Genomic DNA, 71,800 nt, shown 5'->3' with positions numbered 1-71,800 from the left:
TTCTGGAAGCTAGGAGTCTGGGATCAGGGTGCCAGCACGGTCAGGCTCTGATGAAAGCGCTCTCCTGGCTTCCTTCTCACCGCGTGCTCACATGGCCCTTCGTTGCAGAATGTGCAAAGAGAGAAGGGACCTGTTCTCTGGTGACACTTCCTATAGGGGATACTAATCCCATCATGAGGGATGACCACCCGCATGACCTCGTCTACTCTTAATTACCTCCCAAAGGCTTCACCTCCAAAGACCAACACACTGGGGGTGTCAAGGCTTCATCCTTTGAATTGTTTTGGGGGGGGGAACTCAAAGATTCAGTCCATAACACCAGATATTGTTTTCTTTGGCTTACATGTATTTTTGTTGCAAATAGGTTTGTCTGGAGTTTTTTTTCCCTTTTTATTATATAGTATTTTAAACACCAGAAAAGTTGAAAGAAGAAAACAGAACACCACTGCCTGGATTAATTGCCACATTTGCCTTATCTACACGTTTATATGCCTACCTAGCTATATATTTTTTGTTCAAAGTATCTCGTGGACATCATGATTTTCTACCCACCAGCATGCATCTAACCAAAATATCATTATTATGAAAATAAATCCCTCCCTTATGTCATCTTTTAGCCAATTCATATTGAAATTTCCCCAATATCTTCTATAGCTGTTTCCCTCTGAATTTGGATCAAATGAAGCTTTAGGCACTGCACTTAGTTGGTATAGCTCTTTGGTCTTATTCATCTAGAAAAGTCCTCCTACACATTTTCCCCCAGGACACTGACTTTTTTTTTTATTTATTTATTTATTTTTTTATATATATATAAATTAATTTTTATTGGTGTTCAATTTACCAACATACAGAATAACACCCAGTGCTCATCCCGTCAAGTGTACCCCTCAGTGCCCGTCACCCATTCACCCCCACCCCCCGCCCTCCTCCCCCTCCACCACCCCTAGTTCATTTCCCAGAGTTAGAAGTCTTTATGTTCTGTCTCCCTTTCTGATATTTCTCACACATTTCTTCTCCCTTCCCTTATATTCCCTTTCACTATTATTCATATTCCCCAAATGAATGAGAACATACACTGTTTGTCCTTCTCCGGTTACTGTGGCCAAGTTCAAAAAGGGTGTTGCCTGAGTTCTCCTCTGGGATTTTGATGGAATCTTGTCTCACATTTAGATCTTTCATCTATTTTGAGTTTATCTTTGTGTATGGTGCAAGAGAGTGGTCCAGTTTCATTCTTCTGCATGTGGATGTCCAATTTTCCCAGCACCATTTATTGAAGAGACTGTCTTTCTTCCAGTGGATCGTCTTTCCTCCTTTATCGTATATTAGTTGACCATAAAGTTCAGGGTCCACTTCTGGGTTCTCTGTTCTGTTCCATTGATCTATATGTCTGTTTTTGTGCCAGTACCACACTGTCTTGATGAACACAGCTTTGTAGTACAACCTGAAATCTGGCATTGTGATGCCCCCAGATATGGTTTTCTTTTTTTAAAATTCCCCTGGCTGTTCGGGGTCTTTTCTGATTCCACACAAATCTTAAAATAACTTGTTCTAAGTCTCTGAAGAAAGTCCATGGTATTTTGATAGGGATTGCATTATACGTGTAAATTGCCCTGGGTAAAATTGACATTTTCACAATATTAATTCTGCCAATCCATGAGCGTGGAATATTTTTCCATCTCTTTGTGTCTTCCTCAATTTCTTTCAGAAGTGTTCTATAGTTTTTAGGATATATTTTGAGAACCATTTGAATGGTAAATGGTTCTCCAACCTTTTATTTTCAGGTTGTAGGTGTCCTTCTGTCTAAAATGAGTCTCTTGTAGACAGCAAATAGATGGGTCCTGTTTTTTTATCCAGTCTGAAACCCTGCGCCTTTTGATGGGGTCATTAAGCCCATTCACGTTCAGAGTTACTATTGACAGATATGAGTTTAGTGTCATCATGATATCTATTTAGTCCTTGTTTTTGTGGATTGTTCCACTGAACTTCTTCTTAAAGGGGAATTTTAAGAGTCCCCCTTAAAATTTCTTGCAGAGCTGGTTTGGAGGTCACATATTCTTTCAGTTCCTGCCTGTCTTGGAAGCTCTTTATCTCTCCTTCCATTTTGAATGAGAGCCTTGCTGGATAAAGTATTCTTGGTTGCATGTTCTTCTCATTTAGGACCCTGAATATATCCTGCCAGCCCTTTCTGGCCTGCCAGGTCTCTGTGGAGAGGTCTGCTGTTACCCTAATATTCCTCCCCATGAAAGTCAGGGACTTCTTGTCTCTTGCTGCTTTAAGGATCTTCTCTTTATCTTTGGAATTTGCAAGCTTCACTATTAGATGTCGAGGTGTTGAACGGTTTTTATTGATTTTAGGGGGGGATCTCTCTATTTCCTGGATCTGAATGCCTGTTTCCCTTCCCAGATTGGGAAAGTTTTCAGCTAGGATTTGTTCAAATACATATTCTGGCCCTCTGTCCCTTTCGGCGCCCTCGGGAACCCCAATTAAACGTAGGTTTTTCTTCCTTAGAGTGTCATTTATTTGCCTTAATCTGTCTTCATGGTCCCTTAATTGTTTGTCTCTTTTTTCCTCAGTTTCCCTCTTTGCCATTAACTTGTCTTCTATGTCACTCACTCGTTCTTCCACCTCGTTAACCCTCGTCGTTAGGACTTCTAGTTTGGATTGCATCTCATTCAATTGATTTTTAATTTCTGCCTGATTGGATCTAAATTCTGCAGTCATGAAGTCTCGTGAGGCCTTAATGCTTTTTTCTAGAGCCACCAGTAGCTGTAGAATAGTGCTTCTGAATTGGCTTTCTGACATTGAAGTGTAATCCAGATTTTGTAACTCTGTGGGAGAGAGGGCTGTTTCTGATTCTTTCTTTTGAGGTGAGGTTTTCCTTCTAGTCATTTTGCTCAGTGCAGAGTGGCCAAAAACAAGTTGTATTGGAACACGGGGGAGTATCACTGGTCCGTCCAGCTGGTCTTCTGGGGGAGGGGCCTGCTGTGCTGATTTTCAGGTGTTAGCACTTGGGGGAGCTGCTCTGCCCCTGCCTGCTGCAGGGCTCAGCGGGGGTTGTTTACCCCGTGAGGCCCCAGGAGGAACAGCCGCAGTTGCTATGGCAACTCTGGAAGCCTGGATTCAGCCTCCGCAGGAACTACGGGGCTCGGGGCTCTCGGTTCTCCGTCCGCAGGGCCTGGAGGCTCCGGGGCGGGGCCGCTGATCTGCTCAGCTCGGGGCAGGAGCGTCCTCGCTGTCCTGGGCCCTCCCGGCCTCTGCCTGTCCCGGGGGAGGCCGGATCCTGGGCTGTGTCCCGGCGCCCTGTGCTCCGGGGCCTGCGCTGGTGGATTCGCGCTCCCGCCCCGCAGCCCCCTCCGCGGAGCCGACTTTTTGAAGAGACAACATGATAATGACATTGTGACCCTATTAACTCTTAAGATATACAGATATTTACCAGTGAAATGGGAGAAATGCTATTACAAAATTATAAGGCATAATTAATGGCCTCAGATTTATTTTTTTTAAAGATTTTATTTATTTATGACAGAGAGAGAGAGAGAGAGAGAGAGAGAAGCAGGCTCCATGCAGAAAGCCCGATGTGGGCTTGATCCTGGACCCTGGGATCACACCCTGGGCCCAAGGCAGGGGCCAACCGGCTGAGCCACCCAGGCGTCCCAATGGCCTCAGATTTAATTCAAACTTGTTACCTGAGTAGAATCAGAAAGCTGATCACTTGCAGAAATTACCATATTATTACATGGTAACAATACTGGAAAACACTGTATGTTTATAATCTTAGAACTCCGCCTAAATTTACCATAGTTTTAAACTTATGTTCATTGTTGGTCTCATCAAAATATGTGGATGAAAATTTTTAAATTCCAACTTAAAAGAAAATCCTCAAACAGTGCAGAAAAATATAAAGTTGCAAGAATCACTCAAAATCAGTCTACATAGAACTATTTTTTAAAAATATTTTATTTAGTGTGGGAGATATCAGAAAGGGACACAGAACATAAAGACTTCTAACTCTGGGAAATGAACTAGGGGTGGTGGAAGGGGAGGAGGGCGGGGGGTGGGGGTGAATGGGTGACGGGCACGGAGGGGGACACTTGACGGGATGAGCACTGGGTGTTTTTCTGTATGTTGGTAAATTGAACACCAATAAAAATTAATTTATAATAAAAAAATATTTTATTTATTTATTCATGAGAGACAAGAGAGAGAGAGAGAGAAGCAGGCTTCATGCAGAGAGCCCGACGTGCGACTCGATCCCAGGTCTCCAGGATCAGGCCCTGGGCTGAAGGTGGCCCTAAACTGCTGAACCACCCGGGCTGCCCGTAAACTATTAGTAATACTAGGTACACAGTAAGTGCAGCTATATATACGTCTATATGGGGAGATAGGTAGCAATACTTTTAGAAGAATAACCGGGTACTCTACATGTGACCAAGGCCTGTATGCCCATTCACTGCCCTACCTCTACTCCATCGGTACTGCTCGGGTTTTGATCCTAACAGGCTGGCATCTGGCTGGGGTCAACTAACGGAAGACTACTGGGAAACGAGAAGGTACAAAGAAAGGGAGAAGTGAGTGCTTATTCTTGAGGGGCAGCCAGCCGTGTTTTCTCTACCCATCCCTGGCTCTCCTGTGACTCGGGGAACACTTTCTCCCTTTGTCCCTTCAGCCTCAGTGGCTTCTGGCTCTTAAACTAATCACCAGGTAATCTCATTGGTTATATTTGGCTTCTAGCTTTTCTATTACCTGTATCATCAATTCCTTGCACTAAATTCCCTCACTGAAAATACTTGAAGCAGTTTCTGGTTAGACCCTGACTGCCCTATGATAGATGCTATTTTTAATTAAAATATTCTAATTTTAATGACTTTTACTTGAATTTGATGCAACAAAAGAATATGAAGTAGAAAACTTTTTCCTTTAATGTAGGGGTGCTACATTCTAAAAGCTCTTTGTAGGTTAAGAAATTATGAAAACCTCTCAGAAGTTGGAGTTGTTATGCTTAACATTTTTAACTGCTTTTCAACTTTAGACAATAAAAGGGATACCTGGATGACTCAGTGGTTGAGCATCTGCCTTTTGCTAAGGTTGTGATCCCAGGGTCCAGGGATCGAGTCCCATCTCATGAATAAATAAATAAATCTTAAAAAAAAAAAGTTAATGATTCCCAAAAAACTAGTAGCCATGTGCTTTCTGTGACCTGTTCACGATTGTTCAGTTATATTTATTTTGTTCAGGTTCATAACATTTACATTCTATTCTCAGGCATAATTTCCATAGTATTAGTCAACTTACATATCTAAACTAGCTCTATTTCACTAGAAAGTTAAGTTTCACACAGCCAAGGCTGGTTACTTGTTTTGTTCACTGATCTATTTAAAGCGACTAGATGAGTGTCTGGCACAAATCAATATGGGTGGAATAAATTATTTACCAAAATGATTCACTTTCTTAGTTTTAAACTGTAATTTCCCTCCTAGTTGGTTAGACTTCATCGTTGTATATGTAGATATGTATAAACACACACTTACAGTTTTCTCACTCAAGAGAAGCTTGGGCTTCTGAGTTTCTTTATGTTTGAAGACCTGGCCGACTACTTTCTGGCATTACGTGTTCTCTGCTCATTTTATTGAATGAACTCTGAATACTGGTGTAATAAACTGTCACTGATTTTTTTTTTTTAAGATTTTATTTATTTATTCATGAGACACACACAGAGAGAGAGGCAGAGACGCAGGCAGAGGGAGAAGCAGGCTCCATGCAGGGAGCCTGATGTGGACTCGATCCCGGTACTCCAGGATCATGCCCTGGGCTGAAGGCAGGTGCTCAACCGCTGAGCCACCCAGGCTTCCAACTGTCACTGATACTTTACAAGCCTAGTGGTCAGTGCCCTCCTATCATATTTATATAGTAAGCTTTCCTCCAGTTGTTTGCCACATTTATGTGCAAAAGTTTTATACAAGTCTTATTTCGACAAGGCCATATTATTTTCGACATTCTTCAGTAAGTCAACAAATACTTTTTGAGTACTTTCTGCTACATACTGCGTGTTATACAAATACAGATGGCCAACGGGCTCTATCCTCAGGAGCTGGAGTGTAGGGTAGACAAAATAAGCCTGCTGATACAATATCAAGTACAGAGCCAGGTCTTAGGAGCAACAGTGCCTGGATGTGTTTTTTTTTTTTTAACAAGTTTTTAAAAAGATTTTATATTTATTCATGATACAGCAGAGAGAGACACACACAGGCAGAGGGAGAAGCAGGCTCCCATGCAGGGAGTCCAACGTGGGACTCGATCCTGGGACTCCAGGATCACGTCCTGGGCCAAAGGCGGGTGCTCAACCACTGAGCCACCCAGACGTCCCATGCCTGGACGTTTTGAAGAGACAGTAATTATCAAGATGAATGAAGGAAATGACACTTACAGAAGGCCTGTTATGTGGCAAGTAATAAAGAGCCTTTGTAGATGTCATCTCCTTTCATCTCCAGAACAATTCTGTAAGAAGAATGATCAGTATCCCCATTTCATGGATACAGATATTGAGCTTACGTGAATGTCCAATTTAACAACTGTCTCTCAGGGAGGGTTGAGATTTGACCCCAATTCCAGCTGGTTCCAAAGCTCATAGTTTCTCTAATTACCTGTCGCAGGAATGAATCAGAGAAGGCTTGATGGAGAAAGTGGCATATGAGCAATCGCCTGACGGGTAGGTAGGCTTTAAGGTAGGAGTAAGAATTCCAAATCTCCGCCCAGCATTTCCTCAATTGAGGTATAGGTGGGTGTTACATTAGTGCCAAGAAACTGCTTTTGTTCATTTGGAGACCCAGTTCTGGGGAGGTAGCTATTACCAATTACAGGAAAGAGACTCCAAGTAGCCCTGTTCTTGAGGTTCCTGGCATTCTTCGGTCTTGGGTATCTATCTTCCTTATCATCCCTTTGCACAACCACACAAAAATGAAGTCTTCATGGTGCCAAGATTTATCCTTCTTCTGTGACATTTCTAGAATAGAATAAATTCTTCAAAACACCACGGAGATATAAAGCAGTGGCTTTCAAACTTAAATTCCAAGTCATTAGTGCACTTTGACATTTTAGTGAGTCATAACCAGCAAGCTTTTTCAAAGGGACAGAAGAAAATAGAAACAGCAGAGGGAATTGGATATAGCAAGGGTAAACATAGCTTTATGACACTTCCATGTGTGATACATATGTGTTTGTGTTTATGTACTGGGCTATGATGTAAAATATATTTGATAGCAACAGACCTTTACTTAAACAGTAACGGCCTATTTACAAGCCATGTATACCAGGGAAGCCTGAAAGCCCTTTCTAACTGGCATGGAGTGGCAGCTGGACTTTGGATGAAAGCTTTCTCAGGTCTAGGAAACAATCTCACACACTGCTTGCTTACAAACATGGCACAGCTATCAAGCAGTGTAATATTCTAAGCAGTCTTTCAAGAGTAAGCTTATTAGAAAAAAAAAAAGGCAATTATCTCTTAGCAGAGGCTCTGGAGGGAGAAGTAGGCCCATCCAGCTCAAAGGTTACCCAGTGCAAAATATGCCTTCTCAGAAGGGGAGAGAGGCTGCAGGACCTCTCTAGATTAAAGTACTCCTATCCAGTTGGGTTATGTGTATTTATGGGACTCAAAGGATGACTGGGGAAATGCCTTCAATCAGCAATACTCCTTGTGGTTTAACCTTCTTATTCCCTGTATTTGTCTCTTGCCCAGTTTTTTATGGTGTTTGGAAAGCCAGCTGCCATACTTGATAAGGCTTGGCTGTGGTATTATGTTAGAGCTCAGTTTCAAGAGCTGGTAGGGAGGGAAGGAAGCTGGGACTATGTGCAGCTGCAGTTATGGCTAATGACTCAGTTTGAGGGCAGATCACACAACTGCTTCCAATACAAAGAAGTCAGAGTCTTAGCTCAACATAGTTTTGCTTTGTGTATCAGTGTGCTAATGGGTTTAAATCAGCCCAACTGACCTCTCTTCAAAACCTATCGCCAATTCATTTTTACAGGTAATAATAACGTTGTAGCTATCATGTAATGTTCATTATCTCATTTAATCTTAACTACCACCTTAAGAAGCAACGACTAGAGTAATTACCTTGATAATAAGAACTGCCATTTAATGAGGGCTTACTGGCTGCCAGACAGTACTAAATACTTCAGATGAATAAAAACATTTAATTCTCACAACCCTAAAGACAGGCACTATTATTAACCCTATTCTACAAAGGAAGCAAGTCAGCCACAAAGATTAGGTCATCTGCCTGAAGTCTTGCAACTGGGAAATGACAGCACTGGGCTTGGAACCCCCAGTCTTTCACTCTCAAGTTCATCTACCTAATCACCATATTCTACTGCCTTTCCCATCTACTTCTATTTATCAAGCTTTTTAAAAAAGATTTGAGAGAGAGAGAAGATTTCAAGCAGACTCCACACTAAGCACAGAGCCCGACCAAGAGCTCAATCTCACGACTTGAGCTGAAACCAAGAGTTGGATGCTTAACCGACAGAGCCACCCTGGTGCCCCTACTTATCAAACTTCTAAAGTGGACACTATCCTGATCAGTTATTAACAGTTCATTCATACTTACTAGCATTTTGGATATCATAGCAGTCTCTGGCTTCTTGGTCAACTGTTCTCTCTTTAAAAGAATTTTTAAGTAATCTCTGCACCTGAGTCTCAAATTTATAACCCCGAGATTAAGAGTTGCACACTCCACCAACTGAGCCCGTCAGGCACCCCAGTCAACTGTTCTTCTCTTATAGGTAATACTATTGGTTCGCTTTTCCTCATCCAAATTGAAGTTCTGTTCATTTAAAAATATTTATATCTTGCTGAACTATGTTGTTTATATGAATAACTTATGCTAAGTTTTATGTACTTTTTTTGTAATCAAAAAACAATTTTAAAGTAAGTTCCATGCCACATGTGGGACTTGAAGTTATGACCCTGAGATCAAGAGTCACACACTCCACCAATGGACCCAGTCAGGCACCCCTATGGGCTCTTTCTTTACTGTTACTCTAGAATTTTACTCTTCAACGTTCTGTACAATCATACCTTATGTTTCAGCACTCCCAAACATAGACCAACAAAACAAGTCAAACAAGCTCTCTGATACCCACCCTTTTTTTCTCTTAGTTTAAACAGTGCTATATAAATGGAAGGTTATTAAAGCATCTTCAAGAACATTAGCTTAGGGATGCCCGGGGGGCTCAGCGGCTGAGCATCTGCCTTCCGCCCAGGGCGTGATCGTGGAGTCCTGGGATTGAGTCCTGCATTGGGCTCCCTGCATGGAGCCTGCTTCTCCCTCTGCCTGTGTCTCTGCCTCTCTTTCTCTGTGTCTCTCATGAATAAATAAAATCTTAAAAAAAAAAAGAACATTAGCTTATAAATTCATGGGTCAGCAGATGGTCTGCCAGTAAGATGGAAATATGCACCTCAGTGCTTCAGATTGCCCATTACTACAATATTTTGTTCTTATAAATCCTAGGACAGCACCAAGCTATAAAATAAATATGAATATCAAGTTTCTATTGTTGTTTTAAATCGTGCTAATTTTACTTATTTCCATTTCATAAAACTTGCTTAAATATACTAACAATCAATAATAAAGATTATTAAATTGAAAGCATGTAGAGCGTACTAAGAATGTCAACTTTTAATAAAGAAATTGTGACTGATTACAGCAAAGAGGTCACCAACAAGGGATACCAGAGGGCAGCAATAAAATAAAAGTCTTATGTACAGTCTCACTTATCAGTTTAGGGATTAACTTGTCACACTGCTATCGCCCTGATAAAGTGAGGCAACTACAGCTAAGGAGGGAAATGAATATAGAGCACAGATGCTACAAGCAGCGCACGAAAAAAGCAACAGATGTCAAACGAATAATTCAACAAATGTTTGTCTAACATTTTATCAACAGGAAATCTAAAATAAGTGAGTGTTCCCTCCCTAAAATTTAGTAACTTGATGCATCATAAAATGCTGACACAGCTTCTAATTTACAGACTAAATTATGTATAGTATAGTTTGAAGTCTCTTTAATTCTTTACATATGAGCATCAGCAGACACTGATAATACCATTGTGAACCTGTATTTTCATTACTCTGAAGTACGGCTGACAGGCTAAATGTGAGGAGGGAAAAAAGGGCAGCCCCACGCGGGGTGGGGGGGTGGGGGGGTGCGGTTTAGCGCCGCCTTCCGCCCAGGGCCTGACCCTGGAGACCCGGGATCCAGTCCCACATCGGGCTCCCTGCATGGAGCCTGCTTCTCTCTCTGTGTCTCTCATGAATAGATGAAATCTTTAAAAAAAAAAAAAAAAAGAAAGAAAGAAAATAAGAAAGACAAGAAAAAATACAAAGAGGACTTCCTTGCTGAAAACTACCTTCTTCTGTACCTCAAATGGGTGAAAAATGCACGATCATATCTAGCACTGTATTTAGAGAAAGGGCAAAGGTACGGTTAAGCCTCCTCCAACCTCCCAAACAAACAAAAAAACAAGCTCAGCAATTGAAAGCGTCCTGGAGACCACTTAGTGATACAGAAATTTACCTTTCAACAAAAGCAAGGGTTAAGGCTGATTCACAATTCCCCTTGGCTGTAACTGCACCGAGAAACTTGTTTAGGAAGCTTCAGATGCCGCGGGGAAGTGTATTTCAAGACCCCAGGAAGGGGCACCTGGCTGGTTCGGTGGTTGAGCATCTGCCTTTGCTTTGGCTCAGGTCGTGGTCTTAGGGGTTGGGTTGTGTGTGGGGGGGGTCCCCTGCAGGGAGCCTGCCTCTCCCTCTGCCTAGGTCTCTCTCTCTCTGTGTCTCATGAACAAATACAGTCTTTAAAGGCCCCAGGAGAACCTCCATCCACCGGCGAGCGCGGAGCACTCAAGGACTCCACGCCGATCTCGCTGCAGAACTACCGGCCCAGCGCACCGCCGCACGCGCTCCCTCCAGGATTCGGGGCCGGAGAGCGCTCCTGGGAGGAGGGCAGGAGAATCATCATCATCATCATCATCATCACCATCATCATCATCTTCTTCTTCTATCGATCCAGGAACTCTGGCACGGAAAGCGTGAACCACCCAAGGTAACGATGTCGTCACCAAGGGACGACAGGAATAGAACCCAAATCCCTGGGCTCCCAGGCTCGTGTTTTCTCCTTAATCGTGCGCTCCTTCCCACCCCTCCGAGAGCACCAGGTGCGAAGGGTCGGAGAAGGGAGCGCACACCCGGAGCCCGGTCGGCGAGGCCGCCGCCGCCTCGCTCAGGGGCCCCCGGACCCACTCCGCGGCGCAGGCCGGGGACGATGAAGGCAGCCGCGGCCGCGACCCCCGGCGACCAGGAGCTGGAGCTAGGTACCGCCCCGCTGCCCCTCCCCCCGGGCCCGCGCTCCCCCGCCCCACCCCCCCACCCCCCGGAGGGGGCGCGCGGGGGCGCCGCGCTGCGTCTCCACCGCTACCACACCTCCTCGGTGGGAGCACGGGCCGGTACCACGTGCGCTCCGCGGGGCCCGCCACGACCGGGCGGGATGGAGACCGCACGCCGAGAGCCCTCCCCGCTCCCACGGCGCGGCCGTCCCCGGGGCAACCTCCCGCCGAGGACGCCTTCCGGGGCGCGCGCGTCTACGCCCCCCCCCCACGCTCCCCGCACGCTCCCCCCCCCCCCCGCGCGGAGGACGCCGGCGCGCGCGCGCACTGCGGGCCATTCCAAACCGTTACTCCGCCCGCCGGGGTGGGGCCAAGCCCAACGGCCGAGTCTGCGCAGTTGCGCCCGGCCGGCTCCGAGGCCGCCGCGCACTACAAGTCCCAGAAGGCAACGCTCCGCGGGGGCGAGCGGCCGCCTTACCTGCCGCGAGCTCGTTCCACCGGCTGCTGGTGCTCTCCCCGTTCCCCCGTGCCCGCGGGTCTCATTTCTGTAGTCAAGTCTTAGCGCCTTCGACCTGGAAGCTCTTGGCGTACCCCCTTTGTCTCCCTCGAACTATGCCAGACGCCCTCACCGGAGTTGGGTAGTGCACCCACCCGACAGAGAGGGGAACCTGGGGAGGCCCAAGCCGAGGCAGCTCGGTCGCACTTCCGCCTCGCGGGCTCCGGAAGGGAGCGCGCACGCGCGCCCTGCGACTCCGGCGCGGTTGACTTCCGCTCCCACTGTGCCCCGCGAGCCGAATCATGGATCACACTGGTAAGGAGGCGGAGGCAGCGGGGGTCCCGGGTCCATGCCCCCTCGGCCGGCCTGGGACTGGCCGCCCGGCGGGCGGAGCGGGGGTGCGCTCGCCCTGCAGCGCTGGGGGGTGGCGGTGAGAGAGAAATCCCACAGACCCCTCCCGGTGCCCGGCAAGGGCCTGCCGTTTCCCGGCCTACCCTCCGGTGTGGTACCTACAGCCTCGGTGCCGGCAGCAGCCGCCGCTCTGGTGCTGCGGAGCTCCCCGCCCGCACGGTGGGCGGCGCGGCCTCGTGGGGACCGGGGCGCGCTGCCTCCTTTTTTTTTTTTTTTAAAAAAAAAAAAACCTTGGTGCCCCGCTCTGCGTTTCGGGTGCCGGCGGGCAGACTCCAGGCTCAGGGTCCGGGCGCGGGAGGGGGCTGCGGGCGGGCGCTGCGGGGGGCGCTGCGGGTCCTTCGTGGACCCGAGGCGGAGGGGGGAGCCAGGTGAGAGTTTTCGGAATCCTGCTCGGGGCGGCTTTTCCGTCTGAGCCCAAAGCCTGCTCCGCGCGTCGGCTGTGGTCCTTACTCCTCTTTCGGGGGCGTTTACAAAGGAGAGCTTAAATTCAAGATACCCGCATCTCTTTCTCCAAGTAAGAAGGACTCCGCTCTTCGTTGCGTGTTGTTTGGCTTTTTTTTTCTTCTTCGTGGATTTTGGATAGTGAGTGAGTGAACCTGGGGCTACTGTTCCGTGTGGTTCCATCAGCCATATCCTAAGTAGGATAAAAGGATACTCCTTGTATTAAGTATTGGGTAAGGTGTTCTCAGTCATCAAATGCCTACTTAATTTTGTACATATAGGCGTAAAATTATATCTGTCTATAAAATTTAGTGAGTGCTAGTCAGCAAAACCTATGCCAGACCCCACCCAGTGTGCCTAGAGAGGGAATGATGGACTTGGAAACCAGGCCAACTGCGTTCCTGGCCTCATGGAGATTACATTCTGTTGGGAAAGACACGATAGAGAAGTTTTTTTTTTTTTTTTTTTTTTTTTTAGACCTAAACAGTACAGATCATGATGAGCGCTTGGAAAAAAAAAATTAACAGCGTCTGTGGTAAAGACTAATAGGAGGAGGCTTCAGAGAGAGTGGTCAGGGAGGGTCTTTCTGGATTTCTAAGCTGAGATCTGATAGATGAGAAGAATCCCTGCATGGAATTAATCAGGAGTAAAGCGTGTCTAGCAAATATGAAGACTCTGAGGAAGGAAAACGTAGAGGTCAGTCAGCTACAGCTTAGCAAGAAGCAACGAGCCCTAAGAGATTGGAAGGGACGGTGGGAGTCAGATGGTACAGGACTTTGAAGGCCGTGGTAAAGATTTGATTCTTTTTTTTTTTTTTTTAAGATTTTATTTATTTATTCATGAGAGACAGAGAGGCAGAGGCACAGGCTGAGGGAGAAGCAGGCTCCATGCAGGGAGCCCGATGTGGGACTCGATCCCGGGACTCCAGGATCACGCCCTGGGCTGAAGGCAGGTGCCAAACTGCTGAGCCCCGTGGGGATCCCTGAAGCCATTGAGCAGGAGTACAGGAGGAACATAATTTCTTTTAAAAACACAATAACTTGTTTGTGGAGAATGGTGTGAGAGACAAGACTGATAGAAAATAGTTTAGATGGTGATTGCAGTAGAACACTAAGAGAGGCTCGGTAATGAAGTTGGTTCGGTTTAGAGAAAAGGGGAGTGGGCATATCGAATGTTGTGGTGGAATTCAAGTAGGAGCTTTGTGAGAGAAAAGAGAGATGACTTACCTTTCTGGTTTGAGCAGCTAGGCAGTGCCTGTTACTAAGTTGGGGAAAACTTGGGAGGAAAACAGACGTCTTTTTTTTAAGTGGTAAAGGGAGACTTGGGAACTTGAGAATGAGATTTTGGGCTGCAAAGGATGAGCTGTGTACGAGGATATACAAGGGGAGATGTCAAGTGGAGATCAGAGGAAAGATCTGGGTTGAAAAATACGTATTTGAGACTTATGAGCAGGTAGCTGTTGTTTTAAGGAATGAGGATGGATGAGATCACTCAAAGAACAAGAATACAGAGAAGAAGAGGGCCAAGAACCGGGCTGTAAGGAACTCTAGTTTTGGAAATTTTGTAGAATTGAGATCTGGGACCTTGGTGTTAGAGTAGTAAACATGCAACTTCAGCAAAACACTTCTCATTACAGCCCCTTACTAGAATTGAGAGTGAAGCGCCTTCCGCAGTTTAGAGGATATTATGTTAGGAAGTTGTAGTGTGGCTGGGTGTGTTTCTGAGTATTATCCTAGTTCTCCAAGTTAAAATGTTGACTAGAAAGTAAGAGTCATCCTGGCATGAAAATATTCACAAATGATCTGACCACTTAAAAAATTAGTTCCTACTCAAATATCCCTGCTGCTCCTTTTCTGTTTTTAAAAGATTTTATTTTTAAAGTAAGCTCTGCACCCAACATGGAGCTGGAACTTACAACCCCTAGATCAAGAGTCACATGGTCTACTGACTGAGCCAGCCAGGCGTTCCTTTTTCAATTCTTTTAATTTTGTTGTAAGCCATTGTCCTTGCTTTCTATCAGGAAATCGTATCACATCAGGAAATGGTATCACATGCTGTATATTGACTGATTATAAAACTTGCAAAAGATTCAGGTTTTCATGGAATTCATAAACATGAATTTGATAACTGAAGCACAACTAAAACGGGCAACTGGGATGTCTGGGTGGCTCAGCGGTTGAGCATCTGCCTTTGGCTCAGGGCGTGATCCTGGAGTCCTGGGATCGAGTCCTGCATTGGGCTCCCTACCAGGGAGTTTGCCTGTGCTTCTGCCTCTGCCTCTTTCTCTGTCATGAGTAAATAAATAAAATTAAAAAAAAAAAATCATTGGCAAGTGAGGAAGTGCCAGTTGATTGAAGACATTATGATCAGGTAGGCATCTTAACGGAAATATTTTAATGTGGAGGGTTTAAGAGAGGCCCTTGGGGAAATTGATGAAATCCTTGAATATTACGCAAAAATGACTGATTTTATGATCATGCTGAAAAGTCAAACATATAATGAATTCTATCTTCTAATAGCATTTTGCCAGGAAAAACTACTCCAAGAAACTCCAATTAATACTTGATTCATTCTTTGGTTGTTCTAAGAATCAGCACTTAGTTATAACAGAAATCTAAATTTTGTAAGATATTTCTTGGGTTCCTTTAATTCAGGATAAAATTCTAAACACATATTTTAAAAAATACTATCATGTAAGAGTGTTACTCCCTTTTAAAGTGGATTCACCTTAAATGACCAATTACAGAGGTGCCTGGCTGGCTTTGTTGGTAGAGCGTTTGACTCAGTCTTGGGGTTGTAAGTTCAAGCCCCACATTGGATGTAGAGATCACTTAAGAAAATCTTTGAAAAGTAAAAAGTAAAAATAAATGGTCAGTTATATCTTTAGTTCTCATTTTCTGTGTAAAATCCAAGGACTTCTGTGGTTACGGGATTTATATTTTTGGCATGTTCAAGAAGAAATTGCTGTATTTTCTGATTTTTAATTAAAAAAAAAAAAAGGCAAGCCCAGAATGATGTCACTGTTAAATGCTGTACTTTGTTTGTGGGCTTGCAATTTGTGAGTAGGTGGCAAGGTGTTAAGGGGCAGTAGACTCCCTAGAAGTTGTGGTGGACTAAGCAAGCAATTGTGACAGGTGTTCAGGGTGGTGGGAAAAGGATTTGCAGTAATGAAGGGTTGGGATTTGGTCATTCCACTAGATAAAACCGTTGAGTCTTTCTAGTATCTGAAGGACAACATTGAACTGTTAAATATCTGTCTACATTAACTTGCTTTTCTACTTTATTGGAAAATCAGGAATACCTTTTGAGAAAGAAAAAAAAATGATTCATGTCTTTTGGCTTGTAGATACTTTTACATAAATAACTGGAATGGAAGCAGATGAAATAACATTATTCAACTTGTTAATACATGTAGTGAAGTTTGAAGGTTGACCAAGTTGAGTTTATCCTAACTGGAGATTTTAGCTAGCCATGTAATTCCTTTTCCATGAATTTTTTCTTTGAGGATTAGCTTTTGTAAAAGTAATAGCAGAAAGCAGACTGAAAGAGATTGGAATTAATTATTAATGACCTATTTTGAATTTTGTTCTAAATATTGTCCAGAAAGAGGGGCATCTGGTTGGCTGGGTCAGAAGAGTATGTGACTCTTGATCTTGAGGTCATGAGTTCAAGCCACGTGTAGGATATAGAGATTACTTAGATAAATAAAACTTAAAATAAGTATTGTTCAGAAAGAGTGCAAATTGATGTGAATTTAACATGTGTCTAAAATCCTAGTACCCTTGGAGGTCATTAGTACTAGGTTACTACTTCCTAATTTGGCTTTACTGAATGTAATGTGGACAGTGTGCCTGTCAATCTTGATTGTACTATCTCCTGCATGGCAAGTTCAATAATTTATCACATTTAAAACATTACTATTTTAAAAAAATTATTTTATTTGCATTTCCTACTTTAGGGCATTTCCCTTTGTGTCTTTAGTAGTAAAGGTGAATATTTACTGTATTGTAATATTTTGTCATAGACTTGAAACAAGGGAGACTATTAACCTTCGATGGAGTCAGTTCTATGAAATAATGCTCCTATTACTCATGAGAAATGAGTTCATTTATTTCATAGCTAGTAACAAGCAGAGACTTAGAAAGTGTCTCTTGTTTACATTTAGTTTAATTGCAGAAATTTTGCATACCCTTAAACTCTAATTTTCCGTTATGATGCTGTGCTGCTTACAATAGCACACTCACATTATATATCTAGAAAGGTTATGCACAAATACATGATTGCATGTTTCTGCTATTAAATGGTGTGATAAGTTTTGCTATCCTTGAATACTTTTTAGAAAAACTATTTTACATTTAAGGAAATAGTCACCTTCCTTAAAACTAACTTCATTTTCAAATGTATTATTTATTTAATTTTGCCATTGTCAGTGTTAGTTTTGTGTTTTGTTTTATTGATTGTCCTAATGTAGATTCATTTCATAAACTGTAACAAGTGTTTTGTGTGCTTGGTGGAGATAGGGATGATTTTCTTTCTTTTCCTCCTTCTACTTCCTTTACTTTTTTTTTTTTTAATCTAAAAAAATCTCTTATAGTTAAAGACAGAAGTTCTTATCTCATAGTTAAAGACAGAAGTGGCTTATGAAGGGTCTTATGTTTTCTGCAAACTCTTCTGGAATCACATAAATTTTTATTGTCTACTTTTAGGGAGAGGTTCTATAACTTTTGTCAACTTAAAAAGGGTTCTTTGTCTCAAAAAGCATTGCTTTAAGGTTTTATCTAATGTAGAGAAAATTAGTGTTTAAACTTATATAGCATAATATTTAAAATCAGAACCTACATATTTAGCCCTTGATAATGTTGGGTATGTTACTTTAATACCTGTGGCAGAATAATCTTCAAAAGAGGAAAACTAAAATGACAACTTTTTTCTTCTGCCATAGACAATGAGTTACAAGGCACTAATAGTTCTGGATCATTGGGTGGTCTTGATGTTCGAAGACGAATTCCTATAAAGCTCATCTCCAAACAAGGGAACAAAACCAAAACTGCGCCTCGAACTCCAAGGACTATAAACAGGATGCCTGCAAAGGCTCCACCTGGTGATGAAGGTAATTTGTTTAAACTGACAAGTCCAAAAGTCTTTCTTTTGTATCTAATTCCACCAAATAATCCATGTGGTCTTATTTATTAATTTACTAATAATGACCTTTTTTTTTATCTTACTGTCTTCACTTTTTTTCAGTCTTTCTGTTTGACTCTCATTTTGGCATGTACTTTCCGGTATAGTATTTTTGGTTTTTTCTTTTGTTATTGAAAGTAACACTGCCTGTTGTTTTTTTTTTTTTTTTTTTTTAATTTTTTTATTTATTTATGATAGTCACACACACACAGAGAGAGAGAGAGAGAGAGAGAGAGAGAGAGAGAGAGAGGCAGAGACACAGGCCGAGGGAGAAGCAGGCTCCATGCACCGGGAGCCCGACGTGGGATTCGATCCCGGGTCTCCAGGATCACGCCCTGGGCCAAAGGCAGGCGCTAAACCGCTGCGCCACCCAGGGATCCCCAACACTGCCTGTTGTTTGAAAATAAAAAAACCTAAATAATACAGCAGAAAGCATAATATGAAAAGTAAAATTTGTTCCTCTACTTTGACAATACTCCACCAAAATGATTTCTGTTACAACTTTTTTTATAGTATAGTAACTTTTTAATGTATAACTGCCCTTTTTTCATGTAAGATGCATTTGAAATTTTTCCACGTATCAGTATATACAGATGTACTCATTTAAGAAAATAGGTTTGGATATTTCTTTTTTATGGATATGCCGTAATTTAATAGTTTTTATAACTTCTTTGCTGTTAAAAACAGTGTTGCAGTAAATATTGTATGTATAGCTTAGCATGTATACTTGAGGTAGAACTGCATGAATTTGGGTATTTTATAAGTTGATGGATATGGTGCATTTTAGAATTTAATGGATATTGTCAAATGGCTCTATAAAAAGTATATCAGTTTATATTCCCATACACCAATATCGTGACTACTAGCCTCCTAAAATTTTTGTTTTGATATACATTTCTTCAATTATGAGTGGGGTTGTGTGTATATCTTTTCATAGTATTGGGCATTTCTTCTGCCTAGGATCTACCTGTTCATATCCTCTAACCATTTTTTACTTTTTTCTTTCTCTTGACTTTTATTAGTTCCTTACATATTATTAAATTGACTCTTTGTCATATATTGTATAGATTCACCATTTGTCTTTTGCATTTTTTATATATAATTTTTATTGTAGAAAAGTTTGAAGATTCTGTGTTGTCAGGTACCAATCCAGTCATTTCTGTTAGGACTTCTCCGTTTTATTTTATTTTTAAGATTTTATTTATTTATTCATAAGAGACACCCAGGGAGAGTCAGACACACAGGCAGAAGGAGAAGCAGGCTCCATGCAGGGAGCCCGACGTGGGACTTGTTCCCGGGACCCCAGGATCACGTCCTGAGCCAAAGGCAGACACTCAACTGCTGAGCCACCCAGGCATCCCGACTTCTGGGTCTTATAAAATTCTTAGAAAGGCCTTTCCCCTATTTCATGAGCCCAAAGTAATTTGTCTGTCTTGCCCTTTAGCACAGGGTCAGCAAACTATGGCCTGTGGACCAAATCCAGCTCAGTCTTTATAAAGTCTTATTGGAATATAGCCATGCCCATTCATTTAAGTAATGTTTATGGTTGCTTTCACACTATAATGGCATGGTTGAGTAATTCCAAGAGACCAACGCAGCCTAAAATATTTACTTACCTAGCTTTTTACAGAAAAAGTTAGCTGGCACTGGGACATTTATGGACATATATTTGGTTATTAGAAAAATAAAGTGGAGTTTGGCGCCTCTATTTTTCCCTCTAAAACAGCTGTTTGTCTCAACTATTGAATGATCTGTCTTTTCTCTGCTGAGAATAGGAATCTGATCATTATCCTACATTAAAGGTCTAAAAGTATTTATGTCTATTTCTGGATTTCCTGTTCTATTCCAGCAATCTGTCTGTATTTCTTTTTGGAACCAAATGTTTTAATTATACCTCATATTATGATTCCTTTTATTGTAGCGTATCTCTCCCCATCTAAACAGGTACATTTGGAGTCAAATGTTACAAATTGGATTGGTAGCAATTTAGGGCTGCCCCTCACTATCCATAACCTAGGGTCTCCTTTCTTTGGTCTTTTTGTTTCTTTTAATAATTTCTAAAAACTGCACAGTAATCTGCACATAAATTCTTGTTGGAATAATCCAAACGAGGCAAAAAAAGCTAAAAAAGAAACCCCTTCTATCCTTTTCCTCTCAGATATCCCCTCATTCCCTCTTCTCTCACTCCTCAAGCCCCATACCCTTCTTTTGTTGTTTTTAAAGATTATTTATTTATTAATGGGGGGGGGCAGAGACAAAGGCAGAGGGAGAAGCAGGCTCCATGCAGGGAGCCTGATGGACTCGATCCAGGGTCTCCAGGATCAGACCCTGGGTTGAAGGCGGCGCTAAACTGCTGAGCCACCCGGGCTGCCCCCCATACCCCTTTCTAAGGGGAACTACTCTTACCATTCTTTCTCCTAATAGCACAAACTGAGACTGAAGATAATTTTTGAATATTTTAGTTTAACTTACTTGGGATAAAAAATAAGTGGTGTTTTTTTTTCCCTAGGCATTGATCAAAATAGGGAGTTTTGGGTGCTGATACGGGGTTTGGTGTATGGTTTGGTGTATACACACACACACACACACACACACACACATAGTTTAAGGATAGGAGCACAGATCAGACTACTCTGAAAAATGATTACATGCTCCTCATTTCCTTTTCTGTTTTGCACAATAATTTTCTGTATTTTAGATAAATAAAATTGATTTTTCTTATTTTGAGTTTTAGATGACAGCATCTTTTGTAAGGTACAAAAAGGTAAGAGCCTACAGCCACTTGTTTGTAACTTGTAAGAACACTCTTTGAACTCTCTTTTGTATTGGAGATAATTAGCAGTGCACTGAAGTGTCCATATCATCTTCAAAAGATTCTTACATTGTATTTGTGCGTATGTCCATGTGTCCACCCATACACAGGTGCTGTAATTTAACCATATTTGAGTAAAGTTAAAACTTGTGAGCTTGGGCTACTCTGTTTACCAGTTCTAGGGCCAAAAGAGACACGAGAAGCTTGGCATTTTGGAGGGATAATGTGTCTTCTCAACTTTACTTTAGGTAATTGGATTATACCTAGAATTACCATCAGAGTGTCCATTGGTTTTCTGTTCTTTTGTATGAAATGAGAGGATGACGATCAGGGTCAGAGAAACTGAACCCATTTGATCTTTGTAACATTATTGGTATATGTAGTGTAGAGGAGGATACTTGTGAATAGGTATGATATGCCTTCTGCCTTTTGGATGATAAACCAGGGAGAGGTTTTAATTGAAAGGATGAAGTATGAATATGTTATTTCTAAAAACAGGCTCAGTTGTAAGACTGAAGAAGAGGATACCTAATTTACTAAGTCTAAGAAGAAAACCTGCAGAATTCTTTGTTTCCATTATATGCTTTTGGCAATAAAATCAGCCTCTTGCAGCATGACACCACTTTGGTAGGTAGATTAGAGTAAATGGTGATCAGTATCTTAGAAGGTGGTGCAACAAATGTGCTGATGGTAAATAGTAAAGTTTTATACTAGAGATAGTCTGATGAGTTAATAAGAGCACTTGAATGGGAGTGAAGAGTTCTGAGGTATGTTCCTGGCCCTACCACTAATCCATGTGTTGAGTTATTGTGGGTCTCCATACTACAATATTCTCAATTAGAAAATAAGAGAGTTGGACTGGATGGTCACCAAGATTATTTCTAGCTGACATTTTAAACTCAATTTAACTAATCTTGATTATCTTGTCCTTAGAAGAGCTTTGAAAGGCATCAGATGGGTCTCTCATTGTACAGGTCTGTGGTGAGTACATGTACTTCCAAAATGAAATTTAGGATTTTAAAAGTTAATCCTTAACACTTTCTTTTTTCAGAAGGATTTGATTATAATGAAGAAGAACGGTATGACTGTAAAGGGGGAGAACTGTTTGGAAATCAGCGAAGATTTCCTGGACACCTTTTTTGGGACTTCCAGGTATAACTAAAAATAAAACATTTTATTAGAACAATAAAATATCTTAAATATTTTATTATAATCAGAATACTTAAAGAATGGTATGAACTTTTATTACAGCTATTAAAACTTTTTAGAACACTCAAATCATTTGTTTATTAATGCCATATATCCACTAATTTAAAAAATAATTTGAAGTAATTTTCTGTAAAGTCAAGTAAAAACAGTGACCATAAGCTAAGGTCACTTAGTCTTTGACTAAGAGGACAAAAAAAAAAAAAAACAAAACACCGCTAATGATGTGGAATATATGGGAATTATGCCAAGAAACCTTTATTTCTAATTGTTTTAACAACTTTTATAAATACTAACCAATTGATTGCCTAATTTATAAATACAACTTTTAGAAATGCTTAAAAAGGAAATTTTAATTCTGTCATTTCAACAGATAAACATCTTAGGTGAAAAGGATGATACGCCAGTTCATTTCTGTGACAAATGTGGATTGCCTATTAAAATCTATGGGCGAATGGTAAGTATTACTATATCAAATCACATTTGCATTTGTAAGCATTTGCATAGAGTTGGGATTTTGAAATTTAAGTAGATAGGTTTATCACTGTTTAATGACTAAGTTCATGACATTTTAGTGAGTATGAAATAGCTAAGGGCAATTTTGGGATAACATCATTTATTATGGATAATTATGACAGATTCTTGAATTACTTGAAAAATACTAAGGAAACTAACTTCTGAAAACTTATTTCTTTGGACTGTTTGGTACTTGTTAGTATACATTTATTATAGTTTATTAAGGAAAAATTTTTTTCTTGTTTAAAGAATAAGATCAGTTACTCGTTTCTGAAGGCTATAATTTTAAATGTAAAACTAATAATTATAATTTCTGAGAATTGAATTCTGATCCTTAAAACAATTACAACCCCAGCTGTAATTTTACAGTAATTTTGATACATGCTCCCTCAAAAAAAGATGGTTTCACATTTGTGTTTGAAAAAAAATTGAATTCAGTAACATATCTGCCGGTAGAGAATGTAGATTATGCAGTCTTTGCTGTGTAACATAACTAAACAACAGCAATGGATTGTGAATTTTAAAATGGTCTAACATCATTTTACTGTGTCTTTCTGATTTATTTTTAGATTTTTAAAAGTTTATTAACTACCAGAGAAGAATGCTACTTACATTAAGTGTAGGAGATATTTGTTATTTTTTTACTTTGGAATAGTTTCAAGAGGGGCAGGATAAGATAAAACATGGTTTTGGTATTCTTTGGGAGATTTTTTTTGAAGTTATTTTTTTAAATTAAATTTTTAAAAAAATTTTTAATTGAAGTATAGTTGACATTCAGGTGTAAACACAGTGGTTTGATAATTACATACATTACACTGTGCTCACCATGGTAAGTGTGGTAACCATCTTTTATCACACACAGTTATTACAATATTATTGTCTCTGTTTCAATATTGTGTATTTCAATATTGACTATGCTGTACTTTTCATCCCTGTGACTTGTTTGTTTTATAATTGGAAGTTTGTACCTCTTAATCACCTTCATCTATTTTTGCCTATCCCCCGCACACAACTACTAGTGTGTTTTTTGTATTTATGACTGTTTCTCTTCTTGTGTTTGTTTTGTTTTTTACATTCCACATGTAAGTGAAATCATACGGTATTTGTCTTTCTCTGTTGTCTTTTTAAAGATTTATTTATTTATTTTAGAGAGAGAACTCATAAGTAGGGAGAGTGGGAGAGGGAGAGAATCTCAAGCAAACTCCCTGCTGAGTGTAGAGTCCAACTTGGGGCTCGATAACATGACCCTGAAATTGTAACCAGAGCTGAAATCAATATTTTTATTTATTTAATATTTTTATTTATTATTTAACCGACGGAATATTTAACTGATGGAACCACGCAGGCGTCCTTGTCTTTCAATGGTTGACTTTACTCAGTGTAATACCCTCTGGGTTCATCCACATTGTCACAAATGGCAAGATTTAATTATTAAGTATTTTTTTAATTTTTATTTTTATTATGTGTATTATTGTTTTCATTGTATTATTATTTTTTGTATTATTTGTTATAAGTTTTTAATATTCCATTATGTGTATGTACCACATCTTCTTTATCCACTTATCTATCATCGGACGGACACTTGGATTACTTCCATATCTTGGCTATTATAAATAATGTTGCAATAAACATAAGGGTGCATATACCTTTTCGAATTAGTGTTTTTGTTTTCCTCAGGTAAATTCCCAGAAGTGGAATTACTGGAGTGTATGGTACTTCAAGTTTTAGATTTTTCGAGGAACTTCCATACCGTTTTCCATAGTGGCTCCACCAATTTACATTCCTGCCAGCAGTGCATGGGAGTTTGTTTTTCTCCACATCCTCACCAACATGTTATTTCTTGTCTTTTGATACTAGCCATTCAGACAGATGTAAGGTGATACCTCATTGTGGTTTTGATTTGCATTTCTCTGATGATTGGTGCCTACTGGCCATCTGTATGTCATTTTTGGAAAATTGTTTATTCAGGTCCTCTGTCCATTTTTTTTTTTAAGATTTTATTTATTTATTCATGAGAGAGAGAGAGGCAGAGAGACACAGGCAGAGGGAGAAGCAGGCTCCATGCAGGGAGCCCGACGCGGGACCCGATCCCAGGACTCAAGGATCATGACCTGGGCTGAAGGCAGTGCTAAACTGCTGAGCCACCCAGGCTGCCCCCTCTCTCCATTTTTAATCAGATTATTGGATGGTGTTTTTGTTTGTTTGTTTGTTTGTTTGTTTGTTGTTTGTTTTGGTGTTGAGTTGTATAAGTTCTTTATGTGTTTTAGGTATTAACCCCTAATTGAATAGATCATTTGCATATTTCTTCTCTCATTCAGTAGGTTGTCTTTTTGTCTTGTTGATTTCTTTGCTGTGCAAAAGCTTTTCAGTTTGTTATAGTCCCAGTTACTTACTTTGCTTTTGTTTTCTTTGCTTAAGGAGATACCTAGGAAAATATTGCTAAGATTGCTGTCCAAGAGATTGCTGCCTATATTTTCTTTTAGGACTTTTATTGTTTCAGGTCATACATGTAGGTCTTTAATCCATTTTGAGTTTATTTTTGTGTATGGTATTAAAAAGTGGTCCAGTTTCATTCTTTTTCTATGTAGCTGTCCAGTGTCCCAATACCATTTATTAAAGAGATTGGGTTTTCCCCATTGTATATTTTTGTTTCCTTTGTCATAGATTCATTGATCATATGAGCATGGGTTTACTTCTGGGGTCCCAACTCTGTTTCATTCATCTTGTCTGTTTTTGCCAGTACCATAGTTTTGATCACTACAGCTTTGTAGTATAGTTTGAAACCTGGGCTTGTGATACCTCCAACTTTGTTCTTTCTCAAGATTGCTTTGGCTGTTTGGGGCCTTTTGTGGTTCCATACAAACTTTAGGATTTTTTGTTCTAGTTCTGTGAAAAATTACATCGAATCTGTAGATTGCTTTGGATAATCTGGGCTTCTTCACGTGCTTTACATCCTAGGATCCACAGGATGAAACTCGTAACATTTATATTTCCAGAAAGTGTAAGCAGATGCACATGTATACATTTATTAAGGAAAGAGCCAAAGGTTTCATTATATTCTCAAAGTGTTTTGTTACTGAAAAAGGTTAACTGTTGCTTTTCTGTAACTAGTACTTAATGTTTATTATGATGAATAGTTCTCAAGTGTCTTCTATGTCTAGGTTATTGTGCTTATGGTTATTTTTTATGGAAATATTTTACATTCTTGTATGCTTAACTAATATGTCTCTGTTCACAGATTCCATGCAAGCATGTTTTTTGCTATGACTGTGCTATTTTACATGAAAAAAAAGGAGATAAGATGTGTCCAGGGTAAGATTATCATTACATTTTTAAATAATAAAGTTTGTGATGAGATGAATTGTAATCTAGGTTAAAGGCCCGGGTATGATATAAGTCAGCAGCAGGATATCAAATATGCAGACATGGCTGATCTTTCTTTGTGAGCCCAGAGTTGGCCATAGCCTTCTCCTTAGGATAGGGCTATATAGCTATTATCTGTCCATTCAGATTGGCCAAAACAAACAACATTTGTCATCACAAAATTACTATTATAAATGAGAACAGTTTTGTTTTCTTTTTTTTTTTTAATTTTTTTGTTTTATTTATTTATGATAGGCACACAGTGAGAGAGAGAGAGGCAGAGACACAGGCAGAGGGAGAAGCAGGCTCCATACACCGGGAGCCCGACGTGGGATTCGATCCCGGGTCTCCAGGATCACGCCCTGGGCCAAAGGCAGGCGCCAAACCGCTGCGCCACCCAGGGATCCCACAGTTTTGTTTTCTGATGGGATACATGAGAGATAGTATCAGGCAGTGATTGAGAACAGGGACTTTGGAATTAGAATTCTTGGCTTCAAATCCCTTTTCTGACATTTATTAGCTATGTCCCTGGTTCTTTCTTCATCTGTAAAGTGGAGCTAATAATATCTACCTCCCTGTGTTGTTGTTAGAGCTAAACTAGTATATATATAGTACCTTACATGTGATAAGTACTGTGTTAAGTATAAGTTATTATTTATTACCTCGAAATCTTATTTATGTCTGGAGCATTATGTCTTAGAACATGATCGTGGCATCAGCTCAGACAAGTTATGAAGAAGATCTAGAGGTATTGGTTGCTACTGATCTGATTTGGGATGATCTTGAGAGATCCAGAATAAGGAATTTTTATATCAGTTTAGAATCCCTGATAGAAGGCTTAAGAAAGCTTTGAGACAAACTTCCTTGGGACAATTGTAAGCTGCTGAGATTTTATAACCTGGGTCAGAAGCTATCCCAAGATCAGTAGTATTGGTTGATAACAGAATTACAGATAGTTCTAGGATGATTTCTTTTTTTGGTGTAGGAAGATTGGCATCACCGAGAGAGAAGAGATGATTCAATAAGTATTCTAATATTAATATTTAAAAAGGAATTTAGGTTTCAAGATATTAAGTGTAACTCCTCAGTAAGTACCTCACTAGTTGGCCCTTAGCTATTTGAGAACATAAGCCTATCTGGCTTAACAGACTCAGATCAGGAAATGAAGAAATGGCAACCCAAGTTACATAAATATCATACACTGTTGCTTTTAAGCATCACCCAAAACAAAGTACCTTATATCCTGTTACTGTAGAGATATTTCTGAGTTTGCAGCAAATTAGGAACAAGAAATGGGAACTGTGCCAAATGACCACTAAAGGGAAGCCTGCTAGGATCAAGGAGTGCCAGTCTTACAGCAAGGATGGAAATATGGACACAACTCAAAATAAAAAATATAGAGCCATTTAATATAATTTCAAATGACCTGACACACATATTCAGTGATCATAGCTTGTGTCTCTGCATATGTAGTGCTTAACTAGTGATTCAGTTCTGTCACTTTCATTGTTTCCTTTATCCTAAGGATATTCTTTAAGGTAGGGCAAAATAGAAAAACACTGTGAGTTAGGTAGAATGCATGTTTTAACCCCATATTGCAGATGAAGAAATAAGCAAAGAGATTAAGTGACTTCTCCAAGATTACAGAGCCAATGCTTGACCCCATTTCTTCTGATACCTAGCTCAGTCCTCTTTCCACTATTTCCAACAGACTACAAAGGCAAGTGTGGATTAAATACAGTGAATGAAAAAGAGTTGTAATTTTGACCCTGAGTCTTTAAGAAAATACTGAGTTAAATTTAGTGCCTACAGTTTAGAAGGGAGTGTTTAGTATTTTTTAGTAGTGAAATTGGTAACTCTTCCTTAAGGGACTCTTGATAGTCAGTTTGAATTTAAATTGTTCACATTGTTTAATGTTAGGAACCCTGATGATTGGGATGATCTTACTAATTTCTGTTAGTCCTTGTGGTATCTTTTATTTAGTATTGTTTGCTCAGCACATACTGATTGCTCAATAAATATCGTACAGGTTTGAATTCTAGGACTATGACAGATCTTTGGTTTAACCTTTCTGGATATTTTTGCAAATGGATGTAAAGCGTAGAGTTCTTTGAGACAAGATCATTCTAGGCCTTAGGAAGGATGGGTCTCTTTTTAAAACCTAATCTGTTTGATGAGCACTTCTCATTTTTTCTTCACTTCAGAGTTCTGAGGTTGGTAGAAATGCTGATGCTTAATAGGGAACAGACCGCAGAATGGGAGAGAAGTTAAGGGTTCACTTTCTGTAACTATAACTTTTAATTGTGAACTTCTGCAATATTTTCCACAACTGGTTTTTAAAAACAGGCCTGTGTATGAAATTATGTGCATTGTCTTTGTAGTCTGCTTTTAGTAAATCAGTTTTTTCCCCTTCTAATTTAGCTGTAGTGATCCTGTGCAGCGAATCGAGCAGTGTACACGAGGTTCTCTCTTCATGTGTAGCATTGTTCAAGGGTGCAAGAGAACATACTTGTCTCAGCGAGACTTACAGGCTCATATCAACCACCGCCATATGAGAGCTGGAAAACCTGTTACCCGTGCTTCACTTGAAAACGTTCATCCTCCTATTGCTCCACCACCAACTGAAATCCCCGATCGTTTTCTGATGCCGCCAGATAAGCACCACATGAGCCATATCCCGCCAAAGCAGCACATCATGATGCCACCACCTCCTTTGCAACATGTGCCACATGAGCACTATAATCAGCCACATGAGGATATTCGTGCTCCTCCTGCAGAATTGTCCATGGCTCCTCCTCCACCTCGTTCGGTCAGTCAGGAAACCTTTCGTATTTCAACAAGAAAACACAGCAATTTAATAACTGTCCCTATTCAGGATGACTCAAATTCAGGTGCTAGAGAACCACCACCTCCTGCCCCAGCACCTGCTCACCACCATCCTGAATATCAGGGTCAACCAGTGGTATCGCACCCTCATCATATTATGCCTCCACAGCAACATTATGCACCACCCCCACCTCCTCCACCACCAATAAGCCATCCAATGCCACATCCTCCCCAGGCTGCAGGTACTCCTCACTTGGTTTATAGCCAAGCTCCACCTCCACCAATGACCTCTGCTCCACCACCAATAACCCCTCCCCCTGGACATATTATTGCCCAGATGCCACCTTATATGAATCATCCTCCTCCAGGACCTCCCCCACCTCAACATGGTGGTCCACCTGTAACTGCACCCCCTCCTCACCATTATAATCCCAACTCTTTACCCCAGTTCACTGAAGATCAAGGAACTCTGAGCCCTCCATTTACACAACCAGGGGGAATGAGTCCTGGTATCTGGCCTGCACCGAGAGGGCCACCTCCTCCTCCACGAATGCAGGGTCCGCCTTCTCAAACCCCACTTCCTGGACCACATCATCCAGATCAGACAAGATATAGACCGTATTACCAATGATTAATAGTGCTTTGAACTGAAGATATGATGAGGAAAAAAAAAAACTTATGTATAGTCAATCTTTTAATTAAGCTTTTGACTGTTTTGGGGAAGGAAAAACACCTCTTAGTGAGGTGACCGTAAAACATTTAGGGTCTTGTCTCTTAATATGGTTTTAAATCTTGACCTTAGGATTGATTTCAAGTACTATACTGTAGCGCAGATAAGTGGCTCAGTTGAGCACAGCTATATTTTAACAACTTTGTTCCCCTAACGTGGTAAATTGACCCAGAGGTGACCATTTGTAAAAAAAATTTGAGAATTTTTCATTGTCCACTTTCAAAAATATTGCTTTTGTTAAATCCAATGTTTAGTTTTTCTTGTGATACATTTTGTTAACCTGTGTAAAAGGATTAAATTTCAAAATGGTTGTAAAAATGCTATTTTTATGTGAATTTAAGTGCAGCCACATACTGTTTTTTAAAACCATATGTTTTACCACTAATTTCCCAAAGTTACAATAAAATCCTAAAAGTAAAAATCTACTAGAATTTACTGTAAGGCAGACTGTTAAATGGTAAAGAATTATTTCACATTTTAGGCACTGAAATTTTGAGGTATATTAAGTATATAATGCACTTCACTTGGATGCCTTTTCATTTTTAGGCAGCCTCAGGAGCACCAAAATACATTGGAATTCCATATTTATGTTCGTAATATTAAAAGGCATTAGTAATTATTTGGAAAGATATGGCCAAAGTAATTGACTCTACAGGCTCCAAGCTGTTGGGGGATACTGTTACTCATTAATGCTTTTTACTGAATGGTTGGAATCACATGATGCACCACATTTACTAATCTTAAGTAACATTATTTTATAGAACTGTTTAAATTGTGTTATTTAGATGAAGTGTGTTCTACTCTGCTCATTGTCTTAAACTAAATATTTAGGGCTGAATAGGCTTTGTATAATTCCTCATATCCTGGTAGAGTTTGATCCTGTGCTTTGAAGTGGATTCTTGTCTATTGGGTTTTAAAGTACAATTTGAATGCCATCGAGGAATACTGTGTTAATGAAGGATGTTCTTGTAATCACAAACTTGCGTTGCTCAGGTTTCATTACTGTGTGATAAGGTTTTGTTTTGTTTTTTTTCTCTAACTTGAAATTTTAAAACTATTATCTCCTATTCCTTTTATTGGTTAAGCAGTATAAAATTTGGAACGTTTTAAAATGGAGTCAACAGTGCAGACTTCCAGATGATTTTGTATTGGAGAAAAGTAATTACTAAATTGTGAATTTCAGAGCTTTATAAGGTGCCTTTTGAGTCAGCTTTTGCATTATAGGGGCTTGTTACAGTCCAGCTACCATGACCACTTACGTTTTATACGGAACTCATATGTATAAATCAACAGTCTTAGGATATTACTATATATCCTTTGAATAAACCCCTGTGAAGTATTTCCTCCCCCTAAAATGGTGCATAATATAAACATGAAAAGTGTAGTATGCAGATATCATTTATTAACTAGTTTGTAGTGCATAAATCTAGAACATTTCTTTTTGACAAAGGGTGAACTGATGGCTAATTTACCATTTAATTCTGTCAGATAAAGGCAAAACAGTGTCTCCCCTTGGATCATCAGATGCAGAGGCATCTATGAACTTAGAGCTGATGTTAGAGATGATATCGATTATCATTTCAACCTTGACCAGCTGAAAATAACTAATACACTTTTTTTTAAGTTAATTGAGTGATTTTTCACATCTAGCAATTTGAGAGTCCAGTGTAATGCAATATATCTAGTGAGAAATTCTTGTTATTAGAAGCGTGGGAGTGAAGTATGAACTAGTGTGAGATGGTGGTGGTGAGTGTTTCTGTCATTTTACTGTAGGTACTTGGACTGGTGCGAACTTGATTCCTTTTCATGCCCCTGTTTAGGAGCTGTTAAAATGTTACTGTTGAAAATCCAATACCATTCTTCATTTCTTGTAATAAGAAAATAGCCAAATTCACTTTAGAGCTTTTCATCTATTTATGAGGAGCTCTCCTGTTTTTACTGAAAGTCACTAGAGTTGAAAGTGGTATGAAGCCACTTAGCCTATGTATTGGACAAAATAATTAGTATCATGATAAACTTCCACATGTTAAAGAGAATTCTCGTAGAGTTAAAAAAAAAATGATTTCTTTTCAGTTAGGCTTAAAAAATATGTGTTATCCAGGGAGGCAGATCAGATGAATGTGTTGTAGCAGACAAAATTTTTAAATGGTGTTAGACTTGAATTCATCCAGTTATTGTTTGAATGAGGGTGGGTGGGTAGAAGGATAACAAAATTACTGTTAGTGTTTCTTTCCTTAAGGAAAAAGATGTGAATCCCAGCCTTATTTCAGGGAAGCCTTTGAAGCTATGATGGACATAAGTCTAAATTAAATGTATGTATGTTTCATTATATTGCTCTTAAGACTACTGAGGTGGCAGTTTAATTCTTAAAAACAATAAAATGGAAGCATAAATACTATTTTGCCTAGATGAATTTTTACCTAATGATGACATATTTGGGAGAATGAAATTTTTTTGTGTTTATGTATTGATACAACTTTTACAGTAAAATTAGATTCACTTTTCTTGAGATGAAAACCAGCAAGTCGAATGTTCAAATTTCTTCAGTGGCATGCTTGTTCACATTATAGTATAGTATTTGGGGGAGCTATCAGTTGAAAAACCATGAGAAACTATATCCATTTTGCCCTGTAAAAACCATTTGCTCAAAATTATTGTGTAAATATGAAATACCAGTGAAATACAAGTGGAAAAGATCATTTGAACGTAATTTTTAAACTCTAAGTAACTTTACTAAATGAGATATACAGAGCTGCTGTAGACTTTGTTCTAACATACTGGAAGAGTGTCCTACCTCTTTCTGGAAGAGTACTATGCTCCAATCTCCTGAAAATTTTGAAAAAGTCCTGTATTATAAGTACAGTTGACCTGAACAACGTGGGAATTAGGGGTGCCGATCTCCCTGCACAGTCAAATCCACATACGACTTTTGATTCCCCTAAAACTTTGGTAATAGCCTGATAACATACACGGTTGGTTAATACATATTTAGTATATTATATGTATTATATGCTGTATTCTTACAATGAAGCTAGAAAAAAGTTGTTAGAAAGTTACAAGGAGAAAATACAGTACAGTACCATATAGAAAAAAATCCGTGTATAAGTAAGTGTGGACCTGTGCAATTCAGACCCCTGTTGTTCAAGGGTCAGCTGTACATGGAAGAAATCACAAGTACCTAGAATAAAAATATACTTTTCTAATTATTAGATTAGCCATCAAATATTGATGTTAATTGAGGTTTGACAAACATACTATATTTTGACCAAAGTGGATTTATTTTTCTTCACTGGTTTGTAACTGTAATCTGTTAAATTTTGGTCTAGAAACTAAGTAGAATTTACTTATGACAATATATGCACAATCTAATAAAGCAATATTGGATATACTTCGCCTAATGGGGACAGAGAGGTAAGCCAGTGAAAATACTTGATATTAATAAAAACATTTGCATTTTCAAACAATTTTTGTTTTGATTCATGCCCCTTTAATTTTCTGTTGTTGAGGGGAAAAGTGTTAAGACAATTTTTTTAAAAAGACAATTCTTCAAGCAGTATTTTAGTGTTAAAGTTTAATTTTCCCATCTCCCTATCGTTAAGAATTATGAATTTTTAGGCACTCCACAATCCCAGAATTGAATAGGCCATAGGTTTAGCTCTCACACATGGGCAGGACTATATCTTGTTAAAAATCTAGTATTTTGAAATGTTAATCTATTCTATGACTCAGGATATTCCATTTCTATTCTAAGTAGTTGTAGACACCAGTTTTCATATTCCATTAGGCCCATTTCCTGTTCATCTACCTATAAAATTGCTCTCCTTTTGCCTGCCTTCAGATTGAAAAGTTCTCTTTTTAGTTTTCTTCCTAAGTGTTCCTTTCAAACCTCTAACTTTTTGTTTTAAAATTGGTACTTCATTCACATAAGTAATAAATCTCTTGGGAAAAATGTAACACATTAATGCTGCAAAAAAAAGGTATAGATCCCATTGCAGTCAGTGAACATTGCCCTCCCAGAGATAAGAGCTGTTACAATTTTGGTGCATATTATCCATAATCATTTTAGTTGCAGAGCCAACAGCTAAATAGGTTCCATGCTCTGGGTGAGCATCTGAATCCATGGTAAATGTAGTATTTCATGGCCAATATTCAGTAAACATAGACTGAGCACTTAACCATGTGGGCTATGAATCATTCACTCATTCATTCAGGTATGTACTCAACAGTATTCCAAGCACTTGGGGTACACAAGTCTTTAGAGATCAACAAATTTCATTAAATTACCTAACATGTTAGTGTGATAAAATTCTATGGGATAAAAGAAAAATTAAGATAATAGAGTGGGAGCTTTGCCTCTTTAAGTAGTGTGGTTTGGGTAGAATTCATCAGAGATGACATTTGAGAATGATTTGCAGTAGGTGAGGTTACTTAAAAAATTTTTAAAAATATTCACAATGAGGTGCCTGGCTGGCCCAGTTGGCAGAGCATGCAACTCTTGATCTTGGGGTTGTATATTCAAGGTCCACGTTGGGTGTAGAGATTACTTAAAAACAAAAAATGAAAATCTTTGAAATAGGTGAGAGCCACATAGATACCATAGGGCAGAACTGTTCTAAGCAGAAATAGTGTATAAAGGTCACCTGGCAGATACGGAGAACAGCAAGGAGACTGGATTGGAATGAGAGATGAGCAAGAAGAGGAGGTCAGAGAGCTAATAACAGAGGGAATGGGGAGATCACAAGCTTTCTGGGCCATCGTAAACTTTGACCTTGCTCTGACTTTGGAAGCCACTGTGGGATTCTGAGCAAAGGAATGGAATGATCTGGTCCTTTTTAGAAGGACTTTTCTGGCTGTGTGTTTGGGAAAGTTGAGGAAGGTAAAGAGAGACCAGTCAGAAGGTTTTAGTAATTTACACAAGAGATGATGGTGGTACTTGTGGAAGGATAAATATATAAAATAATTCATATGTGTAAAAAATTTAATAAATATATGTACATAAATTAATCACTATATGTGAGACAATGGGTATATAATGGTGAACTAAGTTAGATATGGTCACTGCCCTTTCGGAGCTTACATTCTAACTCATCTAGAGATTATTCTTGGTAGTCATTCCTAAATTTTCCTCAAAAAATCTCATATTCTTTTTCAAAGGATAGTAGCTAGGAAAAAAAATTATCTTAAAAAATGTATCACGAAAATATACACAGCCATAATGAGAGAGAAATACTAAGTTTATTAGACTCTGGACATTTATATTACGTTTCCTAATAGCTCTTCTGGGTACATTTTCATTGTACAATGTTAAATTAGCGACTTTGGAACAAATCTGTACAATGTACCTCTATTGTTGCGGACTTTAGTCCTGCCTTTGCTAGATCAGTTTTTAGACAGGTGTTAATTTCTTTTGTGAGGTAATATTTCCTAATGATTAAGAGCCTGGCTCTGGAGTTTGGCTGTCTAGGCTGAATTCTTTTTTTTTTTTTTTTTAAGATTTTATTTATTCATAAGAGACATACAGAGAGAAAGAGAGGCAGAGAGAGAAGCAGGCTCCATGCAGGGAGCCCGATGCGGGACTCGATCCCAGGTCTCCAGGATCATGCCCTGGGCTGAAGGCAGGTGCTCAACCGCTGAGCCACCCGGGCTGCCCTAGGCTGAATTCTGACTCTCCTCCCTGCAACTAGGTAGCAGACTAGTTTCTTACTTACCTCTTTGAGCCTTGGTTTATTTTGCTTTTCTAAAAAATGAGGACAAACAGTATCTTCCTTAGGTGGTCTACTTTGAGAATTAAATGACTTGATTCAAGATATATAGATCTAAGGTACATATCTTAAAGGTAGACTCAATAGGAAATTTCCCAACAGATTTTTCAACCTGAGCAGCTGGAAGACTGGAGTTGGCATTAGCTGGGGTGGAAAAGGTGCTGGCAGAGGAGACTGAGGGTCAAGGAGGTCAGTAGATTGATGTCCAGATGAAAATGACAGAAACATGAATTAAAGAGTCCTATGGTCTGTTCTTGTTTATGCAATATATGGTCAAACTTGCATTTAGAACATTTAATTTAATTTGCATTTCTAAGTGGTAAGCTACTGTGTTTAGACAAGAATGTATGTGAAATACTTAAAATAATTATTAGAAAACTTTGAAGGATAAACTCAGCATGTACTAGCTTCAACCTTTCTTAATTTCAGTAATGTATCTCTCTTCACAAGTTGTTCTTTCATCCAGTTGAATCACTGGATATCCTCTTGCTTTCAGTCTTGCTCTGGCTTGACTTACAGAAATTTTATTTTTATCTTCCAACATGATCTCTTGGCCTTTTCCTAAAGCAGGGATCAGATTTTTGTACCAATTTCCAATATTTGCTCTGAGGCATGCGAGTAGAGACCCAGCCCCATGTACTCCCACTACCCAAAGCATACCCACCTGAGAGGCCCAAGAGAAAAAACATTTAAGGGTGAGGTTAAGTGAACCTCTAAGATGTTACGGTTGAATAGATTGAAGTGGGGACACAATGGTTGGAGTGCTCCAAGTCACTCAGATGAGCAAGAAAGGTGTAAAGAGCTCCTTTATTTGGGAAGATGTAGACACCTGCCATAATCCTACATAAGGTTTGTGCTCCACTTCCAAGCCAAGTGATCAATGAAATGAGCTTATGTTTTCAATTTCTCCTCCCTGACCTTTACAGAGAAAGAGCTCTTAACCTGACATTCATGGAATGGCCTATATAAGTGCATCATATATAAATCAAGTATAAAATGTGTGCGTGTGTGTGTTTTCCCTAAAGTCTGTAGGATGCAATGAGGCTCTCTACAAGAATCTCTAACTCAAAAAATTTAACAACTGTTTCTTCAAAGAGTGCTTATCTTCTGGTTTTTAAGAGTAGCTGTGTCAGTACCTTTGTTTCACCTTCCTGTAATTGATTTGAAGTCTAATGGATTCAGTCAAGACGCTAATAAAGGATAGAAGGAAACCCTTAGAGATGAGATCTAAAACCACTGGGACTTTTCCCATTGACAAAATTATTTTTTACAAAGTCACAAAATTCTCTATTACATAAAATAAATACAATTTGCACTTAGAACAATGCCAGCAAAAAAAAAAAAAAAGAGAGAAGCATGTGTGCCAAGACGCATGCTCCAGCTAAACTGAGCTCTCGAGCTGTGAGTTACAAATAATCACCAGCTGTGAAGAAGAGTCGTGCTTTGTCCTGCTATCTTTTCTTTCCTCTACGACCAGGAAGAACTGGTTACACATCATGTTTTCTCTTTGCTTTTCACCTTCTTGCTTTTCCATTTTATATCTTCATTACCTTATACAATTTTCATACTACCCTGAAGAAAGGGCTTGCCTCAAAAGCTAGTTATGGTTACAGATATGGCATTAGAAAGTTGGTGCCCAGATCTGGATAGGAGGTTGTTGGATGCACTAGAAGGCTACAGTGATGATCATAAACTGGGCAAAGTTAAGTGTCATTGCAGGGGTTCCAGGTTTCAGAGGATTCTCAGGTGGCAGGTTTCCAGCCAGACCACCTCAAAGGTACCCACGGGCAGGTGTATTTCAGAAAGCTAACAAGAAATTTAACAAAACAAGACATATCCATTGTACAATGGATTTTTTTTTTAGATTTTATGTATTTATTCATGAGAGACACAGAGAGGCAGAGACACAGGCAGAGGGAAAAGCAGGCTCCCTGCTGGGGGCCCGGTGCGGGACTCGATCCCGGGACCCGGGGGTCACGCCCTGAGCTGAAGGCAGATGCTCAATCACTGAGCCACCCAAGCGCCCCACAATGGAATTTTTAAAAATGAAAATGTATCAGTATGAACTTTATAAATTACAAGATTCAAAACAGTGGTGTAAATACACGGCGAAACCTGTGCGTGAAGGTCATGACTTGGATGGGAATCTGTCGGTGCTATAAAAATACATATAAACAAAAAATTTTCTTCCCTTGATAAATCTACAAGATATAAAATTAAGGGTATTTACATAATTTTATACTAGACATGTGAAAAATATACCACGCTAGAACAATCTCGTTCCAAAGTTTGAAACATAATTTTGTCAAGTAAAAGTATTCTTCATACAACGTATGAACTTATCAATAACTTCCTGGGTATAAAGTTGTTCTTTGGATGACAGGTGAGGATCCGTCTGCATGGATTTTGACTAGAATTTCGTTTCAGCTGGTATCTGGAAGAAGATAGAAAGTTCTGGTCTTAAAAGATTCATTATTTTCTGTCCCTTTCAATAACCATATCTTGTACTCCAAAAGAGCAAATGTGGTCCATCTTATTAAAATCAAGACCTAGAACTTACCAGAGTCATCCACAAAATTTTCATCTTGAATTTTAATGATCACATACCTTCCCTCGCTACTTGCCTAACATAGACCGTGGTGTGAGGGAAGTGTCTCCTTCAGAGGCCTGAGTTAGCTTCATCGAAAGAACAATTCAGTGGTTGCAGCAATCCACTCCTTCACCTGTTTTAGGGGCCACAGGAACTCCAGGGGGCTCTGTGCGCGGCCAGGCACGTTCAGCTTTTATGTGAATCACCACTGGTGGCCTCATTTATCTTACCTCTAACTAATGTAGTAAGGAGTTGGTGTTCGATTTTTGTGGTTCATTTTCTCGTTTTAACATGGGGCAACAGGTACAGGATGGTCCTGACTACACCCTGTGAGACGGTTGCTTCTGAAGCTTTGATCAGACCCAGTAGGTGTTAAGTTCTGTTTCTACACTTTATCCTTTACAACTTGGTGACAGTTCCGAATCCAAGTACTGGGGAGAGGCTTTCTAGTAAGGCGCTCCTATTAGGGGGCTCAGGTGAGGTGCCACTTGTGGGCTTCTCTAGAATCCAGCCCTGGAAACACGGCTGGTTAGAAACATGACCAGTGCTTTTTGAGAATGAGCTCGGGCCTCTCTAACTTCTGGAATGGCTTTCTCATTGAACTTTTCCTATTTGGCATAACTTTTAATAATGGTCCAGGGTTATCTTAGGCCATATACTGCTTCATTTCTAATCTAAATTCCTGTTTTCTTTTCTTCTCAAACCTCTCTTCAAATAAGAGAAATACCATCAGCCACCTCCTGTACTTGAAGACGATCATTAGGTTCTTTCTCAGGATCCCCGATTCCTTTAGTCTTTCACCAAAGGATAGAGCCAGTGTAGCATAGAGAATAGAGCCCAGATCTCGCTTCAAATCCTGTTGCTGTCTCTTTGGTGCATGATCTTAAGCAAATTAATTAAGTTCTCTGAGCCCTTCCTAATTTCATTTACGAAATGAAGATATCTTCCTTGCATATTGTTGTAAGGATGAGATAATGAATGTATTGCATCTACCATGTACCTGACCTATAGCAGATACCAAATTTGATTTGTGACTCTGATTTTCCCAAACTGGAGGCATTCCCTTAAAGGGCTTAATAGTCTAGAAATGAGTGTTCTAAAATGAAATAGAACTATCCAGTTAAATGAACATGGCAAATCTTCCTAGTAAGGGAAGAGAGGAACTTCACTGTCATGCTTGGGCTAGGCCCTGTGCTGGGGACTTCCCCATGCACCTGGGAAGCCAGAGCCCGTATTAGCTTCTCAGCATCAGCATTAACTGATCTGTAAGTGCAAATAGCAATACTTTCTCTGCCTCAAGGATTATTACAAGAGTAGTTTAAGATCTTGGCTGTAAGGACTTTGAAAACATAAAGAGATCGATCTCTCTCTGCTCAATATTGCATCAATAGAGACCTCGTATATCACTATTTTCTATTCTTTTTTGTACCGATCTGAGTTTATTTTCCCCCAAAGTCCCTGGGAAAACTGGCCTCGCTTCCATTTCTAAGGAAGAAGCACAGAGGCTCAAACAGATCCTGGGCTTTCTGCAGCATGCTGCAGAGGCTTCACTGCCTCTCAGTTTCTTGTTGTGATGTCTAGATAAAGCTAAACCTGTTGAAGAATCTTACCTGACATTCCCGATTACGTAATCCTCCGTTTGTGTTTATGGTGAAATCAAATTTCATTTCTTTTTCCTGAGAAAACCAGAATGGAATTACGGATTAGGAATTTTTTTTTTAATGTTGAAGAAGAAAGGGAATTTTAAGCACAGATGGTTTTTATATAAATGTGAAAGTCACCAAAGAGCGGGTACCTGGCTGGAATTAAACTTTGAAACGCCGTAGTCCCTCTTCATCCAAATGTGCAAAACAGCATCATGGATTGTTAAGAAAAAGATTGAGTCCTTGACTTCATCGTCAAAAAATTCACACCGTGCAAGCTTCTCAATGAAATCGTCTGAAGAGAGGGAAAGAAAGGATAACAGGAAGAAGTAACTGGCCACAGTTTTCTTCTTGACACTGGAGATTTGAATTTCTATTTGCAACCATGCAGTTCATTGACATTTGGTGGGGTGTTTGGGGATTGCAATGGCACAATTCCAGTGTGCCATTACTATGGTGTTTTCTGGAATAAAAGGATACCTTTCTAATAAAAACTATACATTTACTCCCCTCATGTAAAAAGAAAGAAGGAAAAAGATTCAAATGAGGAAAACTTTTAGTACTTCTCAGAAGAAAATCCATTTTCCTTTAGGCAAGAGTCTAGTGAGTTAATCTCCCTGGCTAATGATTAGAGCAGCAAAGCGTGGCTAATTCAAAATTGGGACATATGCTCATAGGCCAGTGACATGCTCTGGCTCGGGATTGTTGGACCTATTATTTGCCAGTCACTTACTGTAGTGCATTTTCTCCCAAAGCTGCCATGTTCCTTCAGAAATCACCTTCCTTGGCACCCTGCATTACCCGTCCAGTTATCTTTGAGGAACCCCCTTCTTGTAGGAACTAACCAGCACTTGTTTGTGCAGATCACTCAACCAAAAATTACCTCATGGGTGCTCTGTGCAGGGCCCTGGCTGAGTAATATGAAGGTTCGAGAGATAAATTAGGTGGATGAAACTTGCCCTCAAGGAAAATAGAACATGTATATATTCCTATAGTAACAAAAGGAAAAGGCAGGAAGCGATTTGATCTTTTTTCTTTAACGTTTTTTTTAAGATTTTATTTATTATTCATGAGAGACACAGAGAGAGGCGGAGACACAGGCAGAGGGAGAAGCAGGCTCCATGCAGGGAGTCCAACGTGGGACTCGATCCTGGGACTCTGGAATCACCCTCTGAGCCGAAGGAAGACGCCCAACTGCTGAGCTACCCAAGCATCCCTTTAACGCTTTCTTAGTTCTTAAAATAGTGGCCATGATATCTTATCAGGAAGATTAGAGTTAAAAATGAGTACATATTCACTCTTTGGCTGTCTATTAAAAGGTTTCAAATTGTAAAGTTAATTTTTTTTAAAGAATTTATTTGTTCTTGAGAGACACACACAGAAAAGCAGAGACATTGGGAGAGGGAGGAGCAGGCTCCCCGTGGGGAGCCGATGCAGGATTTGATCTCAGGTCCCCGGGACCAGGATCTGAGCAAAAGGCAGATGCTCAACCACTGAGCAACCCAGGTGCCCCATAAAATTAATTTAATTACATATCAATACAACTAAAATATAAAGATGCTATCCTTAGGGATTTCTATCTGCTTGGCTACCTTTTTGGTGATCATAAGACCCATTCTTTGGAGAGGCTGTCTACACTGAGAGTTGGCCATAAGCCTGAAGTAATTGTCAGAACATAAAAACAACTTACCATCACTTCCAACAATATACACATCTACGTTGATCCTGATAAATTCTTGCAAAATCTGTTAAAAAGAAAATAGATCTTCCTTAGGGAACAGTTACATTTGTCAGAAACATGAAGGAATCCTTTATGGAATGACCCTGGCCAAAACTTTCTAGCTACACAGAAGAAGAAAAAACCCAAACCCTACCTACAGCTTATAAATTGTTCATTATTCCTGTCCACAGTGACCGGATATGTAGCTAATGCCAATGAATCTTTATGTGTTTTCCAGGTCCTAGGCTAGGAATAAATACCAGTAGTGATGTGAGTGAGGTCATATAAGGTAAGAAAAGTAGCTAATGCTATTAATCGTTTCAGCTGATCATTAGAATCATTGTCATCATCAGCAAACACTGAACCTCTAGTAGGCACTGAACTAAGAATAAGGGCTCTAAGGAAACAGAGTCCCTGTCCTTTGTGCTATTTTGTTAGGATCAAAAAACAAATTTTCCGTGTATGTGTGCACAAAGCTAAAATGAACACGAAAATGGAGAAAGAAAAGGAAAAGCAAGCAGTTTTGAGAGTTCTGTGATGTTAAGATTTTTTTTAAGTCTGAAGGAAATGAAATTGATTCAATTTTCTAATTTTGTATCCAGTTTACCCATGTTTAATAGATCTTATCTTAGCTCAACTCTTAGGCAGATTTCTGTGAACCACCAAGAAAAAGAGGGGTAAGTGTGGAATAATTACAATTTTCTCTACATGTGTTTCTGCATCTCTTGGAAACAAATTTATTTTAGACAATGCTGACAGAACCATGGAAAGGAAACAGAATCCAACCTGAAAGTTTTAGTCCTGTTTTTAAATCACAGGGCACGTTGATTCTTTCCCATAGCTACTCTTTTGGTGGGGGTAGGGGTGATGGGGAGAGGTGGGAAACAGATTTTATACATCCCACTGAAATGTCATCAGTCTATAATGGATAAGGACAGAACAAAAGAATCCACTATTCCATTTTTGTCCAGGACCTTCCCAAATATTCTGCATTTCAGGACAATGTAGATACAATGCCCACAAGGATCTGAAGGGCCTGCAGAACTGGAATTTGGTAGGGGTGTGGGTGTAGTTGTGTAGTGTGGCAGGTTCATCATACATTGGAAATATGGGTGCAGCTGTTTTCAAAATTATATGCCAATCCCGGGACATGCTCTTTTAAAGTGCTCCCTGAACACACCCACCTCACTCCCACTCTCTGCATGGAATAGCCCCAGATTCGGATTTACTACTACTTAAGTGTATAGTATCTAAAGGAGCATCTTCCTGCAAACATAACTTTTTACCTTTGGCCACTGATGGGTTGTTTTCATTAAGAAAAAAAGAAATTACCGTTTTGAGACCCCTCATTGAAGAAACGTCAAGAAATGACACTGCTGAAAAGTCGAGAATAAGGCTATGCAGGCTGACTTTAGGGACCATAATGTTGAGAGGAAGATCGGCATTCCAGTCTATCTGGAAGGGCAGGTCGGTGGTGTTGATGGGCTGATCCAGTTCTTCTATCTCGTTGTTGTCCAGCTCATCATCAGAATCTTTAAAGCCATCATGGGTACATATGAGTCCTTTCTGCAAGAGAGGACAATAAATATGCATGCTAACTCTGGCCAAGAAAAGAACATTGCATATGTCAAAAATAACCAGTGAGTTTCTGAAGCACAGATTCAAAGTTAGGTCAAGCAAGGACTTTTCCTTTGGAGATTCAACATTTTGCCAGGAAAACAAGAATTTTGAGGAGACCCTCAAAGACACTATTTAAAAATACAACATTAATTGGCACATGGCATACCTTGTTAATCTGGCTTTTCACTTAAAGAAACGGAACCTATATCTTATAATTAATATAATATAATATAATATAATATATAATATAAAATGTATAATGTAATACCCATAAATGTGGTCATGAAACTTACTGGTTTCATCCCCAGGAAACCATCCGAGTCTCACAGGACTAAAGAGGTGCTTAGGAAAAACTAAGGAGGCCTAGAAGATTTTTGCCAAAGTGCTATTTTGGTCATATAAACTGTCAGACGTATACACAGTCCATTCCATGAATCAGTGCATAGTTGGAGTAACTCACTTGTGGTTAAATATAAAAATATACTTTTTCCTGTTTTTTTTTTTTTTTTTTTTAAAAGAAACTTACTGGTGTCATTTGCAGCAGGCCTTTCTTCTGCAGCTTCCGGATTTTTTTCAAAGCCTTGTTGCGCTTGCGTAGAATTCGTAGTGGATTGAAGCCAACCTGAAAAATCCATTGCTGTATTACAAGAGTGCGGAATATGATGTTCCTTGAATATTCTATAGCAGAATTCTAATAACTACATGGGATGAGTTGGGACTGGGGCACATAATAAAGATATTTGTAATAAGATTTAAAATGTGGTTCAAACAATGACAGTGATGACATTGTGCCAACGACTTCGGTCTGCTCAGCCTGTGTGCCATTACCAACATCCCAAAACCTCTGTGCCACCCAGGGTTTGTCTATAAATCATCCATCAATAGGTCTAAACTTTCCTTAAATCTGTGTGTGTTTTTGGCCTATGAAATTCTTTTTTTTTTTAAAGATTTTTAATTTATTTATTCATGAGAGACACAGAGAGAGGCAGAGACACAGGCAGAGGGAGAAGCAGACTCCATGCAGGGAGCCCGACGTGGCACTCGATCGTAGGACTCCAGGATCACGCCCTGGGCTGAAGGCAGGCACTAAACCGCTAAGCCACCCAGGGATGCCCCAGGCCTATGAAATTCTTAGGGGACTCTATTTACTTTCTATTTATTGGATATGATGGCATTTAATTAGTACTCTGCTTCTATTTAATTTTCATCCTATTAAGCTTTATATAATTGCATTTTATGGTATCTATTATATGATTTTGTTTTTTAATTTTAGTATTTGATCTGAGGACAGCCTGCATTTTCTCCTTTTCAAAACAAATGTGGTCTTGCTGATGCAATATTTAACTCCAAAGACATAAATAAGGAGAATCACATTATGTAAGAAAAAAAGAAATCCTTAACCAAAAAAAGAAAAATGTTGTTAGATGGAAGATACTAGTTTAAATGAAAAACAGTATATAAAGCCATATATGCAATATAATACCATTTTATTTTTTAAGATTTTATTTATTCATGAGACACACACACACACACACACACAGAGACAGAGACAGACAGAGACAGAGACACAGGCAGAGGGAGAAGCAGGCTCCCTGCAGGGAACCCGACATGGGACTCTATCCCAGGAATCCAGGATCACACCCTGAGCCAAAGGCAGACGCTCAACTGCTGAGCTACCCAGGCGTCCCTATAATACCATTAAAAAAAAAAAAAAAGAAAGCTGGGTAGAAAAATATCTGATGCTACGAAAGTAAGAATAATAGGGCTGAAGGCAGGAGCTGTATGCAAAAGGCAGAGCAGACCAAAAGGCATGTTCAAGAGTAAGTGCTGAACTTTTGTTTCTTGACCTTAAAAACTGTTTCTTTGTCATCCTCTCTTCAGCCCATCAGGGACACTCAGCTCTTCTTTGATGTTAAATTTCATTTATGTTATGTTTATTCATTGTCAATCTTATCCCAAATATTTATTTACTATCCTGAATATATTCAGTGACAGCCAAATAGTAAGTACTCGCTTGTTGTTTCTGAAGTTGATGCCCAAAGAAAATCTGTAGGGTACTATCTACTAAAAAACCCAGCAACCCCAAATCCTGTGGTAAGTCCTTTCACTCTACAGCAGAATTTGATAAATGGTAACTCTGTATTGGACCTCATCCAAACGGCCTTATTTCCCAACATACTAAGAGACCCCTTATAAGGTAGTTTCACCTGCTCTAAAACTTGAGACAGAAAAGCACTAACACAATATGGCTTCAACACATGTGACATCAATGACCCTCTGGTTACAGAGCAAACATTTCATTCCTATATATTCCTTGGAATTACAAAAAAAAAAAAGTAACTTCAAACCTTACAGCATTGATAAGTTTCTGTTTGAAGAAATGAATGTTTGCAAAGTAGATGGGGGATGGACACCTGAAGATCTTCACCCCTTCCGGCTCATACATCTGTAGGGCAGAGAAGTAATTTGAGACAAGCCCATTGGACGCATATTAATATCTTTCAGCAAGTCAAAGTAAAACAAAACAAAACAAAACAAAAAACAACAACAAAAAAAAAAAACGGATCTTCCTTACATCAGGGTAATCTTTCTTATTCTTATAGATGTTGCTCCTTCCGACGTTAGCCAGTGTGGTGCATTTTGGACTGTAGGGAAAATTGACACCAAGTGAGTCACTCAAGCATGTTTGTTAGGCCCCCAAGGTTCACACGGACTTTCCTTAGCATATCAAGGCAGGCTCGTTTTCAAAATCTAAAGGCTGGGGAATCATCATGCCATTAGACACCATGGAGGGCAAACACCTTGTTTCACTTTTCCTCCCCCCCCCCCCCCCAGAACAGTGCCTCCCATTCACCACCTTCCAGTTCACAAAGTGCTTCCATATGCTCTTGCTGTTTGGGTTTCAAATATCACAGTTATCCAGTGAACTAGACAGATATGGTTACCCAGCTGTACAGACGGGGGGATGGAGAAGTGTCAATGTTTTGCCTATGACCACAAGGTTTGTCTCTTGTGGATTGCTGGATCCCCAAGAGATGAATGAAAACAAATGAATCCAAGAGAGCAGGAGCATTTCAACATAATTGTCTTCCATCAGCCAGGGATTAACTTTATCTTGCCTTCTGTTCTAGAACTCCTGAGCAGCCAAGAAGCCTACTTCTCTGTCACACCATGTCATCCAACACAGGCTGAGTGACCACATGGTGGTGACATTAAATGGCAGATATTTAAGAATCAGGAAGGTGTTTGGACTGGATGTTAAGAATCAGGAAAGCTCATTGGGTTTCGTGGACTTTTCAGATGACAGGGGCCTTTGAAAAATTCTCTAGTCCAGTCCCCTGTTTTTAGATGGGAGGGCACTCTAGCAACCCATAAAGAGAAACAGCCCTCCACTAGACATGGAGAATCCCACCATCTTCTCTGTAACACATTTCCACCTCTGGTGAGTCTAAGGCAAAGACATCAAGCCTGCTCAGAGGGCAATGACTTCCAGTTTACAGCTGGGCAAACAGACCCCACAATTTATATGATTTCTCTGAATTGATGGCAAAGCAGGGAACAGACCAGCAGCTGGTGGGACCTGGGCTGATGCTCTGAGGTCAGGGCATCCTATTGCCCTTCGGGCCTTGAGGTGAGCAACGTGAGGACCACACTGGCCAGATGTGCATGCCTGTCAACCACACTACTTTCCCCTCAATCAGTGACACATTTTATCCCCTTCCAGAGGCAGGTCTGCGTCCACAAGGATGCAAGCATGATGAACACTCACAATTGGGTCCTGAATACAATGGTGAGGAGCTGAAAAGCCACGCTAGCTGCCAGGCCTAAACCAAGTCCCAGGACGATGGCAAAGATGAAGGTCATGATCCAAATTAGCTGTAAAAAGAAGATGACACATGTGCTACAATTTACTCTGACTCAACTATGGTGTCTTAGGTTCAGAGCTTTGAGAAAACATGAACTTCTAGAACCAAAACAGAGGTTGGAAGTGTACGGAACAAGGGACCTGCCTCGAGAGGTCGTTTCAGAGCCACAGAAACACAAGCAAATATTTGTAAAAGTCCAAAGAGAGAGTGTGTGCGTTTCATTCCCATCCCTGACCCAATTAAGGAAATGATTGAGTCCATCTGGCACAGCTACAACTGCAGAACCAACTGTTGGTTAAAATCAGCAAATTAATCAGCAGGGCTTATACTAATTTCTTCCTTGTAGTCTGATATAGTAAATGGCTACTACCTGTATGCAAATTTTAGCATGTCAGAAGGGTGTTAAAATCCCCAACAATTATCTATCGGGAACAAAAATAAACCGAGTATAGCTGATTACTTCATGCTTGTTAAGTACCGTAGGCTATGTTAACAATACTTTTATGCCCCAGACTTTGGTCCTGATAAAATTATGGACTCTGGATCTCATAGCAAGGCATGTCAAGAGAAGGGGAGCCTTCACAGACTATTTCCAAAAGGAATGTTCAGAATATAAATGCTGCACAGATTCTCTAGAAACTAACATCTGAAGCAATGAAGAACAGAAGCAACTGTATCCTACTAGTGTTTCATGGAGCATCTCCTACTTGCAAGTGGCTCATTCTTTCATGTTAAAATCCCAGAGAACAATCATTAAGTTTGCAGTTTAAAAATAGCAAATAAAGGGGCACCTGGGTGGCGCAGTTGGTAAATCTTGGATTCTTGATCCCACTCTGAAAGGGGAGCTCATGGTGATAAGATGGAGCCCTGAGTCAGGCTCTGTGCTCAGCGTGGGGTCTTCTTAAATTTATTTATTCAAGAGAGACACAGAGAGAGGCAGAGACATAGGCAGAGGGAGAAGCAGGCTCCTTGTGGGGAGCCCGATGTGGGACTTGATCCCAGGAATCCGGGATCACTCCCTAAGCCAAAGGCAGATGGTAAGCACTGAGCCACCCAGGTGCCCTCAGTGGGGGGGTCTTCTTAAGGTTCCCCTGTCCCTCGGCCCCCCTCCATGCATGCATGAGCACACGTGCTCTCTCTCAAGTAAATAAATCTTTTAAAAAATTGCAAATGAAATAAACTCAGATTGTTTGAATAGAAAATATAGAAACAAAATTTCACTTGGTTTACAATATGAATATGCATTTCACTTCAGCATCAGGACGTTGTTCTGATTTCCCCATCTCTCAGTATCAATGCCTTTACTCACACAATCATACTTATCCTTCCGCCAGAGCCTTCGTATCTCTGTGAACTGCATCAGCATTCCCTTCAAGTTCCCAAGCGCTAGAGCTGCCAGGACAGACTGCAGAAGACATAAACAGCAGATGTACTTAAAGATAACCAAATAAGCTCTATAGACGCAAAGGTGAAGGTTGGAGATAAGTGTGTCCTTTAGAGGGCCTCAAAGCCTATCCCAGAACACACCCTTTTCTAGTGTACAGGGCTGTGAAAGACACCCAGAACTGGGACTCTGACCCATTCCCACCATGACCTCGTCTCCACTACAGTGACAGTGACATGCTACGGATAGAGGAAAGCACTTACCAGCCTGTACCTGGGGACAGAGACAGTCAGATCTTAAAATCTATGCCTGAAATAAATGTTTCCCAATCACAGATAGTCCAATGTGTGTTTATCTGTTGGAGGTGGGGAGAAGGGATTGCTCTTTGTTAAAAAAAAAAAACTTGGGGAGCTTGGGGTACTCATAGTTCAAATCTTTGAGGATGATCAGCACTCAACCATTTTTTCCAAAAAGGTTTTCTTTCTTTCTTTCTTTGAGAAAGAGAGAGAATGCAAGTGTGCGAGTGGGGAGGAGGAGTGAAGGGAGATGGAGAGAATCTCAAGCAGACTCAGGGCTGAGTGTGGAGCCCGACGTGGAGCTCCACACTTGGCTCGATCTCACGACCCTGAGATGGGGTTCTGAGCCGAAATCAAGTCACCAACCAGCTGAGCCACCCGGGCACCCAACATCCAACCATCTTTAAAGAGGAAGCTGAAGAGCACAGAGAAGTCAGCAAAGATTTGAGGCAGGCTCTGTGACGCAGCATGCACCGTATCTGTCTCGTTCCCTGCTACCTCCCCAGACCTAGCATGGTGAATGCACAGAGGTTGGGTTTACTACCCATTCAGTGAATGAGTGGGTGTGCTAATGAGTATCTCCAGCCAGTCCTAACCACCCGGCACCACAACCTTTTTTAAGAAGCCCTGCTGTTGTTACAACTGCTTAGTAGAGTCACTACGAATAATCTGGGTGATAATCTCAGCTCTGCCCCAGCAACACTTCGGGCTTGCTTCTTCACGTGCCAGACTGAGATCATGTGTCTTGCAGGAATATGATAGTCCTGGTGAAAAGTGCTGAATTGCCAAATATGCTCTTTTTTCTTATTTGGATTTTAACACCATGGTCGGAACATGCTCCCAACACCTACCCTCGGTTCAAGCTGTTGTTCATTGTGAACAGACTGTGGAATCCGTATACTGACTACTTTCGTGCGTGGTGTACCAGGAAAAGCCCAACACAGTTTTTCTTTGCATATCTCAAAGATAGTTTAACTGATCTGGGCACTTGGGGTTTTCACAAGTGACATTTATAATTTAATATCTCACCAATTAATCTTACCTACTGCAAGAAGAGAGGCCATTGTTTAGAAGACTATATTCGGTCTCCATGACATTGAAAAGGAAATCGCCAGTTTAGCAATGGTTAACTGGTTAAACAATGGTTAACAAATGAACGCCAGTTACAAAATGCTGAAAACTGGGTGGAGTCTGTAATCTAGTTGACAGTACGGTACCAGAGTCACTGTACTGGTTTTGATAACGTACTACTGCTATCATAAGATGTCCCTGCTGTGGTGGCTGGGCGAGGCGTTCACAGGAATCTGTACACTATGTCTCCTCCGTTGGGGGACTTGGGTACAAAATATGTCAGGTGCCACCCGCAGAAGAGGCATACCATTTCTCTTTTCATTAGGCATTTTTTTTCTCACCTGGTCAGTGTTCCACAGGGACAGCAATTTTGAAAATTTGTCATTGAAATACAGACACAACAGAGCCCATTAAGAGTACAGATTACAGAGCACTGAGAAGCCATAGAAAGGAAAAGGGAGATCATTTTATCAGGAACCAGGTCTCCAAACTGAATTTGATGGAAAGGATTAAATACATATAAAATGCTAAGAACTGGGGCACCTCGGTGGCACAGTGAGTGAAGCATCTGACTCTTGGTTTCAGCTCATATTGTGATCTCAGGGTCCTGGGATAGAGCCCCAAGTTGGGCTCCATGCTCAGCGGGGAGTCTGCTTGAGATTCTCTCTCCCCCTTTCCCTCTGCCCCTCCCACTGGCGCCCTCTCTCAAATAAATAAAATCTTTAAAAAAAAGTGCTGAGAACTGCTGATGCTTAATCAGCACCCAGGAGACATTTATCATTAGCTATTATTGTGGGTTATTTTGCATAGTTCACATGATAAAGAGAAGCAAACCAGCTATCCCGGTCAAACAGGTATTGCAGATACAATGCTCTAAGAACTCATCACATGGATCCTTTGTCAAAGGGCTTTGATTCACATCATGGACAATGTCCCTGGGTCTGGTTTATTCATGAGAGAGAGGGGATTTTAACCGGCAATTACTTCTTGAGGTTCTCCAACTCAACACGGGCAAGGGAGAGCCCAAGTGCACACTGGGAAGAAGCACCATTGGGCAGAGTTCTGTAATGGGGGGTTGTGTGTGCACTTATTTTTACTGAGATAGACAGTATTCTATTTCTTTGGTGGTGATTCCTTGATTCCTCCTATGCTATTCTTTTGGAAATCAGTAGGTTACCCTGTGGAGAACTCATATTCTCGGCAAAAGGTACTCTTCATTGCTTCAAGACAGATCTGGTCACTGAGGCTCTCTGGGATGACCTCACTGTTAGTCCAGAAACCTGGGACTAGATTCACTTTCCAGCTACCAACCATCCAGGAAAAAGGCCTAGATATCAACCAAGAAACACTGTGGGCTCATGTCCTATCTCTGTGTCCTTTGTAGTGAGAAGTGTAATATAATATTTGTAGAATAATAACAATATAATAATAATATTAATAATAATGGCTACCTTTATCAAGGTGCTTGTCCTGGGCCCTGGACTAAGTCCTTTGTGTGCAATATTTCATTTAGTTCTTGCAGTGACTCTGTGAGGTGGGCACTGTTTCCCTGCCTATTTAACAAATGGAGAACTTGAGGTTCAGAGGTTAAGTAATTTGCCTAAGAGGACACAGAGAAAATGTGACACAGCCCGGATCAGAAGCAGGTCTATAGGACTTGAGAGCCAGTGCCCCGTGTAGCACCAGAACAAGGTATTTACCATGTTTCCTAAAGATCCTTTGTTTTCCAGGGTCTGCTTTATTTAATTTTAATTATAATTAGGTAAATTTGATTTATTTCTTTAATCTGGGTGCTGTAGTAGTTTACAAAGCATGAACCCAAAACCTCTAAAATCATGGTTCAGGAGACCTGGACAAAGGAGCAAGAGGGTGACAGTGTGAGGTCTGTGAGTGGCGTTTGGTGCATCCTGCAATCTGACAGCATAGGTCTAGGAGTCCAACCAAACTCTGGGAGCTGCAGGGTGGATTCCTAAGGACGGGTTGTGAGGCTGCTAGCACCACTCTCTGAACTTGATAGGGGCCCTCATTACTTCAACCTTTAGGAGATTTCCACTTCCCTCAATTCACTTTGAAGCTACAGTGCTGGGGTGTCTTTCTGTCTAAACATTAATTATTTTGGGGGTTACAAACAGGTGGAGAGTAGAATAGATAAGGGAGTTGGGGCATTCATAAAATGCTGTCAGGGGAAAAAAGGTTTTTTGGCCCAGGGCTATTGGCTAGGAAGAGTACTGGAGAATTTGCAGTTCCCTCCTTTCCTGTTTAGTTTGTGTTTCCAGAGCTTAAGAACCAGGGTCCTTGATTCATCGCCAGAAGCAGAGAGAGAGAGAGAGAGAGAGAGAATACCCAAAGAGAGACGGGCCCTACCTTTTGTAGAGGTTCCAGAAGAAATCCAAGGGCTAAGATGACAATCAGCACGATGACCGCAGAGAGAATCCCAGCAATCTGTAGAGACGAAAAGATTCTCATCACAAAATCGACTTTCCACCCAGGCTCAGAGTCACCCATCCCAACACCAGGATGGCCCTTGGCCCTCTCTGCCACAACAAGGCTGACCTACCTGTGTTTTGCCTCCAGTGCTCTCCTGAACCCCTGATCTGGAGAGGGCAGTACTCGAAGCGAAGCCTTTGAATGATCCACCGAGTATGTTACTCAATCCCAAGGCTATTAACTCCTGGCAGGAGAACAGAGAGGAATTTTTTTTAGAAGTGGCATTGTTGGTATGATGCACACAAAATAAGGTGCCTGATGAGACCCAGCATGGGCTGTAAACTTACCTGATTGCCATCTATCGGATAATCGTATTTGAGGGAATAGACACTGGCCACCGAGAAGGCCACTGCAAAGCCAACGATCGCAATGCCGAAGCTGTCCCCAATGGTCTCTTGCAAAATCTGTGTGTCAGGTGTGATGGGAGACTTAAATCTGAAAAGGAAATGGAGCAAGTTTGAACATCACCAACCTGCTAATAAACCTTCAGTTGGCATTCACTTACCCTCAGGAAAACCCCAAACCCTTGGCAAGGTCCCTGATCTATCTCTTCCCACCCCCACTCCTGTTCAATCACTATCATTTCCTAGAATTTGCGCTTCAGCCACACCAAGCTTTTGTTTGTTTGTTTGTTTCTCAAGGGCATTGGAAGCTTATTTGCTGTTCCTTCTGCCTGAACCATTCTCCTCATCCTCAGCCCTCCTTCTAGAAAGTCTTCCCTCACCACCAGAGTCAGTTAGGTGTATTCTCTGTGCTTCTCCAGCTCTGCATGGCTCCCTTTGGGATCCCTCCCGCACTCCACCCCACCCCCCAACTCCACCCAGACATAAAGCAGGGACTGTGACTACTTCATTGTTCTATGAGCAGGACTGAGCACTCTTCATGGTGTACATCAGGTGGTCAATAATTGTTGGGCAAATCAATGAGTGAACGCAGTCTAGGCTGAGTTTTGTCTCACTTTGAAGCATGACTAGCAAGAATTTAGCACCACTGCAAACTTTGGAATCTGTTATCTTATTGTTGAAAAGCAATGCTGCCTGAATTTAATACAAGAATGTAAGTCCAATCCCATGATAGCGGTGCATCTGATATTTTGCTAGTATAGCCACGTTTTAATGTACACGTATATCCCTGTAAGCTTCAAGCAAAATGTCTTAGATCCCACTTGTATTGTTACACTGGGCTGAAAAGCATCACCCACAATCCCTCCAACAGTTAGCCATGGATGAAGGTCTTTGAGCAAACACAATTAAAGACAAGGGAAGCGAGAAAGTCTTCCCTCCATTGATAGCAATACCTTCCATGAAAAACCCTTAGCAAACAGACAGGCCTTGGACTCTGCCCTGGGTTCCATAGTACTGCTGGAGACAACTGAGGCCCTGATGGAGAAGGGCATTTACAGTGACACAGTGTCAGGGAAACATTCAACTCAGAAGATCCTTCTGTGTTTATGCCCCACGAAGCTAGGACAGTTAAATGATATTTACTGTGTCATAAAAGGTACAAGTATCTCTGAGTCAACATCAATTTACTGAAATGTTCAGTTCCTTCCTGTAGACATGTGTTTCTGACCTAAGTTTTATTGAGAGTGAGTTTATTGGATCCGTTCAACTCTTTCTTAATCGCTGTTCATGTTTTTATGAATATGTGTCAATATATTTATAGCTTTTGAAGCAGTACCACGAACCAGAAGGGTAGCTTGGAATCTTGTTTTCTAAAAAACTAAATCCAAAACTGATGATACAATTCAAATTTGCTTTTGATACCACATTAACTAGAAACCTGCTGTTATTCTTTATTTCTAACCTCTAAATACCATGGACAGAGAAGTGTGATGGAGATTTACCATCTGAAGATTAGGATTCATTTCCTGGCTCTGCTACTTGCCGCCGCCCCCCCCCCCGCCCCCCGAGCCAGTGTCCTCATTTGTAAAGGGAAGATAATAACACTCATTTTCTTTTCTTCATAACTTGTGTGTGTGTCAAATAAAATTATGAACATGAATATTCTTTACACATTGTAAGAGTATGAAGTGCCTATTAGCTATTATTATAGCTAATTATTATAGCAGTGCCTATAGCTATTATTATAGCAGGATCCCTCTGGAATCTGAATGTGTCCTCATGTCTCCTTTACTGTTTCAATGATCACTTTCCTTCAGCCCTGGGTGTGACTTCACAAAATCACTTCCAAAGTGTCATATCTTAGCAGATTAGCAAGAATTCCAGTTATATTCTATTGGTGTTCATCAGAAATTTAAAATGCCCACTCAATAGTCACCCAGACAAAACTGGAGTGGAAAAAGCATCTAAAGAGCCTAGTATCTAATTTAGATGCTAACTTAGTAATAAGGCCGTGTGAACGGTTATTGCAGGGGCAGGTGCTTAAGTATGCATGTTGCTTGTATGGACACACTTGATCCTTACAAGAACCCAATGTGATAGCTACTATGTTTAGCCCCTTTTTATAGCCAAGGACACGGAGGCATAGAGTTTAGTTATTTGCCCAAGATCAAGAAGTAACTCAGAATTAAGTCCGGGCACTCTGCCTCCAGAACAGGTGAGCTTGCCTACCAGGCTACACTCTCTGTGGGAGTGTAATGACTGATAAATGTGATAAATGTGAGTTACTCCTTCCCCACCCCGCAAACACTGTGAAGAGAGGTCCCTTGACATTCAAGATTTATTTAACCCCAAAAAAGTAAGTAAAGTCTCTAAGATTGTAACCCAGTAATCTTATGTTTATGTTTTATTTACAAAATCCTTCGAGTAAGATCCTCTTTTATATCTACCTATCTGTGTCTATCTATGTAGTTTATGTCTCCTAAGACTTTTTAAATAAAGTGTAATCATTTGCAGGTTGCAGGGTGGAGAGAAATCCCAGAAATAGTGTTTCAGTTTCAGACCAATTCCTTTTTTTTTTTCCAGACTAATTCCTATTTAAAAACCTTTTAAATGAAAAGTGGTGCTTGAGATTCATTAAGTGTAACAAATGAATATCTGCTGATCAAAGTATTTTTGCTTTCAAAAGACATATATTCGCTTTTTAAAAGAATTGGTTAAAGTCAATGATGCATTTAAATGCTGGTTCCTGGAATTCTCAAATATTCCTTAAGCAGGGGGAGGGAGGGAGGGAGGTCTTTTGTTTGTTTGTTTTAAACAGGAACACAGGGCAGCCCAGTGGCTCAGCAGTTTAGCGCCACCTTCAGCCCAGGGCCTGATCCTGGAGACTGGGGATCGAGTCCCATGTGGGGCTCCCTGCATGGAGCCTGCTTCTCCCTCTGCCTGTGTCTCTGCCTCTCTCTCTCTCTCTCTCTCTCTCTCTGTGTCTCTCATGAATAAATAAATAAAATCTTGAAAAAAAAATAGGAACACAACCTGTCCTTGGTAAGCAAATTGGAAGAAATTGATGCTCTGCTCTGAGGACGGAGAGAAGAAAGCACAAAACTGGGTATCTCTCCTCAATCCCATAAATGCAGTGCAATCAATGCATTTTCAAAGTCCTTGCATGAACCGGACGTCCCATCCTTCTGCAGTGTTCAATGTCGCCCTGGCCTTGTTTTGAATTTGGTCACGAGGAAGGACAGAGCGTGCTTATCCGGATTGTTCAAGCAGTGGGCTACGGGTATTCCTTCTGTGTCTCTTTTGAACTGTCAGAACTTGGCTCGGATCACCTCAAACAAAACACTACATATTGTTTATAGTAATTTATGGACAAGGAAATCTGGTTTCATTTGGTTCCTTTTTTATGAAGAGAAGCAGGTTTGACTTTTTTTTTTTTAACTTTGCTTCGCTTTTACCTGCCTGTGAATCCCTGCTCATCTGGTTGGTATGTTCTTCTACAGGGACAGACTTTCTGATAGTAAGAACTGCAGAGCCTTTGTGGCTCCTTTCTAGAAAGGGAGTAGCACCTTCCTGGTCCTCCCAAGAGGCAGGGAGGGATCTGGGCTGGATGGTTGCATTTCAGCTTGCGGTCCTCCCCAGCTACTGCTCCCTGTCTAGTCAGTGCTTGGAGACGCCGTCAGAAAGACACACTTACCCTCTGTTCATCTCCCCAACCACAGCCACCTTAAACCTGTTTTCGAAGTCAAAGCCATAGGACACACCTGTTGCGATCACAGTCTGCAAAGTTGCAAATTGCCCAAGTTAGAAATTTGAGATGTAACTCGCAGTCTTCTTAGATCAGAATCTCAAGCCCAGGCTTTGCTACTCTTGAAAAAAGTCCTGAGGCCATTCTCCTGTGCCACCAGAGTTAAGGACCACAGCCCAGAGTTAGGGACCGCAGCCCTGAGGGGTCTGCCAATCTCCCTGAGGCCTTGTTCTCTGCGCCCGTCCTCATCGCAAGTGGAGAGGATGAACCTCAAGTCACCAGGGGAAGTCATTAATTCAGTACAAAGAGAAAGCCATGCTAAATCTCACACCCAGAAACTGCAGAGATGGCATCCGCCCCACTAAAACTTCCTGATTTGCAAGTGGTGAAGGGTTTGTGACATAGAAACAGGAGACTAGTGAATTATGAAAGAAAGTCTTAAGACGATCAGTTACCATGATGAGTTCAATGGGGATGGGCACTGGAAGTTTGGCTTTGTAGCGCTGATTTATTTCTTTAACCACAAAAACAACCAGGAGGATAATCAAGGATGTCACAAGGTCTGCAATATTAGTCTTCTCTATTTGTGTGAATACGGAACTCAGTACCTAAAATTATAAAAGCCAAAAACAGCCAAGTGCTATATTTTTTTCTTTTTTTTTAAGAATCTCTTTTGTTTTTACTTTTTATGACCTCTCCCCACCCCCATTTGAGTATAGTTGACACACAATATTAGTTTCAGGCGTACAATATAGTGATTCGACATCTCTAGACGTTATGCTGTGCTCATCACAAGTGTAGCTACCATATGTCACCATGCTAGTCTATCACCATGTCATTGACTATACCCCCTATGCTGTGCCTTTATTACCGTGACATATTTATTCTATAACTGGACTGTATCTCCCACTCCCCTGTACCCACTTTGCCCAAACCCCCCACCCCCTCACCCCTCTGGCAACCATCAGTTTGTTCTCTGTATTTATAGGTCCGATTCTACATTTTGTTTGTTCGTTTATTCATTTGTGTTTTTTCCCCAAGTGCTCTATCAATGTATAATTTGGATGCAATACTTGATAATTTCCAAACAGATTAAAAGAAACTTTGAGGCAAGAAGGACTGACATAGATGGAAGAGTGATTATTCTGTGCATGTTGACCATGAATGAGGAATTGTAGACGCTAACATGGAGAGATGAGAAGGGTAAGTGAGCACAGCACTGGCACCACGTTCGTTTAGAGTTGCTTTTGGCATTTTTACTGGGAATCTCCTTGGCTGGTGTGAAAATTCCCTGGATACTTTTCACATATTTACAACTGGTGTCTCCTGCTCTTAAGTCTCGTGGGCCATTATTTTACAGTCAGCATCATTGCTTTATCCAGAGAATAACCTCTGTTCCCTGATAATTTTCTTAGCATGTATCTCCTTAATTCCCGGCCTTTATTTTTATTTTTTTAGGTTAATACCTTTCACAGTTCTTAGTTTATTCTCTGTGCCACTTTCGGAAATTTGTTTCCTGGCTAATGGTACACTGTTTATGATCTTAATTTTTGAAGCTAGTTGGATTCCATATCCATGGGATCTGATAGCTCCAGTAGGCCCAAACTGGATCTCAGATTGTTCCTTGAACACTCCACTTCTAGACTAGCTCTGGATGGGAGTAAGAGAGTGTTGGTTCTGATATGGAGCAAACGCTGTCTCAATTCTCAAAGACTGTCTTGATAGAAGCACCAATAAGTTTGAAATTGATAAAAGGAAGGAGATAACAAAGATCAGAGTGGAAATTAATGATATAGAGACTAAAAGGACAATAGAGAAGATCAATGAAACTAAGAACTGATTTTTGAAAAAGAAAAATAAAACAGGCTAACCTTTAGCTAGACTCAGCAAGACAAAAAGAGGGAACTCAAAGTCAGAAGCACTACGAACACTGTCGTTCTGCAGCACATCCTCTGGAAGAGGGAAGAACCACTGTCCTATTTACATTTTGGCTAATTTCCTTTTGCTTTATAAACAGGGAACCATAAAAGAGTCAGAAGAACCTCACTTTTAAAAGAACAAGGCCTGCTTTTTAGAAATAGGGAAACTATCACTCAGTTGGCACATTTCTTTCACAATAAGATTTTGAGGAGATTTTTGAATAATGGGACAGGATAGTAAAGCCTTTAATAGTGAACTTCAATTTGTTTCTTTTAAATAATGCTTAAGAGTCAAATCTCAGAGACGTGATGCTTAATTTGCATTGTTCGAATTAGCCGGATGGTAGGTGTGGTTGATATTCAGTGTACTTCTTTGGGTCACTGATTTTTTTGTTAATGTGACTAAATTTCACAACCTGTTGATTTCTGGGAAATAGTTGGGAAGCCCCACGTTGAAAACATTAGAAGAAAGCTCTTCCAAAATGAGGATGGTATCTTTCATGTATTTCGAAATTTTCTAGGCAAAAGGACTACTTACTTTGAAAATTGAAAATGGATCCGTGTGTGCTGGAACTGTCAGCTGAAGCATGAATTTGAGCTGGGAAACCAGAACATGCACAGCCGCAGCTGTGGTGAAGCCACTGATGAGGGATTCGGATAGATAGATGACCACGAACCCGATCCGCAGGACACCCATGAGCAGCTGGAAAGAGAAGGGCGAAGGCCTTTGGTAGTGTTATAGGTGCACTCCAGCAACTAGAGGACCAGCAATTGAAATGATTCAAATGTAAAGGTTCAGCCTCTATGTAAATGTCTCAAAGGAGCAGGTGTCCTTGCCTCCCAGAATATTTTGGGGTCTGGGTTGCTCCTTCTCCTTCCCTCCCCCATCCTGCCCCCAAGGTGGAATGTCACAGTGTTCACATAGCATATAAGCCTAATACACCCCAAGAAATACCAAGATTATTCCTCCCCTCCTGTCCTCTAAGGTGCTGTATCTTTGGAAGACTCTCCCATATATCTTACCAGCATCAGCCCTCATAAATTGTCCCATGTTATTTTAAGTGACTTTCTGGCTACTATGGCATTTATGGGTGAGCATCCGTTCATATTCTCTCAAATGAGTTGCTTGACTTTCGTTAAGAAGCACATGACTGTGTACTGAACCTCAGAAGTGCTTGGTTTTAACTGGGGGCCAAAGTGATTAATCCCCCCAAAGCATCATCAGGATTTAGCGGTAAAGTGCATGGACAGACTTTCCTTCCCTTGAATCCCTGGATTGCCTTTCCATAGTGTCTCTGGAATGCAGCCAGAGCCGTGGATGTGCTAAGTCACTGGATTCAGAGAAGCACCGGTCATATCTTCTGTCAGTTGGACACACATTAATGTCCTTGTTTATTTTTTTTCTTTAAAGATTTTATTTATTTATGAGAGAGAGAGAGAGAGAGAGAGAGAGAGAGAGAGAGAGAGAAACAGGCTCCATGCAGGGAGCCTGATGCGGGATCCCATCCTGGGACTCCAGGATCACACCCTGGGCCCAAGGCAGGTGCTAAACCGCTGAGCCACCCAGGGATCCCCAATGTCCCTGTTTAAATTGACTTCCTCTTTCTTTAAGGAATGGTCTTTTTTTTTTTTTTTTTTTTTTAAGGAATGGTCTTAACCAATAATACCACTCATCAAAAACTTAGCCAACATCTTGAGGAATCCATGACATTTTCACTGTTCACTATTTACTATTCACGATCAATGGTGTCAGGGGTGTGGCTTGGGAGGGAGGCTTTTGCCCCTCCATAATCCTCTTCAGCTTTCCTGAAATCTTTGATATGGACAGTTCAAGGTGCTAAACCCCAGATAGTTCAACTAGATTACAGGCCCCGAGCTATCAGAAAGAAAAAAGTTCCAAAGATACCAGTGTCACTATTACTTGCAGACAATTATGTTTAGTGCCTCTATTAATTCTAAGTATTTTATTGACTTCAGCATTTCGTTCCTCACCCCTGGTGCCTCCCTCTTCCCATTTCTCCTTCTCTCTAGTTCCACGTGTGCTCATCTATGCAATGTGGGTCTGCTCCTCCACTTCTGGTTGTGGTGAGTGGCCTTTCTAATGTCCTGTGGGCCCCTGAGAGAGGAAGGCAAGCCAAGGGAAGAGTGGGGAGGGGTGGCAGGAAGTAGACAGGACAGAAAGATGTGTACCAGTGAGGACAAGCAGTGAGGGGAGGGCTGATGACACAAGAAAGCGCTCACCTGAATGATTCCAGAAAGGATTGTGACCGTTGCAGCTACCATCACTTTATACTCATTGGTTGAGGAATCATTACTCATTGAACTATTAGAGATTTCCAGAGCAGCTGTACTGGCCGTTGGGGTTAATCTCACAACTACTGCTCCCACCATCATACTCAGAACTGGAAATGGACCTAATTAACAGAGGATGCATTGTAGTCAATATATGTCTTCCTGAAGCACAATTGTCTTTTAACCATAATGTAGAGAATAAAAAGACTGTCACCTGTAGCTCCACCCTCCTTCCCTTGCCCCACCCCCTATTCCCAATTCTTTTTTTTTTTTTTTAATTTTACCTAGTCCTAATTCTTACAATAAACTATATCTGCTGTCCTGGATTATGCACAACTTAGAATTGGTAGTGTGTGGGTAATGGAAGTAATAAATTCACTTACCCACAGAGATGTGTCTAGAAGTGCCCAAGAAAAAGTAGACTATAACTGGGAAAAAGGCCGCATATAATCCATAGCTTGGGGGGACGGTAACCAACAGAGCAAACGCTAAACCTGTAAATACACAGCATCAGGGTCCTTATTTCATGTAAGGGGAATCATAAAAGTCCTCATTGAGTTCTTCAAGTGTTTCAGATTGTACCTTAAAAATAAGTTACTTTATTAATTCAAATAGATCAAAGATGTAAATATAGGAGCTAAAATCATAAAACTCTTGGAAGAAGACATAGGTGTAAGTCTTCATGACCTTGGATTAGGCAATGGTTTCTTAGCATGACACCAACATAATTAAAATTTAAAAATTTAAAACATAATTTAAATTAAAACATAAAAACATAAAATTAAAAATATAAACCGAGCTCCATTAAAATTTTAAAATATGTCCCTCAAAGATTACTATCAAGAAAGTGAAATGACAACCCACAGAAGAGGAGAAACTTTTTGCAAGTTGTATCTTGGACAAAGGACAACAATAAAAAGAAAACAACCTAATTTTAAAATGTGTGAAAGATTCATTTCTCCAGGGATATATAAATTGCCAGTAAGCACTTGAAAAGATGTTGGACATCATTAGACATCAGGGAAATAAAAATCAAAACCACAATGAGATCCATTTTGGACTCACTAGGATGACTACCATAAGGAAGGCAGATAATAGCAAGTGTTCACAAGGTGGTGGAGAAATTTGAGCCCTTATATGTTGCTAGTGGGGTACCATGTGACCGCAATTACACTAGGTATATACCCAGGAGAACTGAGATACAGGTTCATACGAGAACTTGTACTCAAGGGCTCATAACAACAGTATTCCTAATAGCTACAAAGTGAAAACAACCCAAATGTCCATCAGCTGATGAATGGATAAACAAAGCATGGTCTATCCACACTGTAGAATGGTAGCAGTCATCTTGGAAAGAGGTGAACTACCCACCTGCTGCAACATGGATGCACCTTGCAAACATGATGCTAAGGGGAAGAAGCCAGACACAAAGCACCGCATGGTCTGTGATTCTGTTTTATATGAAATGCCCGGAATAGGCAAATCAATAGAAACAGGAAGTTGTCGCCAGGGAGATGGATGGATGTAATGGAAAAGTGACTGCTAATGGACAAGTGGGTGTAGGGATGGTGCTGGTGGTAAAAATGTCCTTGAACTGGATACATGGTGATGGTTGCAAACCTTGTGAATATGTCAGAGAACACTGAATTTTATACATTTAAAGAATGAATTATATTGATATAGGAACTATCTCTCAGTAAAAAAAAAAAAAAAAAAAAGTTACCTTGCAGGACAGCTACCAGCCCTGTGCTGATTCCAGAAACAATGTCACTGAGTAGCCATTCTTTTATCTGGTAGGCTGGTAACCAAGATGCTATGGGAAACAAAGACAGGGCAATTTTCTTGGCCTTCTGTGTGGAACAGCTGAAAACATTGAAAGCCACACTCAGTTAAATCATACCAAATTTTAACTTTGGCACCTAATTCTAGTGGAAAATCAGTAAAGATCATACCATATTCAAGAATGAATGGGGGGGATGAGGTAACTGGGTGATGGGCATTAAAGAGGGCACATGATGAGATGAGCATTGGGTGTTATACTATATGCTGGTAAATTGAATTAAAAAAAAAAAAAGAACGAATCACCACTTTCCATACCCTTCCCACTAACCCTCGCCTCCTTACCCATACTGACTCCCCCCGGTCACTGCCAAAGGATTTTCTTTTCTCTACCTTTTCTTTCTTTTCTTTTCCTTTTTTCCCCTTTTCTTTCTTCCTTTTTTTTTTTAAGAAAAATGCTGATTGTCTTCAGTCATATTAGAGCTTATCTGTCATCCTCACCTTGGATTTTATAACATTTCAGTTGAGAGTTTTCCTCTGCCCTCATTTATTAGTGCTTGCATATGGAAAGATGGTGCTGAGAGCTGAAACAGTGTTCATTTTAGAGGTTTCCTTTCCAGCTCTGGCAGGCAGTAGGAGATTTGGAAACCAAAGATAAGAAGACCCTGAAGGCTGTGGGCTAACGCCAAAAGGAGAGCTTGGAAAGTTAGAAGCAAGTGCTTTACTTACTCCTCATACCCTCCTACCTTAAAAAATAGCTTACCTACAACACACTTTGAGATGATCCAGAAAGGTCTTGTGATGTCTCTGTTTCTTCTTGTGCTCTTCCCCGAAAGCATTTGCAGAGTACACCGGCCTGGCTACCACGTACTGATTCCCAATGGGTTCGATCATTTTGCTTTCTCAGACGGCTGCGTTGAGAGGAAGACCTTTGGAACTATGTGGCAAACCTTCTTCTTGCCTTTAGCAGGTTCAAATGCCTGAAACCAAACAGAGCTTGCTTCTTAAATAACTCGGAGATAATGTGATGCAATTTACAGATGAGTGATCTCCGAACTGAATGTTACCACCTTTTGAGATCAAAAGAGGCAGGATTAAGGGACCTAGATTGTGTTTTGAGACAGTGATATCACTTTTGACTCCAAGGAGCTGGACACAGCTCCTTTGGGTAAGTAAACAAGGGCTTTTATTATTTATTCCTAAAAGATCACCAAAAAGCAATAGAGATGGACTCAGCTTATTAATCAGGGAGTGCATTTTTTTTTAAACTTGTAAGGTGAGATCTTATTAAGAAAAGAATTTAATTTTTTTCTTAGATACGTTTCCAAGGTGATGGCATTGGAGTCCTGGGACAGATTAAATTTAAAATCTACTCATTGCCTCTTCACGGCAGTCAAGACTGTTCCATTTCCCCAGCTGAATTTTTGTGAAGACCTAGGAAATGCTTGAAATCTGTGATCCTCAAGGATCTTGCCCATTTATTTTTCTATTGTTTCTAGGAGAGTTTTCTAATGTATAGTTGAGGAAACTATTGCGCGAAGTATTACTTGGTTACTTACTTCACTAGTGACATCTTAAGAGAAGATCTCGCGGGCAATTTGCTTAACCTCCCCGAGCCTTGTCTATATAATTGAGCTGGTAAGAATCAAGTTTCAGGGTATTATTATTATTATTATTATTAAAGATTTCGTTTATTTATTCATGAGTCAGAGAGAGGCAGAGACACAGGCAGAGGGAGAAGCAGCCTCCCCATGGGGAGCCCGAAGTGGGACTCGATCCCAGGACCCCGGGATCACCTCCTGGGCCAAAGGCAGACGCTCAACCACTGAGCCACCCAGGCGCCCCAAGTTTCAACGTTGTATGAAGAGTAAATGAAAGTGTTTTCAAGGCACCTAGTGTTGGGCCTGGCGCACTGTAGACTTTCGCTAAGTGATAGTTTATATCCTAACTATTTGCATTTCCTGTGTCAGATGTTTACATTTTTTTGTCCTTATCTCAATCCTGTTTCTGTTATGCTTAAGAGATCAATTTTGCAAAATCTTTTAATGCACATTACCTGGTCAGCCCTCACAGCTCTTAAGGACACTTACGATTCTTATTACCATCCTCTTCTTACAAATGACGAAATAATAGCAGACCCTTCCCCACAAAACTCTGAGTCCTTTTACTCAGGAGCTCATAGGGTGTCAAACACACAACTTCTGCTTTCACATTTCTTTGCTGTTTCTTCTATGACATGCAGCTTCTCTGTTGTCCAACGTGAACGTTAAGTGAAGACCGTTCCAGCTAAGTGTTAGCATTCCCCTCTAACCTTGTTGCTGTATTACTACTCATAATACCCAGAGTTTTGTTCCCTAACCTCAATCACAGTTATTAATTGAATGATCTCCAACTAGATTGTACCTTGTTATGAGGCCCTCTCACAGCTCGAGGGATTTCCAGCCTGTTGGCAGAGCTCAAGTTACAACCAAAAGTCAGATGCTGGTCCCAACCTCTGTCCCACCTGTCCTGTCTTTGACCACCCATTTCTCTCCCCTCTAAAATCCTCTCTACCGGTCATGTCTGACCACCGTGGAATGCTTTTGCCTCACCCTCTGGCTTGACCTCCAGAATTTGGGGTGTCCTGGAGCTTTGTTAGGACGGTGAGACCCCCTCCATTCATTCTGGAGTCTCCTCCACCCCAGCAAGCTGCTTGCTTTCCCTGCTTCTTCTCTATGCCCTCCATCGTCCCCCCACCCCAGGTTCCAAGTGCCAAATCTCACCAACCACACGGTTCTCCTCATTGTCAGAAGAATGGTCACAAAGCAGCATTGCTACTCATTGCTACGCATAGCACGGAGTTTTGTCCTTCTTTGCCAGTTACCAACAGTACAGCTGGGGCATTAACACTTAAGACCTAATCCCTGTCAATGACTCTTGACACCTTGGATCTCCTGCGAAGGCTGTCTGGAGCATCTTTCAGGAACAGCTTTCATCCTGTGAGGTAGCCAACCTAGCCAACCTTAGGATGGAAGACTCCAGCACTGTGCATTTTTTCTGTCAGATGCTGCCATGGACAGAAGAAAAAAAATAGATTCCACTATTTTGTTGCTTTACTCATATTTCCACCAAGTTGTTCAGAAAAACTCATTAGCTCTTTCTCAAGAAAGTACTTCTTTTCTTCCTTTTGCTGTTGGATGTTTCTTTTCTGCTAAGACATGGTTTTCTGTTTTTGTTTTGTTTTGTTTTGTTTTGTTTGTTTGTCTTGCCAGTGACAGTGATGGTAGAAATAACCTTGTTTTACTTTGCTTCCTTGCCTGAGGATGACCTTGGCTGGCTCTTAGTGGGTTCCATCATGCCTCCAGCTGGATCTAGGGGCTGGGCCCCTGCCATCCTGCCCCAGATTGGAAAATGCTTCCTCCTCTCACCCGAGCACTCACTGCAAGGGGAATGTGCTCAAGGTCAGGAATCAGGGCAGCTTAAAAATCTTCTCAGAGGGTGCCAGGGTGACTCAGCTGGTTAAGTGTCTGACTCTTGGTTTAGGCTCAGGTCATCATCTCAAGGGTTGTGGGACTGAGCCTGGCGTCAGGCTGCTTGCTGGGCATGGAGACTGCTTAAGAATCTCTCTCTCTCTCCCTCTGAGCCTGCCTGCCAGCCACCCCCTCTGTCCCAGTCCTGGCTCACACACGCATTCTCTCTCTAAAAAAAAAAAAAAAAAAAAAAAAGCAGAACTGTCCAGAATTTAGAAAAAAAAAACAAACAAACCTAAGAACTTTCCAGAATTTAGAGAAAGAGACCTTGCGGCCACATTCCAGTCTTGTGGTTTGTTCTCTTATTGCTATCCTCACTCCCAAAGCTGCTGCCTCCTCGTCCACATGTAGCACACAATTTGTTGAGCCACTGAATCTGCCACTGTGATTATGCCTCTGCCTGGAGAAGCTCCAGACACTCATAAATTAACCTCATTCTCTATTTCATCCTCTCTGGGATTCTTCAGCATGATCTATGTTAGTTAGGAATTCAAAAGCAACTTGCTTTTAACTTTTTTTTTTAACCTGAACAGATTATCTTCTCCCAGAAATTCTTGAAAACATTTTTTCTTGGTTCCTAGAATTGCAATTCCAGTTTCAAGTATTACAGCCATCCTAACCTATACCTTTTCATGTTCTGATTTATCTTCGTGCCTCAAATTGCCCTCTGGGTGTCTTACCGTGTCAGTGGCTCTTAGGGGATTGAAATTTAGTCTCAGGCATCTTTCCTCCTAATAATTTTGGAACTCCAAATCTTGTTTGTATACATTTCCACTTTTATTTCCTTTTCTGTGATGTTTCTAAAAATTCTTTTCACCTTTATGATATATATATCATATATATATATTATACACAAACATACTCACATATGCGCACATATACCTGCATACTTTGGTTCTGAGGCTTAGTCATACACACTTGTCTTTCTTTGCCTTTTTTTTTTTTTTTGAGTAGAAATTTAATCCTGGGATTGATTTCTGAAGTTCAGGGTTTTTTTTTTTTTATTTAACTATTCTGGTTTATGAATGACTTTTTGATGTTTCTAGTGATTAGGGATGGTCATAGGTATTACTCCCCAACCCCACCCCACGCCCAGTTCCGCCCATCTCCAACCCACTGCCAAGCACTGAGTGTTACTGCCTGACTTCCAGTTCCCTGGGCACCTCCACGGTGCCTGCCCCCTCCACTGAATCAAGGTCTAATGGCTTTGACTTTTCCACTCCTTGGCATTTATCTGTTCCAGTCTCTCAGAGGGCAGCCCTTTCTGCTAGGAAACAGCTCATTTGAACCCAGATGCTCCTAAGCCATGCTGGTAGCTTTCTTTAATAAGTGCTAATTTGAAACGGGGAGGCAAGAAGGCATTCAGAGCATTTCCCAGCTCCTCCCCGGTCCCAGGTGATACCTCTATCACTGCTGCACAGGGTGGGTGCTCAGAGACCCCATCCTTCAGTTGGCTCTCCAAATACCCCTGTGCCAGTCACTGGAAAACCAGAAGTCAATATGAAGAATTGCTCCTTGGACGATGGGGGGAATACAGCTGTGTCTTGATAGCTATACTTCTAGGAAGAGGGAGAGCAGAGTAACTGCTCCAGTGAGCACCTTAAGAGGGACCCCAGTCAATAGCCAAAGATGAACCAGAAATTAAGGGCGTATAAAGGCCCACGTTCCGGTTGGTGTCAAACTGGCTGAAGGCAAGGAGGTGGTGGCACCAGAACTGGAGAAGGTCAGGATGGTGATTAGGCGTAACTGGGCTGGAGTGGGTGGGAGGGAGGGGGATCCACGCTGATATTGTTAAAAAGAGGTCAGAGGGGGTCAGAGGCTGGGTCAGACAAGGATTTCTGGTTAAATGCTGTGATTGCTGTGTGCTTCAGCCACTTTTGAAACAGCAGGGTAATGAATAAGCTATATAGTAAATCTGATCCTGGACTATTTCTTTGGGAGGGAACAATGGGGTCCATTAACTTTGAGAACATGAAAAACACTCCTGTTTCTCCCCTGTATTTTAGTGATGATCTTTTGAAAGCTATCAGCATCTCACAAACGCTTCCAGATAGTCTGCGAAGCCAGAGTCTTTCCTTGGAGAGAGGAGATAAAGTGACATAGAAAGCAACTAAGGGTGATGGGACCAGGGTGAGGATCCCAAGGACATGGAGCAAGCAGGCCCCCCAGACGGTGCCAAGGCAAGATGCCCAAAGGAAAAGGTTTTGGAATTTTTTTTTTTGCCAAAATAGTATTGATATTTCATACAATTCTAGGTCAGTGTCCATAGTGAGCAAGAACATAACAGGTGTCTTGCATTGCTTACTCAAGAAGTTTGTTTATGAGACTTATATTAATTCATATTGGCATTTTATTTATTTATTTTTAATTTACTTAATTAAGTAATCTCTACACCCAATGTGGGGCTCGAACTCATGACCCCGAGATCAAGAGTGGCATGTTCCACCGACTTAGCCAGCCAGGTGCCCCTATAGCAGTCTTTTAATATCTTCTAGGAACTTAACTTTAGCTTAATTTTAGTTCAGGCACTAAGCATTATTATTATTGTTGTTGCTGTTATTGACAATTCTTTTTATTCACAATTACTATCATTGGACACAAGGCTGAAAAACTAAGTCAAACCTAACGTAGTTAAGAGGTGGAGCAGGAAAGAGTGAGGTCTGGCGGTTAAGTAGACCTGGCTTCGCCCCTGCCTAACTGTTGCTATGGGCAAGCCCTCCGAGCTTTTGTTTACCTAGTGGTAGAGGGGGACACCATTACCTTCCCCATAGGGCTGTTGTCAAGAGAATCTTTAGCTCTAATTGCAGAGGTAATGGCCTCAGGACTGAGTTTATATTGACTGTGTATATTGACAACTTATAACTGGGTTTGACAAAAGTCTACTGGAACCTGTCTGAAAACGTTAGTGCCACCAACTCTTCTATGACTTCATGTCTCCCCTGCATTTACCCAGAATTACCAGGTTCCCACTCTCACTGGTTTATTTTGACATAATTTGAAAGCATGTACCCATCTAAGCTTCATAGCATGGCAGGCGAGGCCCTTCCAGACTGGCTCTGGCCACCTCCTAAGCTTCTCAACTTCTCTCCCCCCATGCGTAACATCTCCATATCTTCGTGCTTGTTTCTTTTATCCGTGCTCTTCTCTTCCAACACCAGGCGAATTCCAATTCACCCTTAAAAATACTCAGCTGTCCCTGATCATTGACTCATTCCTTCTTTCCTTCAACGAGCATTTATCAGCCTCTTGTTTGTCAGGAACTCTGTCTCTAACATAGTTGTATAAGATAAGAGGATGTGGTAAAGCCTTCATGGAATTCTCGAGAAAGAGTTAATCATTTCCTTCTTATACATACTTTTATGTCTTTTTAAAAAAAGACTTTATTTATTCATGAGAGACACAGAGACAGAGAGAGAGAGAGAAAGAGAGAGAGGCAGAGACACAGGCAGAGGGAGAAGCAGGCTCCATGCAGGGAGCCCGACGTGGGACTCGATCCCAGGACTATGGGATCACGCCTTGGGCTGAAGGCAGGGGCTAAACCGCTGAGGCATCCCTCTATGTCTTTCTATACCATAGTGTGCTGCTCTGTCATTATTTGTTTACAAATTTCTTACCCCAGAGAGAACCAGTAAGTTTCCCAAAGGCAAGTCCCAAATTTTAATAGATTTTTTTCCTTTGCATAGGATACAACATAGAGTAGTTGCCCAAAAAGGTTTGTTTAAATAAACTGGACTGTGAACAAAGATATAAATGGCAAATGATGTACTCCAAACTCCAAACTCCAAAGTTTATGTATATATAAATGCAGGGGAAATGCCCAAAGTGATTGGCACAGATAACAGATTGGAAGAAGGGCCATGACTGTGGGTTGGAGTTGAGAAAGCTTTCATGAAGGAACTGGGGGTCTTGAGTCAGATCTGAAAGAACAGAAACATTTGGGAGAGATGATGGGAAAGCAGCAGGGAACAAGAAAATCACGTTCAAGGGAGTATGATCCAAAAATTGGAAAAGAAGACTTTGTTGGCCAAACAGCTACATTGCTAGAGAAATGAGCAAATATGCCCTAGCAAGGAGTTTCAGACCCAGGAGGCTACAGAAGAATAGAGAGGATCCCTGGGGTTTCTATAAAGGCTTTGTAGGTTTGTAAGTACTTTCACTTTTCGTCCTAGGAGATAGGCAGAGAAGGTAGACCTTATTATCACCAATTGCCAGATGCAGAAATTGAGATCCGGGAAGATACAGGACTTTCCAGCTAGCAAATGACAAAGCTGGGAAACGAAGCCAGGTCTTGTGAGTGGTTGTCTCCGAAACACACTCTTTACTGCCATGTTGATGTACGAGGGGGGCCGTTAGCCCTGACCCCCAAGAGAGTCAAAGCTGTGGAACAAATAGCTCCAGCTGAGGCATGTCATACTCCTGCCTTTGAGCATGGAGCCCCTCCCTCTGTGTTCCCACTTTCAGCATCACAGACACAAACTACAGAGCCTGGGTAGCTGGAATTTAATCTCCTTGAAATGAATTGGTTTATTCTCTACTTTGTTCCCTGACAAAGTGAAACAGAGGCTGGAGGAGGCTCTTCTTTTTTTCTGTTTGGAGAACCAAAGATGCTCTTCATGGAGAGCATTGGGACCAAGTTCTTACTTATGTATTCTAGTAAATAATATCCATTCTCATTTAGTGAACTGTTTCATTTCAAGGTTGAATATGAGCCATTTAGTAGACACTGATGCATTGGCTAATTTATTCATATACTCATTCATTTATCCAGATGGAGGAGGCAAGGTATGTAGTAACCCACTGTAAATGACTTGTTTCTGAAATCGAATAGTTGCCTCCTAATTTCTCAATAGGAATGATCTTTATGTGGCTCTCACTATACTGTTTCTCTGAATGACAATTTTACTTGGGAAAAGAGAATTATTTTAGTCAAATGAATTGGATACATTGTTTCTCACTGGCATATTTAAAGACTGCTGTGTGACCTTCTTCCTGACATTTTAATGAATGAAATAAATCTTATCTTGTTAGGACTGGTAATCCATAAGATCAGTACCCCTGCACGGTACATTACTCGTGGCATATGGCACTTTGCTACTTTCCATTGACAATTTTCTTCTCTCTCTCTCTTCCTTTTTCACTCTCTATCCTACTTGCTTCTATTCCCTCTTCTCTTCCCCCTCAACCACACCCATCCCTTCTTGGATTTTCTGGGATGTCTGGCAGATAAATCCCTCGCCTCTGGACCAAAAGACCTTTCTCAACACCTTCTGACAGATGATCCCATCTCCTAGAAAAAAACTTTCCTAAAAGCTTGCTTTATTTGCCAACCTTCAGAACAGATGGTCTACCTATAAACTCAGATTTGGGTCTGGAATTAAAGGAATTACGTGAATAATTAAGGCAAAAACCTCTACTATTGTTGAAAAAAGCCATTTACAGCTTAACAACGCACACAATTTATTTGGTCAAATCAAAGTCTACTCAAATATTTGCTTCAAATTGCTAAGGCTCTGGGCAGACATTTTAAACCTATTGTTAATGGAATCATTCATTCCTTCCCATGCAACTGTAACTTCTAAGTGGGTTTTGATCAGAAAAGTATACCATTTTCAAGAAATAGAAGACCAGTTTGAGTCAAATGAGTGTAAATTTATTTCCTACCTGTTACGCACTCGGTGAGGCACTTCCGCAGCAGCAGGAAATTTCTGAGACAAAGTAGTCCTGTTTCCAGAAGTGTCCATCCACTGAGATCTATAGGCTCTGATTGCATCCATATGTATGGGGATGTCTATATGTAGGTTATGTAAGCCAGTGGGGAAATTACCTGTCAGCTTTAATAATTAACTTTCATTAACTTTTACAACAATGGAAAGACTCCAATGTGGTCTTGACCTTTGAGACTCCAATCAGCAGAAGGGATGGTGACGACAGCTTCCTCAAGTTCTTTGAGATTATACCATTCATTGCACTTCTGTGTGTGTGTGTGTGTGTGTGCGCGCGCGCGCGTGTTTCATTGGTTTGTAGAGATTTATACACAGAGGTGCTTATGGAAGTTAAAAAAAAAAATCTCTGCAAGTGTTACTTCTTGACATTTTACCTGCCAATTTAGATGGGAGCTCCCAGTGTCCTTCAGATTTCTAGCCCCAAACCTCTTAGACCTGCACATTTGACTGCCTGTCCATCCTCTCTGCTTGGATGCCCCGTAGGCATCTCAAACTAGACACATCCAGGGGCACCTGGGTGGCTCAATGGTTGAGCGTCTGCCTTTGGCTCAGGTTGTGATCCTGGGGTTCCAGGATCGAGTCCCACATTGGGCTCCCCTCAGGAATCCTGTTTCTCCCTCTGCCTATGTCTCTACCTCTCTCTGTGTGTCTCTCATGAATGAAATCTTTAAAAAAAAAAAAAAAACTGG

The 71,800-nt window shown here is 40.8% G+C and overlaps 2 protein-coding genes across 3 annotated transcripts; one reads left to right on the top strand and one right to left on the bottom strand.

Annotated features, from left to right (window-relative positions):
- The first annotated feature begins 12,100 nt into the window (after positions 1-12,100).
- Positions 12,101-31,759, top strand: CBLL1 (Cbl proto-oncogene like 1). 2 transcript variants are annotated; one of them, XM_055300842.1, is made up of 6 exons: positions 12,101-12,190; positions 17,670-17,837; positions 21,775-21,872; positions 22,300-22,383; positions 25,681-25,754; positions 28,227-31,759. In XM_055300842.1, the coding sequence occupies exons 1-6, from the start codon at positions 12,178-12,180 to the stop codon at positions 29,260-29,262; spliced, it is 1,473 nt and encodes a 490-aa protein (XP_055156817.1). In that variant the 5' UTR covers positions 12,101-12,177; the 3' UTR covers positions 29,263-31,759. The 2 variants fall into 2 exon arrangements, with proteins under 2 accessions (XP_055156817.1, XP_055156816.1); XM_055300841.1 differs by having other exon boundaries at positions 12,103-12,190; positions 21,772-21,872.
- Positions 31,760-37,077: 5,318 nt separating this feature from the next.
- SLC26A3 (solute carrier family 26 member 3) lies at positions 37,078-62,773 on the bottom strand. The gene is made up of 20 exons (XM_055301132.1): positions 62,643-62,773; positions 61,824-61,963; positions 60,484-60,594; positions 60,050-60,222; positions 58,347-58,511; positions 56,345-56,497; positions 55,839-55,921; positions 52,088-52,235; positions 51,871-51,984; positions 51,678-51,755; positions 47,872-47,967; positions 46,466-46,572; positions 45,272-45,341; positions 45,050-45,142; positions 43,223-43,318; positions 42,409-42,642; positions 41,047-41,101; positions 39,509-39,651; positions 39,324-39,389; positions 37,078-37,557 (listed from the first exon to the last, which is right to left on the bottom strand). The coding sequence occupies exons 1-20, from the start codon at positions 62,771-62,773 to the stop codon at positions 37,534-37,536; spliced, it is 2,280 nt and encodes a 759-aa protein (XP_055157107.1). The 3' UTR covers positions 37,078-37,533.
- Between the last annotated feature and the right edge of the window lie 9,027 nt (positions 62,774-71,800).

Source organism: Nyctereutes procyonoides, unplaced genomic scaffold, assembly GCF_905146905.1.
Source record: "Nyctereutes procyonoides isolate TBG_1078 unplaced genomic scaffold, NYPRO_anot_genome, whole genome shotgun sequence".
NCBI lineage: Eukaryota > Metazoa > Chordata > Mammalia > Carnivora > Canidae > Nyctereutes > Nyctereutes procyonoides.
This window is presented reverse-complemented; position numbering and strand designations above follow the sequence as displayed.

What these genes read in the sequence shown, in the direction of transcription:
- CBLL1 (XM_055300841.1), top strand. An exon ending in TTAAAATCTATGGGCGAATG is followed by an intron (nt 22,384 to 25,680) that starts GTAAGTATTACT and finishes CTCTGTTCACAG; the next exon opens with ATTCCATGCAAGCATGTTTT. An exon ending in GGAGATAAGATGTGTCCAGG is followed by an intron (nt 25,755 to 28,226) that starts GTAAGATTATCA and finishes CTTCTAATTTAG; the next exon opens with CTGTAGTGATCCTGTGCAGC.
- SLC26A3 (XM_055301132.1), bottom strand. Translation starts at nt 62,773, where the DNA reads ATGATCGAACCCATTGGGAATCAGTACGTGGTAGCCAGGCCGGTGTAC. An exon ending in CATCTCAAAGTGTGTTGTAG is followed by an intron (nt 61,964 to 62,642) that starts GTAAGCTATTTT and finishes CAATGTTTTCAG; the next exon opens with CTGTTCCACACAGAAGGCCA. An exon ending in TCCTTTCTGGAATCATTCAG is followed by an intron (nt 58,512 to 60,049) that starts GTGAGCGCTTTC and finishes TTCTCTTTCCAG; the next exon opens with CTGCTCATGGGTGTCCTGCG.